At 38.3% G+C, this 72,089-nt stretch overlaps 5 protein-coding genes across 7 annotated transcripts in view; 2 read left to right on the top strand and 3 right to left on the bottom strand.

Moving 5' to 3' along the window:
* Nucleotides 1-6,522, top strand: part of rgl3a (ral guanine nucleotide dissociation stimulator-like 3a) — a 16,818-nt gene extending 10,296 nt beyond the window's left edge. The window contains exons 9-17 of the mRNA XM_079238298.1: nt 173-247; nt 933-1,019; nt 1,132-1,164; nt 1,429-1,550; nt 1,645-1,740; nt 3,839-3,974; nt 4,048-4,314; nt 5,250-5,364; nt 5,745-6,522. Coding sequence (XP_079094424.1) covers nt 173-247; nt 933-1,019; nt 1,132-1,164; nt 1,429-1,550; nt 1,645-1,740; nt 3,839-3,974; nt 4,048-4,314; nt 5,250-5,364; nt 5,745-5,899 — 1,086 coding nt within the window. The 3' untranslated portion in view covers nt 5,900-6,522. The remainder of the gene's footprint in view (nt 1-172; nt 248-932; nt 1,020-1,131; nt 1,165-1,428; nt 1,551-1,644; nt 1,741-3,838; nt 3,975-4,047; nt 4,315-5,249; nt 5,365-5,744) is intronic.
* Nucleotides 6,523-23,709: 17,187 nt separating this feature from the next.
* Nucleotides 23,710-32,933, bottom strand: nfil3-5 (nuclear factor, interleukin 3 regulated, member 5). Its single transcript, XM_079264927.1, has 2 exons — nt 32,596-32,933; nt 23,710-28,175 (listed from the first exon to the last, which is right to left on the bottom strand). The coding sequence occupies exon 2, from the start codon at nt 27,633-27,635 to the stop codon at nt 25,764-25,766; it is 1,872 nt and encodes a 623-aa protein (XP_079121053.1). The 5' UTR covers nt 27,636-28,175; nt 32,596-32,933; the 3' UTR covers nt 23,710-25,763.
* A 13,809-nt stretch (nt 32,934-46,742) lies between these two features.
* On the bottom strand, nt 46,743-49,001 carry klf1 (Kruppel like factor 1 (erythroid); the record flags this gene model as incomplete). Its single annotated transcript, XM_079238259.1, has 3 exons — nt 48,886-49,001; nt 47,031-47,880; nt 46,743-46,918 (listed from the first exon to the last, which is right to left on the bottom strand). The coding sequence occupies exons 1-3, from the start codon at nt 48,958-48,960 to the stop codon at nt 46,743-46,745; spliced, it is 1,101 nt and encodes a 366-aa protein (XP_079094385.1). The 5' UTR covers nt 48,961-49,001.
* A 6,311-nt stretch (nt 49,002-55,312) lies between these two features.
* cUnh22orf23 (chromosome Un C22orf23 homolog) lies at nt 55,313-57,132 on the top strand (the record flags this gene model as incomplete). The annotated part of the gene is made up of 6 exons (XM_079265087.1): nt 55,313-55,406; nt 56,145-56,294; nt 56,390-56,577; nt 56,612-56,645; nt 56,737-56,837; nt 56,998-57,132. 6 exons carry the CDS (start codon nt 55,313-55,315, stop codon nt 57,130-57,132), a joined length of 702 nt encoding a protein of 233 aa, XP_079121213.1.
* micall1a (MICAL-like 1a) lies at nt 56,921-71,496 on the bottom strand. 3 transcript variants are annotated; one of them, XM_079264571.1, is made up of 16 exons: nt 70,627-71,496; nt 67,022-67,070; nt 65,221-65,362; nt 65,037-65,137; nt 63,679-63,818; nt 62,861-63,450; nt 62,714-62,774; nt 62,136-62,539; nt 60,208-60,584; nt 59,989-60,123; nt 59,760-59,886; nt 59,565-59,655; nt 59,409-59,482; nt 58,773-58,887; nt 58,645-58,691; nt 56,921-58,502 (listed from the first exon to the last, which is right to left on the bottom strand). In XM_079264571.1, exons 1-16 carry the CDS (start codon nt 70,872-70,874, stop codon nt 58,369-58,371), a joined length of 2,835 nt encoding a protein of 944 aa, XP_079120697.1. In that variant the 5' UTR covers nt 70,875-71,496; the 3' UTR covers nt 56,921-58,368. The 3 variants fall into 3 exon arrangements, with proteins under 3 accessions (XP_079120697.1, XP_079120699.1, XP_079120698.1); XM_079264573.1 differs by having other exon boundaries at nt 60,208-60,542; XM_079264572.1 differs by having other exon boundaries at nt 56,922-58,502; nt 59,989-60,120.
* Nucleotides 71,497-72,089: the final 593 nt, after the last annotated feature.

Raw genomic sequence — 72,089 nt, 5'->3', positions numbered from 1 at the left:
CTCCAGCAAGTACTCTGCACTCTCCCGAAACCCTTAGCATTTTGTCAGGAGGAGCTCAACTATGACTAGAACATATATAACTTATCTACTTGTTGTCGCCTCCTGTTATCATTCTGTGTTTGAGTCATTATTTTCCATCAGCGTTGACATGACGGCTGTTCCTTCTCTCCAGGATGGGAGTCAACCTGACAACAGCGCCACACTGAGCTGTAAATCATCCCAACTCTGCTCAGAGTCCAGACATATGGTGAGAGGATGCTCAGCAGTTTGTTCACAAACTACATTTTTTTTCCTCAGTTTCAGTTTTGATTATTAAAAAAAAAAAAAAAAAAAAAAAAAAAATAGAACGGATGTGTCTGCTTGGCCACATTTTATAGGAGGAGGATCTACATTTTCACTGTCTGCATAATCACTTTCACTTCTTTTTAATTAATGTTTTCAGGCTGGTGTAGTTTTATATGTTTCCTTATGTTTTTTCTTTAAGCCAAGCATTTGCTTGGATGCGTTTTATTAATTCCCATGTGCAACTAGTAACTAGTTTATTGTGATTTATTGTTTGCATACATGACTTTTTCCACTTTCATGGGGAACTATAATAGACCAAATGTCTACCACAGATCATTAGTTTCCTCAGTACACATGGGGCAGTGTGTTTAATGTTTTACATGTTTTAAACTTCTGTTTTCAGCCTGTTTAGACAGTAATGTTTATTTTAAGCTGTTTGAATATATTTCTTTTTTTTTTTTTTTTTACTTTTTAATTATCTTTTTTTAACATTTACAGCCCTCAATTTTTTACCTGTTTTTTTATGTTTCAACTAATGAAAATACCGTAATTAATGCTACTATTAAAACGTGTGTTAATATGTTGTAATAGTTTATATTTCTGCCATCATTTAATGTGTAAAGTCTGTGACTTTATTTCATCCTCAGAGCATCAGCAGTGGTGTTGTTCCATACCTGGGTACTTACCTGACCATTCTCACCATGCTGGACACTGCCCTCACCGACACCGTGGAGGTGAGCTCTTTATTTATTCTTCTTTATGGCATTTCAGTCTATTTATGATCCCATAAAACACTAACAGCTCATTGTTTTGTTTTTTTGTTTTGTTGTTTTTTTTTCCCCACAGGGCGGGCTTATCAACTTTGAGAAGCGCAGACGGGTGAGTGTTGCCACCTAGTGCTGCTTCATATAAAACTGCATATATATATATATATATATATATATATATATATATATATTTTACTACCAGTCAAAAAACTGTTTCATCAAATCCAGTGTAAAAGTGTGTCCAACTAGTGGCTTGTTGCCAGGGTGTACAAAGCATTTTGATCATTTCCAATTTCCCCAAGACCCTGAATTGGAAGAAGCTGTTTAAAAAAAAATGAATGAAAATAAATGAATATTTTTTCTTTTCCTGTTGCAGGAGTTTGATATTCTCAATCAGATTCGCCAGCTTCAGGCTTTCTGCTCTAACTACAGCCTTCCAATCAACCCCCACATCACTGCCTGGCTGCAGGCGCACACTCTGCTCACAGACCAAGAGAGGTAAACCACACCGACTTCATACAATGCCCCACAACAGGTAAACAGAAAAAAATGGTTTCACCTAATCATGTAAATCTCCCTTTCTCTGACATAGCTATGAGTTGTCTCGAGAACTGGAGCCTCCAGTCGACCCCTGCCCCATCTCCCCCAACTGTTGGAGCAGTCGTCTCCTCACCAAGAAGATTACCTCGTAAGTTTCATAAACAGACTGGAAGACGTGAATTAATACTAGAAAGGAATCTCTCATAAATGACAGAGATTTACGAGTTGATTACTGGTATTGGCTGTCCCAGCATCTGAATGTTCTAAAAACTGCATCAATTTTCTTCTTTTTCACTCGTTTTGTTGCTGGTTTATGTTGGAAGTGTTGGAAGCTTGTTGACATCTTGACTTATGTTGAGAACTGCTTCCCTGACACCACCAATAAAAAAAAACTCTTGATCCAATATCAAATTTTTCATTTTCCCGCAAATAATTGACTGCTGACGTGCTTCAGCTGTACTCATCCTCTCACAATCTGAAGTTGTCCAGAACCTCCCACTCGCCTTCGGGCTGAAGGAGACTGCTCTTTCCCTGCTGTCATTATTTAGTTTGGACTCCAGATGTTTTTAAAAACAGCTGAAGACATTTTTATTCCAACAAGTGTTTAGAAATAGTCTTTTATGACCGCTTATTGATATATTTATTTTATTTGATGTATTTTCTGTGAATTTTATCTGCTCTGTGAAGCACTTTGTGGCAAATGTCTGTGAAGGTTGCTGTATAGATAAAAGTGACTTACCATCCAGGTCCTAATGTAGCAAACCAGTCACCAAGCATCGTTCTCTTTGCACCAGATCTCACTCTTCAGCTTGTTTTGATGTCCAGCTACAGTTTTATTACAGTAACTAGAATATTGTTCCAGAGTAGTCCTGTCACAATAAGCAATAGGTCAATTAATTGCACGATAAGAAAAAATACGTGCAATACGTTTGCTGGATGCAATAATTTTCATGTCTTACTTTTCTCTCTCGCTCACTCCAAGCGAGTTGTTTTAAGATAATATTAATTAAACACGGCAATACTACGAGATTCCATCTGCACTTAAAACACTCCAGTTTTCCCAGCTGGGAAAAAAAGACATTAACAATCTGCCTGGATGAACGTACATGTTACAAACGGCAATTCCACAACTTTACAATGACATGAAAAATGACATACGATCAAAGACATTCAATTTTACCGTTCCACCTCTGGTCAAGTCCAAACATGTCCCCCTATATACCCTATGTAACTGTGTTACATAGTCTTCAGAGACTGTATGTTCCAGATAACCACGTTGCCAAAACCCGAGGAGAAATCCTGATCGGTTTTAGCAGACTGGGGTATGGATGAGCGTAAACCAGTCTGCACATCGGCTTAAATAATCTTTAGAAATTAAAGTTTGTTGCTGAAAGGGTGTACTTGCATTATTGTGGCATTATTGTTATTTTAGTTGGAAATGGTCTCAAAATGACAATAATAATCACTCAGCTCGATAATGTTGTAATTTTTGAGACAATGAATTGTTTTGCAAAATTTGTCACCTTGACAGGCCTGTTCCAGAGACATGTGGAGCATCCAGCTGTTTTTTGTTGACAAATATAAAGAGTAAGGGTTCACTTTTTCCTGTTTCCATCATCCATCTTCTCTCGCTTTTCCGGTTGCGGGGGCCGCAGCCTAGTGGCATCTCTTTGGGGGGTTTCCCAAGGTATTCCCAAGCCAGCAGAGAGATTTAATTCCTCCTGTATGTCCTGGGTCTTCCCTGGGGTCTCCTCCTGGAGGAGGAATGGTGGTCTCACCATGGTCTCACCATGGGTGGTCTCACCATGGTGAGACCTAACCCTAACCCTCACCACCCGCGGGAAGGGCGGAGTCGGAGTCGGGTGCATTATAAGCTGGGCGGCGGCAAAAGGCGGGGGCCCTGGCGGTCTGATCCTCTCTCCTTTTTGTTAACCACATTCTGATTCAGGTTTTATTGTGATGGATTTGCAAGTCATTCAGGGTTCTGCAGGCGATTTGCTTTTAGCATCAGACTCATTTTCCCTTCTCGTAGAGCAATACCAGCCCAGAGTTTTATGCATTTTTAAAATATTCATATAAATGTACAACATTTTCAAAACTTTTGGGAAAGTTGCTATGATTCACACAGATCAGGGGTATCTCTGAAGAACAAGCGGGTTTAGAAACTGTTACCAGACAACAAGATCGCTTTTACTTAGTTTATTTGTATTAAGTGGAATAACATTAATGGTAAATTGGATTTGCAGGTTGAGAACATCCAGTGAGAGCTCGTCCAGAAAGGCCCACGCCGACCAGATCAGTGTGTCATCTTCTGGCTCCAGCAATGTGGACATGGAGGAGCTCTCCCTCCCCCAGCCCTCCCCGCTCAGACTCAAACTCAAGGTATGAGCAGCAGTTGCCTCCAGACTGTTTACAGGCCGACTTAAACACCATAATCATGTTCAATCTCTTTTAGTCACTTTCAGGCTCTCTTCACAATGTCACAGAGGACTTCTCCATGTCCTCCTCGTTGTCACCAAGCCTGTCCAGCTCGTCCTGCAGCTCCTCGCAGCCAGATCTCAGCTCTTCTCTGTTGTTGAGTCCAGGTTCTTCATCATCCTCCTCATCCAGCTGCTGTCCTCAGGCCGTGCAGCCTGTCTACAACAAACAGATTGCTGACTTGTGTATCATTAGGGTCAGCGTGGAGTGTGTCAGCAATGGAAACGTCTACAAGAGCATCCTGGTATGTCTGCAAGTCCCAGTATGTGCACTTCAGAAGGCAACCAGTTTACAGATGGTCAGCCTGTAGAAAGAAAGTAGAGGAGGGAGGAGTTTTAGTCTCTTCCTCACCTTTCTAGACCTGTTCGTGTTTTGGAAAATATTCTTTTTAGGGTGATATTTCTCAGAGACATTTTTTATACTCTGGTGAAGTGGTTCCTCGTCCTGATAGTAGTCTATACATTTTGTAGTCATGAACAACAAGAAATATAGTTAGACCCCTCAGTTTACTGTAAATCTGTAAAAACTCTGACCAATCCAAACGTTCGGACCGAATCGGCTCCCCTCCTCCCCCTCCAGCAGCGCATACCTGCTAGCCACACCCTGCAGTACAAGAAAATAAATGATTAAGTGTAATTAAAAAGGCAAAAGAAAAATATGTATATTTACTAAACACTTAACATAATTTCTTTTCCTTTCAATCTTTGCCAATATATTCATATGTATTTATATTGTCATTTTATTATAGATATACTTTATATATATTTCTTTGTTCTATGTTCCCACATTTACTCACATATTTTATGCATGCTGTAATCCTGTATTCATATTTATAAAATTATTTCTGCATATTTTTCTTTTAAAGTTTTTCAACTTAAATGCATATCTAATATTTGTTTTTATATATTCCTACATTTTTTGTCTGTTAATTTTTTTTTACCACAAATGTATATTTTCTATTTATATTTCTATATATTTGCTTCAATATTTCTTCATATTTCCATTTAATCTCATTAATTTATTCATATTTTGACATATTTTATTGTTTAATGACTTTTTATTTTAGTTATTTTTTATGTTATTCTTTATCACTTTGTTTAAAGTTTGGTGAATACAAATTTGTTCTTTAGTTGGATTTTAATTTGTGTTTCTATGTGTTTTGTTTTTTTCTCTGTCCAGCTGACCAGTCAGGATCACACACCAGAGGTGATTCAAAGAGCTCTTCAAAAGCACAACATAGAGGATGCTGGGTGCCGTGACTTCAGCCTCTACCAAATGCTGAGCAATGAGAAAGGTAATGCCTCCTCCTAAGAACTGATTTTTATTATAACTCTACCCTGAATATGACTTCTGCCAAAAGCTGAACACAAACATGTACACGATTGTAATATTTTTATGTTTGCTCCATGGAAGCCTTGAATTAAACAGCTCTTTTCAGTCCCAAACATATTTCTGTAAACTGCATTTTCACAGCTACCATGTAAATAAATAACAAGACTGGTTTTAGATGTAAAGATTTTCAGCACAAATCCTTTTTTTTCTTTGTTTTGGCCAAAGATCTTGTTATTCCTGAACACGAAAATGTTAACTGGGAGAAGTTTAGGAGATAAACCAGAGGAAGATAAAGCAGACATATTATGCAAATCACTAAATTATTTCTTTCCTCTGCCTCAGAGCTTCTGATACCTGACAAAGCCAATGTGTTTTACGCCATGTGCACATCTGCGAACTACGACTTTGTCCTGCGTCAGCGCTGGAGGAGCCACGGGAGGCAGTTCGGCTCTTCTTCCAGTCTCGGAGCTCTGGCCAGGAGTTGCCACAGAAAGTGATGAAAACAATCTCTTCTGGCTGGTAAAAATGCTGCTAAACTACGAGTTGGAACTGCTGCTCACCATCTGTGGCTCTCCATGTCCTCCCGTCGCCATGAGACCATCAGTGTGAACCAGGAACCAGCATCACAGATTCTCCTAAACTAAGACTGGAAAAGTAGAGTTCACATTTGCTCAGAACCAGCACTGAAATGTGGAGACAAGAACTTGTCTCTGCTGTTTGAAGGAGATGTTGGGAAAAGCAGAGAGACAACAGGAAGGAGACGAAACACAAAATTTGTACAATCTGAATGTTTATTGAGGATCATTTTCCTCAGATGAACACACCTGTACAACACTGTGGATCGTGGGGATGCATAAATCCCTGGGAGAAGTTGTCCGCTGTCATCGCTGTTTAAAAAAGCAGCTGTTCAGACACGGCCTTGAATTGTGACTCAGCAGTGGAGACTGATAAATCAATCTGCATAATCAGGCCTTTTTTAGTCTATGACAGCAGAACTTCTTCCTTTTAGCTTGATAAGCTGATTTTATAGCAAGAGCTGCTGACTTGAAATGGCACTCCCACCAGTTCAAAAACCTGCCTGATTTCCGTAAAGCAGAGTATGTTGGACAGCGAACCTCATTGAACCTCATCTGTCCCGTTACAAAGAAGACTTTAAGAGAGTAATTAAAAGTATTTACTTGTCTTTAGTAACAGATTTATATATTTTAATGTAATTCAATATAATTTTATCAATATAAATTATTTAATGCATTTCAGTATTCATATCTAAAAGTAAAGTTTGGATAATTTAGAATGTGTTTTGTGTTCAATCCAGTATTTTTAAGCCTGGGCTTTATTTTTCTGAGCATTTAGGGCTTTTTTTTTTTGGCGAGTGAACAAACTGTCTGCAGCCAGGCCTTCTCCTTGTTTCCAGGTAGCTCTGTTAGCACGCAGGGCTTTTCACATATATGCAGGACAACTTTTGTAAAAACACTTACAGCAGTTTTTAACAACAGGAAGTTATAGTTTCTGCTCTCCATCTGTAACTTTGTGTCACTCTTTCGTGGTTGCCACTAATTCATGTTTACTCAACATTTAAAATTTTCATTTTCCGTCCATTTTTAACAATCTGATCCTGTCTGTACCAAAACCAAAACATGTCTTTAGTTTTCGCTACAGCTCTTTGCCATCTGATAATATTTCAGGACCTAAAAGGTTGGCGTTTTAAAGAAATACCCCTCTTTTAAATATGCTGATCTTTCCCTTACTTGCATTTTTTTTTCTTACAAGCTGAAAACAGTTTATGTTCATTTGAATGAAGAAACTTTTTTTTTTTTTTTTTTTGTCTTCTGTGGTGACGTAAAAGAAATTTATTCTGTTGGAGTGATTTGCATGTTTAATAGCTGGACTGTGGCATTTCTGTTTTAAACATCGGTATGAATCAGACAATTGTGACTTTTCATAGGCAGTCAGGAGTGCTCCCATCAACATCTGAAATCCAGGATAACATGGACAGATTTTCCGTGATGAGTAGAGCTCCTGCAGTTGAGCAGATGGTTTTTGTATGTGAATATGAAGGTGTTCCAGCATGTGGCTGAAATTTGGCATGAGAGGGTTTTTCTGTGATGTGAAATCTTACACAAAACTATAAAAACAGTTTTTTGCAATTGCTCCAAATGAAATTTCTTCAGATATTATTTTTTTAAAGATGCCAGAGACTTGCATCACTGAAGTACTTATGAGGTCTTAGTTCTCTGCAGGGTTTTGCATCAACAGCATGGTTTTAACCCAACCGGAGCAGGTTTAAGGCTGCTTCTGTCGGGTTAAAGTTAGGAGAACAGCTGTTGGCGTCAGCCCTGCCAACTGCCGTAAATGAAATTACATCTGGACTTCTGCTGTGTCCATCCATCATATTATAACCATGTGTTTGACTTGGAAGTGATGCATTACTGTATAAACATGTTTTCATTCTAAAATTGTACTTTAAGAGCTTTTTTTTATATAAATTTAATCTGAGCACTTTCTGTACATAATTAGTATTAAATATTCACCAATAAAGGAAATCTACCCTTTGACAAATTTACTGTTTTTTTGGGTTCTTGTTTGTTGCTTTAACATGGTCAGTGAAGGCTAATTTGTTTATAGGAAAAAAACTTTATTATAAATTGATTGAAATTGATTTAAAGTTATTTTAATCAAGTTTGAAAAAAAAAAAGACACAAAACAGTGATCAACATAGTTATTACAAAACATGTTCCAACAATCTTCATAATAATAGGATTGAAAAAGTATTAATAAAAGAAAAGTATTTTGTAAAGTAAAATGAATAAATATACAGATATGTAGCAAAGCGTAAAACTAAATCAAGGAAATATGGTGCACTAACAAAAGTAATGGAAAAGACTCAATCTTGTTAAGGATAAAAATAAATAAACCTGGATATAAACTTTCACTGGAAGCTGATTCCAGCAAGGGGCAACTAAACACACCTCCCAGGTTTAAACTTAGATATCTGATGAGGCCCAGACCATTCAGAAATGTTGACAAAAACAGCAACTTGAATACAGTTCTACATTTAGATGATTGCAGATTTTAGCATAAGAGTGATGTAATCCTATCAAATTGGGATTAAGAATATTTGTGGGTAGCAGAAAAAAGAAAAAAAACATGCAGCACCGACCCCACAACACAACAGAAACCGAAACACAACAGAAAGTAAAAAAAAAAACCCGACTGAATGACAGTACTTCATTTATCCCCTCGGAGAAATTGTAGCTACATTGTAATTGCCATTAGCATTATTGTCATCATATCAATAACAACAATAATACTAATCTTTCGATGTAGATTATTCAAATGTTTTTGATAATTGTAAGAAAAATGGTAGATTTGTAGAATGAATGCATGAACAAATAAATATAGATGGACAAGGCTGATCTATTTGAGTTGAGAGCATGAATGGAGTTGGTTTGTATCTTTGATGAGGAGCACTTGGCAAGGCATGTGAACATCATGTCTTCAGCATACAGCGGTGAGTCGGTCTTGGCTAATGTACAGGTCACATTCAGTTTTTTATTTTTGTGCTAAGTTATCTCACCAGCAGATGATAGAAAGTGTTGAAACAGACTAAAGAGAAGCTATGTAAAAAAAGGAGTTTATTACAACTTTGACCATCTGAAATTTGACTAGTTTCCTGAGTGCAGATTGTTGTTGTTTGTCTCTTAAACACAGAAGCAAAGCTGCTTATCTATCATGTTATTGTTGCTGCCATGTTTACATCCTGGTAGAGTAGAAATCAATTAACATGTCCTCAGTTATTAAAGGAGAATGGAAGGCATTCTCACACCAAACAAAACCTCAACCACTGATCCATAATCCGTTTCATACACACTGAATAGGCTGGCAGGAACACAGTCATCTGCAAACCTGTTATCATAATGTACAATACACATACAACAGATATTTTACTGATGTTTGATTCATGCTGCTGATATTTGCTGGGATTCATCACGTTGTTACTGTTTATTAATTGTTCCAAGAATTATGTTCTTTTTTTTTTTTTCTTTTAGAGCTAACAAAACTAAATGTAATGGTTGTAGGTGGTCAGTAGAAGGCGCTAGATACAAAGAACAATCAGCCAGCATCGCACTTTTCAAAACCAAATAGCTAAAGAAATGTTTGTCTGTGTGTTGGCCCTGCGGTGGACTGGCCACCTGTCTGGCTGTACCTTGCTTCTTGCCCAGTGGTTGCTGGGATAGGCTCCAGCTTTACAGATGTATGTTCTCTGAGAAACAACAATGACATAAATAAAAGGAGCCTCATCTGCTGCAGCTGCTGAGTTGCTGGAGAAACCAAGTCAAGTTGAGATCAACAAGTTCATTCTCATGCTGAACAGTCAGAGGTCACGGCAGCAGATGTGTGCATGTCAGGGGGGAAGTGGGAGGCTGTAACCTGTCTGGCCAGCTTGGCTTCGCCTTGCTGAAACTCTGATTTTCACATTTAGTAATGGCTAATGCCAACTTTTGCTGTCATTTGGAGCAGAATTACATCTTGCATATTTTTTGCTCATCCATATTTTCTTTCTCTTCTAATGCCAGGCGGAAGAAAAACAGGAGGAACTGCACGCATTGTTTTAAAAAATAAACATTTTTTTAAAATGCACATTTTGTAAAACACAAATCAAATGAATTTTTACTAATTTAATTTAATTTAATTTAATTTAATTTAATTTAATTTAATTTAATTTAATTTAATTTAATTTAATTTAAATTTTTCATGCAATTTTACAAATTGCACATTATCTAGTTAAAAAAAAAAGTCCATCTTTCACCGTCCATTAGGTTTATTATTGTCACAGAAAAGGAAGAATCACGTGAAACAGAAACAGTTTCTTGTTCCTTGAATGCAGCACAGTGTGTCAGACATTTTTCCCTTAACTTGTGGTTTCTTGCCCTCCTCTGCCCTTGAGGCCCCCACTAACCAACAACACATCACGAGCCACATGATGGCGCTGTTTTCCTGGACAGCTCTTTATTTTAATAAACTGAGTAAAGTTATGTATAATAGAACTTTCCATGCTCGTAGTTTACATTTTAAACAGTTTAATATGTTGCAATGCCACACAGACATGTTAATATACATGTTCTAGTTTTTATCAAGGAATTAGAGCAGTTTTATTCATTTTTAATCTTCATCTTATTTCCATGTCCCATAAATCCCTGGTGATGCTCATACTTTGGTCCCCAGAGGACTTCTCTAAGAACTGACAGCTTTTCCTCTTTTTTTTTTTCTTTTTTTTGAGTTGTTATCATCAGAATACTGGAAGTGTGTGGGGGGGTGGTAAAATCTGGAAAAAAAAAAAAAAAACACGCACGTGAACATAATAATGTGTTTGCATGTTTCATCAGAAGTCACCCCTCAGAGGCAGCTGTATGCACGTCAGCAGCTCCACCTTGTAGTGTCTGTGTCCACCATCACTAATCCTCACAGCTTGAATAAAAGCAACCTTTTCTCAGCTCTTGAAAACGGTTCACTGCTCATGTGAAAGACTTCTTAGGGAGTGTGTTTTAGTGAAAAAGCAAATGTTTAAAAAAAAAAAAAAAAAGTCCCGCTTCTTTTATTCAAGGTCTGAGATAATCATGATGACTGAGACTGCACCAACACACTGTTTACGAGCTGCATGTCAGCTGCTCAGCTGGGAATTATAACCACTGACTAATCACAGATTAGTGCTTGTGTTTTGTTTTCATGGTTACAGTAGTAGTAGCATAAGCAGGCGTGTGCATTGTGTGTGATCACTTTTTGTGGTTAACAGTAGCTCAGAATGTAAAAAAAGAAAAAAAAAAAGATGTTTCGTAAACCTGAAGTCTAAGACGTCCTTTATTTTTCCCTGTCATGTGATGCTTGTATTATTGCATGTCTGTAGTGTAGTATGGACAGATGGGAGAAATGGCTGAGACTAATCTAAAGGGGTTAATCCACTTAATAACCACCACAAACGACTGCAGGTTACCTCACTGACCAACATGTTGTTTGTCAGGCTGCTGGAGCTCCTGTAAAGTTGACGTTTTTTCTGATCAACCACTTTAACAGCTGTGTGTGGTGCATCTGAAAGGATAATCCTAAGGTTATGTGTGAAGAGCTTTAGTATCACAGATGATTCTGTCCTGCAAAGAATCCTAAGACTTTAGGACTGTCCAATATGAGCAAGCAGACACAAAAGATGCATCATCATCATCATCATCATCACCGGTTCAGGTCAGGAACTTACTGACACACACAGTACAATATGTGAAAATAAATATCTGATCGCCAACTGATTTTGAGTTTACATACTTTCAAAGACAAAGACACTGCACATAATTATAATAAAGCAACACAATAAATCGTATAATATTGCAAGATATGTTAAAATGAACAATTGGCTAATGATTGTACATTAAATATAATATAATATAATATAATATAATATAATATAATATAATATAATATAATATAATATAATATAATATAATATAATATAATATAATAACAGTAATATATGTTGTAAAATTAAACCATAGTAGTGTGCATGTACAAACAGTTGTGGTTAAAGGTCATACATGAATTAGCATTTAATTGTCCTTTAAGGAAAAGACTATTAATCTTAATTTGTAATACATATATCAAATTTTGTTGTTCAGCCCAGAATTACATGGGAGAAGCTTGTTAATGGTATTAAGGGAGGTGGAGCCATGGTCACAAAAAAGAACAATCAGAAAGGCACTTTGCCTTATGGATTGAGGTCCTGCAGAGTTATCACAGGTGGGGCAAGGCTAAACAAAACTTGGGACTTTTGGCACTGGACATGTAAAAGTACAAATGGAAAATGAAGATAAATCAAGAAAGAGACTTCAAGTCATAAAAAAAGAAAATATGATGGTGCATATCTGCTTCTGCTTGACAAGTAATAGTAATAATCAATGGTGGGTGATGAAGAGACCACAGTCTTTTGCATGCATCAAAATATTACAATCCAATGTTATGAACAACACCTCTTGGGGACCTTTTGTCCAGATTACAAAGAAAAGCTTGTTGGTTATTTTAGATATAAACAACCCAACTATCATATATAGCAGAATTGTTTTACCAAATCCATCTCACTGAAAATGTGGCTCACCTGAAGTAGTTTGTAACAATTCCTGGTTTAAAATGTTTCACACTAAAGCAGAAGAATTGATAATAATAACTGATAGCTGTTTTAACTATAGTCAACAATACAGCCACTAAACTAATGATGCATTTCCCAGTATGTTTCTTTGGTTCATGTGACGGGTGCGGGAGCTTAACATTATTGTCATAGAAGAAAAGGCGGCCCAAAAAGTTTGTAAACCAATGCCTTAAATTATCCTCGTCTAAATGCAACTTGTCCTGTATCTGCTGACATGAGCATTTTGATGATAACATTGTTAGAAATGCAACCAGAAAGTGACCCATGCTTTTTCTAGCCATCTCCCTGAACCAAAATATAGAGATTGCATAAAATTACATCATAATATACAGAATAAAATGGAGGATAAATATTTAAGAATGACAATTCAAGATAAAAAAATAAAAATAAAATAAAAAAAACACCCACAAATAAACTTTTCAGGTAATTAAACTTAATACACATTTGATCCAGTTATTGATCATGAACGAGTTTAATGAGTTGATGGTGCCAGAACATCATCAGTGTTAGATCTGTGGACTGTGTTTACCTGCATGTTTACAAGCCCAGTTGCAGCAGCAGCAGCAGTCAGGTTAAAAAGAAATGAGCCGTCCTCCTAGAATGACATCACGGGCTTGCACAACACAGCTCGAAAACAACCCAGACCAGCCAGTGCTACTGAACTGGTGCAGAGGGTATTACTGAAGATAAGTTTCTTTTACAGCTCAATGTAAAATAAAACAATGCAAAACACCCAACATATGTTGCAGAAAAAGCTAAAGTGTTGCATTACAACACATCAAGATCTATCTTTGCTGCAGAACATAAATATTGTGTTTGTCTTAGTAAAACCAGACTTATAATACACATGTAATGTTAGACTTAATTTACTTTGGAATTTCTCACCTAACTAATAAGGCTGGAGATTTTCATGCATTTTCTATGCTGCGTAATCCAGTTTATGGTTGTGGGGAAGCTGGAGCCGAGCCCAGCAATTATCAGGCCCCAGGTTGAATTACTCTTAAACATTTGTGTTAAATAAGATCCTTTTTTCCTCCCCCAGCCTTTACCCTTAAAGGACGAGAAGAAATGAGTACAAAGAAGAAGCTAGTATATTTTAGTTGTTTCAAAATATAAAATGTACGGCATGTGCAACATTTTCAGACTTGTAAATTCACTGCTTGACATGATAACATTTTGTTTTCTTGTGGCTGATGAACCAGGAAAAGTCCAATACTAACAAAAAGATAGGGGGCATGTCACCACATCATCACAGAATCACAAAAACTTCAGTCAATAAATTGATTTCCTCCCATGATTATATACTGGAGCAAGCTGTAACACTGACTCGACTTAACTTTGTATTAGAATATACTGTAGGCACATATGCAAATATACAGACTGAGGCCATTCTATGGCTTGCATGTAAGTGTGTTGCCTGACTGGTAACCAGTAACACCTTCAGGCTGTTTTAAAGGAAGGCAACACAAACCCTTCAGGAAATTAGCTGAACAATTCCAAGAATGATCCAACGTGTCTACATAAACTTGTGCAACACGTTGGTCTCAACTTGTCAGTAAAAGCAAACAGTGTGATTGCATAAATAGTGTGGATGCAGTCAGATTGGGTTTTTTCTTTATGTACAGTTATGCTCTTATGTATTCATCCCCTTTCATTAAAGAAAAGGCTGAATTTACAACAGTTACTCAAATAACTGGAGACTTAAAAAAGGAACAATAACTAAAAATTTGCAAAAATATAATTTAGTAATATAAGACACTTTTTTTAATTTAATTGAGTTGAAGAAAGAAAAAAACAAACAAATAGGTCCTGGACAAATTAGAGCACTTTTCTGTTGAACAGTGGGACAAAATACCTGTCAACAGGTGCAGAAGTCTGACTGAGAGGAACAGAAAACACCTGACTGGAGCGGAAACATTAAAGGATTGTTCAACTAAATATTAGTTCATGAGTGATGTGATATGTAATAAATGATCTTATTTGTTTGCTTTTTTTAAAAAAAAAAGTATTTCTATTGAACCATTATTAGAAAATAATGTCAGGATTTTCATAAAGTCTTTATTATTACTTTAGTCAATTTTATCTTATTTTACAGGCAGCTGTTTTGTTTTCCTTCTTTAATGAAAGCGTATGAATAAATATGAGCACAACTGTATGTCTGTCTGCAGGAATTCACCCTACAACTGGACCTGAAGAAATAGTTTGCTTAAACTATTTTATTGTTTAATAAAGAATCTAAATCTGCACTCATCATTCTGTGACATACTAAAAGAATATTTCAGATGACCTAACTGGATTTGCAACACCAGACTTCTTGTACATATGGTCATAGAGGGATTGTACTAAGACCATATCCAAGTAGACACATGGGAAATGAATTTGTGTTATCTACTTACAACATACATATGGTTGGTTTGAATGATAATTTGACTCATCCTGTCAGACAACAAGGAGGTCAGCACAATGTTCAGAAAAGCTGCTTTGATATCCACTAACTTCAAAATTAAAATTAACATTCATCACTGTATCAAATAATGATCATCTGGAAGATAAAGATAATAACAAATTTCTCAATTATTCATGAATTGTTAATTAAAAACTAATTAGCTTTAATTTCATATAAGAATATAAGCTTCCTGAATGTGTTACAGGAATACCTTCTAGATACCAGTCATCTGCCAGCTCTCTGTGTTTAATCAACTTATTGATCAGTGATGTTTCATTTAAAGTATGTGTGGAACATGGTGGCACCTGAGACTTAATGCCATACACTTGAACTAATGGCACGCAATGCCTTTATTTTCCCGTGTCGACATATTGCAAATGACACAAATATGAATGTTTTTAGATGGAAACGGAGAAGGAATTCATAACATCTGAGTCAGCGCCTTCTAGCAGATACATAGGGAATTTGCAAGTCTGGACTTAGTCAGTAGCAGAACTTTGTTATGTAATGCATATATTTCAAAATGCACCAAGCAAAAATGTGTTAAAAACAGTAGATGTACAGGAATGCCTAAACATATAGACCATGTGGGTATTTGTGTTTAAAAGATCCCATCATTACAATCAGTTAGATAATTTCCCAGAGAGTCTGACTTTGACTGTCACTCATCAACCACCGATTATTACTATCACTGGTCAAGCAGGAGCAGATATTCTCCATCATATTTTCTTTTCTTTTTTATGACTTGAAGTCTCTTTCTTGATTCATCAACATTTCCCACTTTTACAAATTTGTGCCAAAAGTCCCAAGTTTTATTAAGTCTTGCGGCGCCCCACCTGTGATAACTTTGGGCCCCCCAGTTTAGGAACTACTGCTCTAACACATTATTTCTTTTCTTGAAATTTAATTGTAGACTCACTGCTGTATTTGAGATCTGACCCAGCTTTGAGTCAGCTTTACAGGTTAGGTTCACATTTGACTCTACAATACAGAGGAAGTAATGATCCACTAAGTGACTGCAGGTGATCCAGGTCCTGTGGCTGCAGATCATTTCCATTCACTATTTCATAATAATTTTACAACCCCAGCCCCACCATAGTTGTTATGTTCAAGCATCTGCACTTTGGTGTCATTTTCCCAGCAAACATTACTTAGGAACTCTAGTTTGTTTAGGTGCAACTTTGCAAACTGAGCCATGTTGCAATTGGAGATTTCCTACCCCACTGTATGACTCACACATTTTCACTGTGCATGTAGTTGTGCTGTCATGATGTCATGAATTTTAACATTTAAGGGCTGCAGCATACATCTATGTACTGCTTCTCACAGCGCCCGCAGACATATTTCACTATATTTGAGCATTTTGTTCAAATTTGGAGGAAGTAGTCAGAAAAATGTGGACAGTTTTGAGCTGTGGGTTGCTCTTTCTTATGTTTGTTTGTGATGGCCAGACCAATGGCCACACATATAAAGGCGGTAAAAGCACCACATTGTCTGTTAGTTTTCTTTATATTTAAACTTTAAATGCTTTGGTTTCTTTTTTGTTAGCGCGCACATTTAAGGAGCCATTGTATTTTCAACTGTTTGTGTTTTGTTTAACCTTGTTTCTTTTTTACTGCTGCTGAAGGATCTAGCCTGGGCATTGGGGGGCAGGAGTGTGCACAGGTGGGAAGCCAGTGAGCAGGAAGCACCACGGGCCTTTGGGAAGACCTCATCTTCAGAGGGGGAGATTAAAAGTTTAGTTTCTTCAAATGTTTGTTCATTTTCTTTCCCATTTTTGAGTAGTTTGGGTTTACCTTTTGTTAGTAGTTTTGTTAAGAATGATTAAGCTAACAGTTAGGTTCTGTGTCTTTGTCTAGTTTGTTAGCATGTTTAATGTGAAACCCCATATGTTTTGTAACTGGTCTGATCAGCCAGTATTTAAGTTCTCCCTTGTTTCTTGTTTGTCAGGTCAGTATGTTTTTTGTGTCATGTCAATTATGTTCCCTAATCTGTTAGTTTAGTTATTTTCAGACTTTGATTTAGGTTTTGCTTAGTTGACCTCTTTAAAGGCCTAATTCATTTATATTGTTTGGGTAAATAAAACCCTTTTCTTTTGAAGCCACCTGTGTTCCTCTTCCTTCTCCAGCTTGGTCCCTCACAGTGTTGTTAAGGAAATAGCTTTGTCCTGAAAAAAAAGAATAATTATAAAGATCTACTTCTACTAAAATAAAATGATTAAATATTTCACTGCAGCTGATTAGAGATTTTCATCTGTTTCTTTTATATTTATTTTATTTAATGCTTTATCCCTCTCTATTAAATCAGTTGTCATCAGCACATCGTAGCTGAAGCTACAGTTCAGCCAATCAGCTCGTGCACATGTAGCGTGAGCTCTGATGGCTACCGTATGCTGTTTGGTTTTTGTTCTTATATCTTTGCAGGGCTCCATGTCAAGTCACCGTAGATTATTATACAGAGCGCTAACTGAGTGCTAGAGAATCTGAGATGTAACTCTTGTTGTTTTTGTTTTTTTTACTGAACATTGCATGGTCTGAAGTTGGGATAACATTTAAGGAATAATTGCACCTGGAAAGATGGCCAGGAGGGCACTACTGGCCACCCCTGAAACCTGATTGGGCACACCGGTCTACCACCACCACCAGACAGTAAGCCAGAACTGCCAATATCACATCAAGCACTCCATAACAACCAACACACCTTGTTAAACTTGTCTCCAATATTTCCTGTTCTTGTTATGTTATATTTCCTGCTGGTGTGATGGCTAGCACTGCTGCCTCACAGCAAGAAAGTCACTGATTTGAGCCTTTGGAGGTGGGGTTCAAACACAGGCCTCCACGAGGAGTTTGCATGTTCTCACTGTGTATGTGTGGGTTCCCTCCGGGAACTTTGACATGTCAGGTTAACTGGTCACTCTAAAATCCCCGGAGGAGCATGAGTGCTTGTTTGTCTGTTGGCCCTGCGATGAACCGCTGCCCACTTCATGGTACACCCTGCCTTTTGCCAGCTTCCACACAACCCTGAATTGTTGTAAGCAGTTTACAAAATTAATTATATCATATTCCAGGTATTTGATGTGTGGATGTTTTCTATCCCAATTCTCTCTAAAAGGAACACTGTTTGTCAATGATCCGTATTTTTAAATACAAATTTATCCCAAAACACACAAATTATGGTGACTAAGTAAAATGGCAGAATCTCTTTTGACTGTAAAAGATCTTTTAGAATAAGTGAAGATAAAAGTGATAATTCAAGGACAGCATGCACAGTCTGGAAGAAATACACACTCACATGTTCTCTTGCAGCATGCTTCTTCCACCACAAGGGCACACAATACTGTAGAGACTGAAGGACGGTTTGGTGTTGCATAAGATTGAGCTGATTCATCTCTTACACATTTGTGCGCTGACACACACACGCACACACACACACACACACAGCTATTCCTAGTGGCCTACTTTTATTTCAAAAGTGTACAACTTTCTTGTGACCTATTTTCACACTGTGATGTAAATCCAGCGCTATTGTCGGGGGTGTGTCGCTGAAGTTGGCAGTCCTTAATACCAAAGTTGTACACACATCTGGTGAATTACGCATAGACGCACACACACACACATTGACTGACCTATTTTATAGCACTGTGTTGGACAGAAGCAGCAGGGACTGAATGGATCATTGCAGGGAACATAACTCTCTTGACATGCAGCCAACCAAGCATGTTCAACAGAGGAGTCGTTTTTCTCCCTTGTCAGCTCTCGGTTTTATCTCCAAGGCTTCCTCCAGGCATACAACAAATCTGAGTCCTTTTTTTCTTCTTTTTCTGATTTAACAGTTTTTGGTTTCGTTTATTTCAACATCGGCAAAGACAGAAATTTGTGAAAAAATGACTCAGAAGGTGATCCACAACTCTGGACGTTTGTTGAAATCCAGTCAATATCACAGAATTTATTCTAAAGTTTATCTTGCTTTAGCAGTAATCAGAGAGACATGGTTAGCTAACATCTCCAGTCATGTTGTAAATTGTTCAATAATTGATTAGCTTGTTTCATAGTTATTCATTCTCAATCTTTGTCCCCTCTGTTTATATTCTGAGCATTTTGTCTAAAATCTAATCGCTGATTTCTAAATGAACACTGCACAATGTCAGAATGCTACTAACTCAATCAGGAATGTTCACAATAAATCTTGATGAAAATGAACTAATAATCTTTTTATTTATGATTAACAGAGCAGTCAGAGTAAAATATTTTTAATAAGCACCAGGACATGCAAAACATTTTGATCGGGAATTAAAAATGACTGGAATGTGAAAAGCAAACATTTACAAAGTTAATGTTTAAAAGCATGGTTGCATTAGGCTTCATTGCACAATGGGCTTCTGTAGCATCCATCGTCTGATGATTTCTTCTCCTTGGCGTACAAATTTCAGGTCATTAAGGGGGGATTTCAGAAGTGACTAATGGTTTTTGACATCTGCTCACCATGATTTAAACTGCATATCCTCTCTGCCTGGACAAATGGCTGAAAGGGCTCACATACATTCAAAGCTTATAACACACACTCCTTACCCCATCCTTGCTTCTCCCCGTGCTGCTGACCTACATACTGCAGCATCCCGGTTACATAACCAGGCAGTGTTGTTGATCACTGCAGGCAGCACAAGGCCAACACCCGCCTTCACCCTCTCTCTCCACTCTATAACTTAACTTTAATTAAACTTCTATCTATGCTGGGAAGTTGCACTCTCCAAATTTGCTTCTGCTTGTGAGTATGTTTGATGTGTGTGAGAAGTTAAAACATATTAAAATGAGATCAACACAAACTGTCCTGGGTTTGTTATGCACTGCTAGGTGATCCTTTGCCCTGCCTTGGAATGGTATTGCACTCAAATTCCATTCATGTGACAAATCAGGAAGTGTATCTTTCTATTTTCTCATAAGACGTAACTGATTAACTGTTTGGTATTGGACTATAGATGATAAAACTCCTGATCTATTGACATTTGAAATTATTACACAGTGTAACAATATGTAGGAGAGACAGGGTATAATCAGCCAGTGTCTGCTACTGACCTGCGCCCTCAAGCAGAGAGCTTCTTTCGGAGTAGTTTGCTCAAGTTTACTTACTCTGTGGAGGGATGTGATGTAACACCCCCCCCCCCCCCCCCCCCCCCCCCCCACCACCACCACCCCTTCCTTCCCTGTTTCTCATTCTCTCCACTCTGAATAACCCCTCTTTTCTCTTACTGCTCTCCCCCTCTCCTCCGTCATCTCCTAGCCCTCCTCACTGACCTACTTTTATTCTCCTGGCCTGTTTCCACAAGCCTCCAGTCAACACAAAGCTACAGCTCAAAGACTGGAAAAAAAAGAGGAATGAGTGAGATAGAGAGCAAGCTGTGGAGGGAGTGAAGGATGAAGGATGGTGTAGGAGAAAATTAAAGGAGAATGGGGAGCAGATGTGAAACAAAAACTGTTTGATATTACTGGTGAGAAACTGCAGGTCGATTTGATCAAAAAACAATCAGAAATGAAGAAAGGACAGGGAAAAGTTTAGCCTCACAAAGTTGCTCAATCCGAAGTACGGGGGGTGCGGGGGGGGGGGGGGGGGGGGGGGGGGGGGCGATCCACCTGCACTTAAATTCTCAAGAAACTTGGGTATCTGTTAAAACTGAAACGCCTCTGTAGATGACGGGCTCACCTTCCTGTTGTGTCTCTTATGTAATCATGCACAGCAACATTTTCTGCTCGTGCTGATCTGCTGTTCCCAGCAGCCGTTGTTCCGTTACTGGCATGATCGTATGATAACTGGTTTACTGAGCTCTCCCAGTCTGACATCCTTATTATCCTAAGACGCTTGTGTAAGTTGGTTTTTGTTCTTTTTTTTTCAACAAAATGCATCTTCCAAAGAAATTGGTTTGTGGCATTTAGCAATTTAGAAGAAACAGAAGGTAAGTAATGATCAATGGACTTATGTAACAATACCTGATCTGAGATTTGAACTTTGGGTTAGGGTTAGGGTTTAGTTAAGTTCCTGGAACTTTTTTAAGCTGGTTTAATCAGCTTCTTGAATTTATCAAAATTTGTTGTGAGCAATATTAGTTTAATATGCATATATCTGTATCTTGTTAGGAAGAAGAGCAAGCCAGACCTGAATTAAAGCTAGGGTATGTAATGTTGGGGAGCGAGCAAGATCTGAAAGTGGCACCCTGTCTTGGCTCCTCCCCCTCTGGTTTTGCTCCTTGCATGATCCAAGGCTTTTTTATGAGAACTCCATCTCGGTCCGAACTTTTGGATTGATCAGTTTTTACAGATTTACAGTAAACCGAGGGGTCTAGCTATATTTCTTATAGTTCATGATTACAAAATGTGTAGACTACTATCAGGAGGAGGAACCACTTCACCCAGAGTAAAAATAAATTAAAAGATAACCTACCCCAGCTTTAAAAGATTGGTACAGCATTACCTCAGTAGAGCATAAATACTTCTCCTTTTCTTTTACTGTCACACTAAAATCAAACATAACATTAAAATTAAAGATTGGGGAAATGAATAACCAGTTAAAGGTGGTTCTGCTGGAAGTTTGTCATCCGGTTAAAGAGGAGCTTTTGTCTTTATTCTTCTGTCCCAGAGAGAAAATTTCATCTATTCACTAAGAACATCTACTGATGTTCAGTAAAGAGGAATGAATAAAAGAAAAATTTGATCAGTCTACTGATTATCTTTGCCAGATCATTAGTCTCTATATGAACACAACTTGGAGTAATGTGGCACATAATTAATTTAATTAAAACTGGTTTATTAAATGGAATAAAGAGTTTTTGTGTTTCTGAGTAAACTAGAATCAGTAGAACAGAACCAACATGAATATAAATCACTTTAAGGTAGCACTATATAACTTTATTACCTTGAAACTGTGTGTTTCAGACAATTTTGATGGAAATGGGAAATTTATTTTGTGCATTTATGGAAGTGTCATTGTCCTGATGCTGAGGAACCAACTTTTTCCTCTGGGATGCTGCATTGCTGTGTAGCAGTGTGATGTGTCTTACACACCAAATCTCACGTTAGCAACTGGATATCAACACATCCTTCATTTTAAATATTTTAAATAAAAGATGTGCAAGAAGACATTATCAGTGGAAGAGCAGGAGATAAGACAAGAGTCAACATTGGACTTACTTTCACTGGCTAGAAAGAGTTCAGAGTACAGGTAGGATGTAAAAATAGCCTTCATTAAAGGGCATCTTGCTGAGAAAATCTGTGAAAACTTAGTAATACTTCTTAAACTGGGACCAAATATATAACTTCATCAGAACACCTGTACGACTCCATGTCTCTGATGTCCTGTATGGAGCGGTTTCCTAAAGTTGTCTGAGGAAGGAAAACTAATTTGATATAAATCTTGCGCCCTCTGAGCTCTCTCCATCCAGTAAATCAGTCAGATGTTGAGAGATATTGCCTTATCCTCATTGGACAGTTCCACCCTGCTTGTTGTCTTTTTTTCTGTTCTGCAGTTTTGGCTTCTTCATGCCTTACTTACTCTGTTCTTCCTCTCCATCCACTTCCCAGCTTAAAGCCTAGCTTCTCCAGCTACTCTTTGCCAGTCATTCATCAACTCTCCATATGGTATTGAGCCCATTCCTGTTGCGTGAGTTAGACCTTGCTTGAACTAAGATCTTACTATAATGCCTTGTCCTGAGATCCTGTTGCCTGAACTGACCTCGTGCCTTTCTGAGGACTTACTAGTTTGGACTTTGCCTCCGTTAAAGAACTTTTTTGTTGATTGCTTGCCTTTCAGTTCTCCCTCTACACAGCCATGATAAGATCCCTTTCTCTGTTTCTTCTCCCCACTTTCTCCAATAATGTCCTCTTGTGTTTCTTTGATCAGTCACATTTTACATTCAAAGCAGTCATAGTGTTGATATTCAGTTGCAAACATGTATGTAGTGTGTAAGGACAAACTCAGCTGTAATGTGACGTAGCATCCTGGAAGAAAAATTTGTGAAGTGTGGTTTGCTGCTGAACAATGACTGCTCCAGGAACATAATACATGCAGTTTGTGCCATTAAAATGAGCCTGAACACACATTTTTATGCTGAGAAAGTTACTTAGTGCTCTTTAAAGACGTATCGATCTGATGGCTTTTATTATTGAGGAGGAATCTTCATTCATGACACACCACTTAGTCATGTTGTTAGTTGTGTCCTACAGGTTGTAGTCACTGTTCAGTCCTATTATCCCATTCTTAGCTTAGATAAGCTATTTTTATGGATTGGAGTGTATAAATAATTTATATAAGAATGTAATGACTAGAATTCCTGTGATGGATTGGCAACCCGTCCAGGGTGTACTCTGCCTCTTATCTAATGATTTTGCTGGGAAATGCTCCAGCTTCCCCGCAACTCTTAGCAGTATAGAAAATGAATGAATCAATCAATCAAACAATCACTGATCAAAATTAATTAGTCATTGTGCAGAACTTTATAGGCTGTCAGATCCAGTTAATTTGAGTCAGAGGTGTTGATGCAGGAATATACTGCAAACCTGCTCGACAGCGGCCCTCAATAACACCCTTAAATTAGTTTAAAAATGTTTAATATCCCTTAAAGAAGACCAGCTTTTAAAAGTTGTTTGTGTCTATGCAGGAAACCAGCTTAAAACAGAACTGACTGATCAAGAAAAAAATGCCATTTATTTTCACTTCTTTCAGGTAATAAAATTACAAGCAAAATGGCAGCCAGGTGTGTTACTTCCATGTCACATTGCATCCTATCGGACATCTCGTTGTTGCAGCATGAAATGTTTTAATTACCTCCGCCAAGGAGATAACAATTATCTGTTTGTGTTCAAGATAACTTTAAAAAGTTATGGAAAGATTTTAATGAAATTTTCAGTTGTTGGAGGAAGCACTGATTTAATTTTGGTGGTGATCCGGATCACAGTTTGGATCAAGGAATTTTTTTAAAAGATTCTTTAACATTGTGAGATAGGGCAAATTTCAACATTTGTACACATAACTCCAGCAAAAATGGACGGAGCACTTAGGGGAAAAAAAAACACAGTAAAAACAAAAAACAAACAAACAAAAAAAGAAGATATTAAATACTATAAATATAAAATAAGTAGAAAATTGTAAAAAATTGATGAAAACAAAAATTTCTAACAGGCATCAACAGAGATGTTGCTATCCGAGTGTTATGAGCTTTAAGCTCTTTTTTTTTTTTTTACTGAAAAAGCTCAAGACACATGAATAAATTTTTACATCTTTTATTTTTTTCCCCAATTTTTAATCTTTCACAATTAAATTGTTTTTTTTTCCATAAACATTTGCATATCTATGGGAATTACAGCAAGTAATCACTTCTGAACAAGCGTTCTTTTTCTTCCCATTATCAGAATTCTTTTAGCAAAAGACAAAGATTATACAGTAACACAGAATACAAATGGTAACTGGGGCAAAAAGGTAGCTTGAGTAAATACACAGCATAACCAGGAAGAGCACATTGCAAAATTAAACAAATGGATGACAGAAGAATACACTTAATAGCCAAAAATAACTGAAAATAATAGAAAATATCAATAAAATAATGACAGCAGTATACAAGAGAGACAATTTTACATTTATACATTGTGGCCAGAGGCAGGCACCAGGAAGTGAAACAGTTTACATACTTTGTGATCTACTGCAGCTACTGTATCTAAAACGAGTGAGTGCAGAGGAGAGTGGGATCAACTAGACGTCAGAATGTGGGGATGAGGAACAAGACAATAAAGAGGCACCTTTTGAAAAGAGAGCAGCTTTGCTGGTTGCAACTGGAGAGACATTTGATTTATTAGACAGTTTTCGTGTTGAATTGAAGATGTAATGAACAACCTGCAAACAAGGTTCGCCTTGTGCTTGTCAAGTTTGGAAAACAGCCACGTGGGACTGCGTTGCCTTGACTGATATGCAAACAACTAAATTGACTGTTTTGAAAGATACGTGTCAAATGTTCTAAACAAAGACCCAAATCTGATTTTTTTTTTTTTTTTTTTTTTTTTTTTTTTAAACAAGCTGTGGCTCATTGTTAAAGAAAACCTTTTTGAGGCATTTTCTACACAAAACAGGAACTGTACAAGGTGTTTCAAAACAACAAACTCCACTTAAGTCTACAACTTCTGCATCCCACTGTTTTTTTTATTGGTTTTGACACATTTTTTTCTTAAAATATATTCCATATTTGAAAATTATATATGTCACAGTAATATACAATCGAAGTTCGTGTGAAGTGCGTGAGGTGGACTTGTATGCCAGTGGTCAACGGACTGACGGGTGAGGGAAAATGTAACTGCTTAAAACAAAAAACAAAAGGGAGTAGGAAAAATAAAATATGTGTCTTTGGTGAAAATAAAAAAGGAATGTTCCTTTAATGCCACAATCAAGACAGGCCAGCAACTAAGGCAATTTTGAAAAAATAATAATTGAAAAATTGAATTTTCACAAGGGAAATATCCTTGACTCCAGCTGCAAAGTTTTATTTAGCCAGATCCCTTATTAATCAGTTATTCTAATAGAAGGGATTTGTGGGAGGTAGGAGAGAAAGGATATGGGGAAACACAGTGGAACTTGATGGTGATATCGCATCTTAAACACACCTCATACAGATCACAGGCTTCTACTCTGTCCTGAAATGTGCCAATGTGAGCCAGAATTGTTTGGGTTTGTCCCTAGCTGCTCCTCTTTGTCCTTAGTCTCGCCTCTTATTGCGCCCTCCTCTCGTACCACAAGATCCCCTTTTCCCTCCCTGCTTTTTAGCCTCTGTGCTCTCATTCACCTGGGGCTTCACTTCCTCCCCATACTCAGAATCATCCTCCACCTCTTTGAACTCCCCGTTGGCTTGGCCACTTGGAGGGTTACTGGGCAGAGCCAAGTAAGGGTGCTGGGGTAAAGTGGGAGAAAGGGACATTGAGGTGCTGACTGGTACCTCCACCTGAGCTCCAGCTGCCCCGTTGGACAGAGCTCTGTATTTGAGGCGGAGTTTGTGGGGCAGGGCTGTGCCTTTGACCTCAGCTTGGTAGTCTCTGTGCAAACCAGCAGCTCCCGCTGCCTTCTGGTGGTAGCTGCTGATGTCTGAGGAGGACGAGGAGGGGGACTCATCATCTGTGGAGCCCTCTTTATCAGAACTACGAGGATCTCCATCGCTTGAGGAAGTGTCTTTAGCAGAGGAGTTCTCCTGATAGAAGTTGTCAGCTCGAGGGCCTCCCTCATAGGTGAGCACCGGGGGCTCTTCATCCAGTGTGTTGAGGTAGCCATTGTGCTGAACAAAGGAGGACTTGCCCTCCTCGCTGTGGATCAGATCAGGTGCGAAGGGGTTCTGCTGGCTCTCAGTGTGATGACGATTGTTCTCCTGAGCTTGGTAACTGCAGTGATGGAGGTTGTCATGTGACTGTTGGATGTTGTGGTTATACCGTTGTTGCAGCTCCTCTATGGACTCAGCATGCACGTTGGTGTATTCATACTGAGGCGAGTCCATGGTCTTTGTCCTCTCTAGTTTCTCAGCAACCTCAGTGATGGTGACTGAGCAGTCAGAGAACTTGGAGGGCAAGATGAGCTGAGGCGGTCTGTTCTGTTGGGTCTGCTGGGACTGCTGGTCCTCCAGCCTCTGGTTCTCCATGGGGTAACAGCCACTGCTGGACCGGTACAAGATGACACTCCTCTGAGCAGATGCCGCCCGAGGAGCAGGACTGGAGATATCCATGTGGCATTGCTGCTGCTGTTGGTGATGCTGGAGGTCCCTGGTACTCTCAGCCAATGGGCCATTTTGTTGGTGAGGGGAGAGCAGAGTTGCATGGTTGCCATGGTAAGCCCCACCTGGTATCCCATTGGGTATCCCATTAGGGATCCCACTGGGAGTCCTGCTGCTTTCCAGTCTAGCCATCTCCATGCTTGAAGGCTCCTTCTTTATGTTGTAGTCAATGGGTTCAGGGCTGTCTCTGGAGGAACCGTCAGACATGTCGGACACGGAGTCCCGAGGAGAGTACTTGTGGAGGGTGTTGTGACGCTCGCCATGTGTGGACTGTTCCGCTTCAGATGAGTCTGAATTCAGCATCACCTGGGACGCACTGGAGTAACCGCTGCTTGAGAGGTAGGTGTTACTGTTTGGGGTGCCACCACTGCTGTCATTGCAACCAGCATTGTTTTCAGCAGCAGTGGTTGAGATCTGCTGACTTTTCTCCATGTACGACGCCGTACTGATGAGACCAAAGCGCAGCTTCAGTTGAAGGAGCTCTGTCTTCAGACGAACGTTTTCCTCATTAAGTGCCATGACCCGATTCTCTAACACCATATCGTTGAGACGACGCTTTTCTCTGGAGCGCTTGGCTGCCTCGTTGTTCTTCCTTCGTTTTTCCCAATAGGAAGCATCTTTCTTTTCATCAGAAATGAACTCTCGCTTACGACGGGAGGTCACAGTGGGCTTCGCGCCTTTAGCCTGCCGACTGATCCGAGCTCCACCTTCAGAACCAGGGGATGGAAGGTTGCCATTGTATGGGGGATAACTGTCAGCCTTCATGGCATTTTTATTGTTAGTAGACGTCATGTGTAGATTGAGATTTTCCATTTTTTTTCCAGTTAGGGGCCAGAGTATGACCCTATTAAAGGGCAAAGGGGGGGGAAGGGAAGAGATGTAAATCTATATGAGCCTTTTGTTTTGTTGGTAAGACGTTTGACTTATGTTGCAGGATCAGCAAAAACTTCTGGATGAGGTATTTGTGCTCCACGAAAGGATAGCCTCATTGATTTCTGTTGCTTATGGTTCAAAGGCAAAATTCTCAAGTGTCCAAATTAGCCAGGAAGATTAAAAATAGGTGGAACTCAACAAAAACCTCAGACATTGAAGTAGTGTTCTGAAGAAGAAAACTGAAAAAAGAAGCAAGTATGAGACTTCGAAAGAATCTGAATTGCCTGGGCAGATTGTTTAACGCTCTCTAGCGTCTTGGTTGAAGTTCATCTGAGTTTATCTGCCTTCGTCATAAATCTTCAGCAGAGCTGGGGTGCTTCTCAGGCCGTTGCCCTGATTCTCGCCGTGTCTTACACAGGATGTAGGACAGTACGTCTACTTTGGGGCTCCGTGAGGATCCAGCTTTAGAAGCGCTGTTACCTGATACAATGAGACAAAGAAGAAGGGGACAGAGGCAGACAGAGACGGTTAGCTGTAGAGTCATTGCAGTTTACTGTAGTTTTTTTTTTTTTTTTTTTTAAATAGACGGGCTAATTTGATTTGACCAATAGAAAAATGTGTTTATTGTCACTTCATCTGCATCAAAAATCTTTGACCTCACCTTAAAATGAAAGCTATGCTTCTATTAGCGGAGGTTAGATCCAGAGTCTGAACTGCAAGACAAAATGGGGCTCTGGCTACGGTTTAACATGTGTGTGTGTGTTTTCTGCTGCTACTGCAGAGCCCTTTGTGTAAAACAGAGCTGTGTCACATGATGAGCAGTACAGCAAGCGCTGCAGAGATGGTCAAATAAAGAGCCGAGGGAGGGAGGGATGGACGTTGTAGCACCAAGTAAGACAAAGGAAATAAAGCCTCATCTCTAATTCTGCTTTCTGTAATGAGATAGTTCGATCCCAGAAGCAGCATCTCAATTTGTCACACTGGCTAAAATTACACAACACAAGCTGTTGGGCTTCCTTGTGTTAACAATTTTGCTCAACAGGATGCGTCTCCCACCAAACACGTCTTGCATCATAAAATTAAAAACAAAGCCAAATGCGTCACAGAGGAACGTTGACTTCAGTCCAGCGTTATGTAATAACTATATCTGCTCTAATTTTAAGGCCTGATTCCTTTACATCCCTCACTGCACAGTATTATATACATCTGTTGATAACACACCCTTACACTAAGCCCTGGAGTCCCTTGCAGTCATGAAAACATCTTTTTATGACACGCACACACAGAGCCGCGCAATAATATAGGTCACTATGCCTGTGGTAACAATGGCTACGGTGCGGCTTTTCATTCACTGTGACGGAATTAAACAGCATAAATAGGACCATTTGTTATTCAGCATGTTTTGGTTAGTTATCTTTCTCATGAGGTGCTTTATTTAGAGGACATGGAAGTTTTAAATTGCAGCTTAAGAAGAAGAAAAAGGGTTTAAGAAACTAAAACTACTCTAGAAGCAATGATTGGATCTCTAAGAATTTGCTTTACAATTTTCAAGCTACATGCTTGCAGATGTGCTGTCGACGATTGATTTTACTTGGTTATACTACACATCCGATAAAACATGGATTAAAATGTTTGACAAAACAGTGGCAGAGAAGTTTCAGGGGGTTGCTGAATAAACAAGCAACTCTACATGCATGCGCTTTCTGCACTTGCCCTTGAAAATGAGACCAGACGGAACACAAGCAAAGCTGAACGAAGAGCCTCAACAAAGCACTCTTACAGAACAAGAGCTGAGGATGAATAAAACTGACCCCTGGTTGCAACATCACAAGCTTTTTCACTTAAAGCCAGAAACAAAGCGCTGTTTGAGCTGTTATACAATTTCCTTAAGTTGTGATGCTGTATTGTTCTCTACTTCCCCAGTGCTAGTGACCCTGTTACATAACCATCCATCACATGAAAACTGCTCGGAAGAATTTAACAGTTTTTTTTTTATCATGCCTTATCATGTTGTAACATGGGCAAGACCGAAGAAATCTGCAGACTACTCCTAAGTTTTCTTTTTTTCTACTTCTTTTTTACAACAACAAAAAGATGTGGAAAAGTGTTGCCTTAAATCCCCCACAGCCTTCCTCACCCCCTGCAAGATCATTTTTATAGACATGCAGGGACAGCGAGTACAAAACGAAGGCAGGAGGGAAGAAAGCATGCACACGTCTGCGATGTCCCACTGACCTAGAAACAACGCAAAGCAGTAAACACTGTTCCTGTCTTTGACGGTGCACCATAAAATAGGTCAGTGGGACTGCAAGGGAGGGAGGGCAGGACATGCAAGAGAGTATTAGCGTGCACTCTAAAAATAGAGGAAAAGGTTTGGGAGAGGAGGGGGGGGTGTAGGAATTCAGTGGTGGACATCAGAGGAATTTTACAGAAACTGCTGCAGGAGATATAAAAGACCCACTTGAATACGTCATTGGTCCAAACTTCAGGTTATGAAAGCCGCAGCGATTTTCATGCAACACTTAAGTCCATTCCCTCAACAGAGATTATGGCACCTTTTGCAGCACATTACAATATGAATCAGAAGCAGATGGTAAATGATAGTGAGAGATAATGCAATGGTATTGACGTCACGGCACACACCCATCTCTGCAGCCAAATTCACTAACAGGCTCTCTCAGGACCGCCAGGGGAGGGGCTGCTGTTGCTCAGTGTACGTGCTCTGAATTTCTCTTTGCATAGCGAAGCTTGTGTAACACCTGCATATTATTTAGCAGCAGAAGCTACAGATTCTGAAATTTTACTATAATTCTGTGACTGTTTTGTGGATAAAGGAAGAAGGAGTGACGTCACATTAGCTCTTTGTGCAGTGATATAACTTTAAAAAAGTGTTTTGCTGCAACTACTGTAAGAGGTTTCTCAAGTGTTTTCACACAGAAAACACAACCCCTGAGGCAGTTCACAGACACTTGCTGCTCAGGGAGGAATGCCTCACCTCTGACCCTATCTGAGGCAAGTGTGAGTAAAACACATGACATCCTCTTCCCCTCCTCCATCTTTTAAATGATCCAACACCACACACGTGGAGGGGCCCCAACTAGGAGCCTCCATTTTACCCCATGGCTTTGTGTCAAACAACACAAGGAGACGGGAATTCAGACATTCCAGGTTAGTTACTGAGAACTACAAGGTAGTGTGTCATTTAACACTGACTCAGAGCAATACGTGATTAAAGATTTCTAACAGCAAAGTAAATGCTACAGATTGTAAAACAAAATATGCAACCCTTCCCTTTTTGTGCAACTTTATTTCCGGCAGTGTGTTAAGAAGCTGTGCAAACAATACTGCCGAGACAAAAGCTGTAACAAAAAAAAGAAAGAGGGAAAATGAACTAAAGAGACTCTTAGTCATGTTTTTAGGGTTTGTAATCTTGTAGAGCATCAGCCAGAGCAGTCTCAGTAGTTCACCGCTTGCCCTGCATACCTCACACAGCTCCTCACCCAGATTCAGGTCTGACCTATATTCAGAGAACTGGCTGGGACAGAGTAAAGCAGACTCTAATGCCAGACCAGCTGGCAGCTGCTGGACTCACCATAACTGAGCCTGCCCTAGACAGATGCATCCAATGCAATGCATCCAAGCTGTGGTGCATGCATTGCATCACAGTTTGGATGCTCACTTGTTTGGAACTTCACAACAAAGTCATGCTGAGACCTAACCTGCAACATGCGAGAAAAGCACTCTAATGGACGAGAAAAAGAAAAATAGACAGTGCTATATCTGACATAGCCTTCTGCTTTTTTCTTCTACATGTTTTCTAATGCAGGAAAGGGATTAAGGAAGTTATAAATAGCAGCAGCAGCAGTCATTGAGCAGCTGTGTTACATCACTGATGAAAGCATTTCAAAGACAGATCCCACTGCAAGCACTTGCTACATATCTGTTTCAGAAACAGAAATTTGGTGTTGATATAAATACGAATAATGAGCAGGGTGAGAAGGGTGAGTCAATTACCAGCTCCTCTGTCCCTGGAGGGAGCTGCTGTTTATTGCTTTTCCCTGCTGTGTGCATCTTGTTATGTCATACCTTCCAACTCCCTCCAAGCAAAGCTCTGTATTTTACTTAACACATCGTACTACTAAAGGAGAAATTACCCACCACTGCACTTCATCAGGAATCTGAGATTTCTCTGCTGAGCAGTACATTTATTATTATTTCATAGCATTCTTTGAGTACAACCTAAAGTCAAATTCAATTAATCAATCAGGCTATTAAACCTCAATGAGTAGAAATACTTTCAATAAATAATTTCCTTTCCAACACGGATTTATGGTTTAGTTAATGTTTTATAACAAAAGAAATGGGAATTTATAATAGGCTTTAACTTAGACCAATGTTTGCATTTGCTTAATAGTCAAATAACTGATTAATATCCCAGCCAGTGCAGCGGTCTAGTGACCTACATTAAACATGCAGATAAGAAAAGCAGCATGCCACGTGCTGGACCTAATATAGTACGGTACCTGCATTAACCAGACAACACAGCAGATGTGTGTGTTCTCTGCAAAACAACAGCGCGAGGAACATCACCTCGCCTTGACATTGAACACAAATGTGGGTTCAAACACGTTTAGACGTCGGACTATAGGAATTAATTGAAACAAACGCAACAAAGAGGCATTTTTTTCTCCCACGCCAGTTCCGTGTGTTACGTGACAGAGAGGTCCGCAAACGCCTGAAAGTCACGCAGGGACGCAGGTTTTAACCGGCATGTGAACAATAACCGGCACAAGCATCTCGTCCTGTTCGCCGAAACGCCTTTAAATTGAAGCTTAAACAGAGAAAACAGGAGCAGGCGGAGAAAAGAAGCACAAAGAGACCAGCTGCAGTCAAAACATACCTTTCTCTGGCGTCCTGCAGGAGGAGAGAAAAAAGCTTCCCGACACAAAAGCGGTCTCGCTCCCGTTTCCTCCTTCTCCTTAAACCTTCAGAGAAAACCTCCCGAAAATGGTGAAAAAGTTTGTGCTTGTTCCCGGTCGGCGCTTGGGTCGGTGTCGGATGAGTCACTGGCTCGGCTGGATGCTGTTTCTGTCTTTTGGCTCAGGCTGCCTGCGTGTTACGCGCTGCCGGACACTTTGCTCCAGTTTCTCCGGCTTCCTTTCTACAGATATGTGTTAGTAGGTCAGCGGTTGCATAACAGCTCTTAGGCTGCCTAGTCACGTTTCTGTCCCTCGTCTCTCCGCGCGAGAGTCTCGCTCTCCCTCATGAGTGTAATTAGTCCCTCTCTCGATCCCCGTCTTCCACCTTCTCTTTAAAGGGAGTGGTTCATTTCATAACAGGGATATGAATCTTTTATGAGAGGTCTAATAACAGCTTGACCTTCTACACAACATTTCGTTAACACACTAGTTTACTTTGTGACAGTTTGCTATTAATGAAGACTAAATCAACCCTCATGAGGTCTGGGAGGGGCGTTTGAGAAAATTAGCCTGAATTAAGTTATATTCATTGTACTGTGCAGAAGTTTTGAGCCAGTCTTCATTTTAGATCGCAATGAACATGTGAAGTGATTTATTGAAATATACATTAACATATATGAAAATAAAAATTTAAAAAACAGTTTGTACAATATTAACAATGGTAGAAGTCAGTAAGCTAGTCTGAACAGCTTTAAATGTTATCACTATCTGAACTTTGTTGGACAAGATTTGTAGTATTTCTCTCAGTAGTATTTAGGAATAGTTTTTCAGGCCTCTTGAAGGACTTTCCAAAGCTTTCCTTTGGAGGTTTTCTGCCCTTTGTTCCATGATCCCTCACTTCTTTGATGATGTGGAGGTCTGGACACGTAGATTCTTTGCAGCTGATTTTCAGTCCAGTTCTGCTGTCTTTTGGCGAACCTCAGCCTTTTCTTTATGGCTTCCATGGATTTCTGATGAGGCTTCAGCCACCAGATGGATTAGATGCATCTCTTAAATACTGCATAAGGCCTTTTTTCCTCTCTCTTTCCATTTTATTTTATTTTATTTTATTTTATTTTATTTTATTTTATTTTATTTTATTTTATTTTATTTTATTTTATTTATTTATTCATAATCCCAGTGATTTTTATTTTACTTACCATTTTGCCGTAAGAAGTACTTCAGACATGTTGCTTCCTTCATTGTCCTTCACTTCTTCCAGTTCTTTCAGTAAAAGGTGAAACCCAGCAACGCTGTGAGATTGCCATACCAAACTTTTGGCTAAAATATTTTGGGGAAATTGTCTTGCTAGTGTAAAAATACAGTTTTATTTTGTCAAACTGTATTTATCTTTGGGTTGTTTTTGTTTTGTTTTGTTTTGTTTTGCAAAGAAACTGGAACAAAAATCTTTCCTGCAGAATATCCAATACAATGCGCCCTATTTAAATACTATTTCAAATTGATTCTTTGCTAAATTGGTTATGTGGAGATAAATTCCTTGCTCAGCTCTTGAATTTTGTGCTTTTTACAGTTAAATTATTCATTGATCAGAATAAAGTTGCTCTTTAGAAATTCTGAAGATGGCGTTAGAATCTAAATATAAAGAAATGAAGGGTGACAAAAGTCATTTACAGGGTATTGTGTGACAGAAAAGTGAATAACTATAAGATACACAAATGGTTTCCTATTGAACTTACAGAGCTTTTATCATTCTTTTGTCCTATCTGTCTTTCTTATTTTTTGTCTTGTCTTTTGTTTTTGCCTTTGTGTCCTTCAGTTTAATACTAAGCATACAAATGCTGACTTGTGATATATAGATAAAATTATCATTGATTACAAAAGTATTTATTCACAGCTAACATCCCTTTCTGTGATGTATTAACATCTAAATTGGAAACACCAGTTGGGAACATTTACTTTTTACTCCACAATAAGGTCAGAGGTCAACATCTCACTCAATAAGGACACATCAGTCTTACAGCTTATCTTGCCATTCTTTCCTAGAATGAACTTTAATGTTCAAGCACTGCATTATTACTGCCAACCTCATAGGTTATATTTTTACCTGTATTTATTTGTCTGTCTGTCTGTCTGTCTATTTTTTAGTAACTACCCAAAAAATCTACAGATTTTTGTCATTCTTTTTCTTTGGTCTGGCTTGGTTTTTGGGACTAATCTGAAAGGAAAACAGGAATTTAAAAAGAATTCTTTACCGCTGCGAGATACAAAAAAAAAAAAAAAAAAAAAAGAACTGTAGCAAGGTTGCTATGTTTTAAATATATATTAGACTATTAATAATATGAATGATTATCTAAATGGTAATCATCAATTAATCTAATGGTGTATATGAAATGAATTTAGGACTATGACAGAATGGAAATCACAGAGGTAGCAGTGGCTCAGGTGGTTGAGCTGCTTGTCTTGTGACCTGATGGTCGGCGGATAGAGTCCTGCTCCCCTACGCTGCTGCAGCCCTGAGGAGGAGGGCCGGTCCCAAGCCTGGATAAATGCAGAGGGTTGTGTCAGGAAAAGCATCCGGTGTAAAACATGTACCATTTCGCCCAGCGCTGATTCGCTGTGGTGACCCCTTCAAAGGGACAAGCCGAAAGGGAAACAACAGAATGGAGTATTTTGTCCTCTCATACATTTTAAAGGCAAACACAACACCAAACTTTTTTTTTTTTTAAATCCTTTAAACTCATTTACAGGCCTTTTTAAAAGAATAATAAATTAAAAAAATTAACACTGTATCCCTGAATATTTTGGATTTTACTGCATGTCACAGTTTTTTTTGCAGAATTATCATTTTTACACTTTTGTGTAGCACAAGAGCATCTCAGATTTTTGTCTTTGAGTTTTTTTCTATATTCCTCCAGCATGTCTGGCTTTAACTCCAAAACGTTTTCTTCTTGTTTCTCAAAATGAATTCCTTTTGTTCTTTAAAACAGACTAACATTAATCAAAATGCTTCAATGTTTCTGTATACAAATGATATCACCATAAGCAAGCAACTAAGGTTATACTTTAATAATTTAATTTTGATAATGAGCATGTGATAATACGGTGATATTGTTTTGATTATATTCAGGTGTAAAATCTATATGTTTTTCAATCACATCTCTCTTTGCAGAGATTCTGGTGAAGTCAAATATAACTTTAACTAGAGACACATGTAAGCAATCTGTTTAATTATTAATCAGGATGCAGCTGTTTGTTTTGTATTTATATTTTTCCTTTTATGATAATAGAATCTGTTTACAAGATTTTCCATCAGCACACAAAGCCTGTTGTTCTGAGCAAAAGCATTGTCTTTGATCAATTACATCAGATTCCCATCCCTTCCCCCTGCATTGTCACACGCGCACTAGTATACCATGAGCACATATCATTGATGCCATTACCATATTGGGGAAACAGCCACCTTGAACTTGTCTAGCTCCTCCCCCCATCAGCTCTGTTAGAACCACCAACCCCCAACACACGCCGCCATTTCTCCAGCAACCCCAACATGCAGACATTCCCTTGGCAACAGTGGTGTGGCGGTGTCTGCCTAGCAACCAGGCTTTCACTCCCTTTATGGCTTATGGCGCAGGAGGCACATTGCCAGACTGATATGGAAGTGTACTGATCACAGGAAAAAAACCCATCTCATCTGTATTTTTAATGTTTTGGTGGAAGAGAGCAACATGACCAGTTTAACATGTTAAACCTGTGCAACGGCACAGGTTTAACATCTAACATGATCAAGTCATTTTCAAACTCAAAAAGGGCTTTATTTAGATTTTTCAGATAAAAATTGATCATTTGAAAGCTCTTTTCACATCACATCTCTGCTTGTTCAGTTAGTGGTTCTGTAGTAAGCACTAAGGAAGAGGTCACCTTTCTGAGTGAGTGAATGATGCATGCAGATAGATATACTTGGCGCCCTCTGGTGTTGGCAAAATATTCTAATTCAGATAAATAAGTGCTGGAGAATGTGTCATTCTGAATTAATGATGTTCAGGCAAAAATTAAGTTATTTTATGTAGATGTTGGTACTTTCTGGTCCCCTGATGTTACCAGAGTTTCTGTTAAAACCACATCCCAGATGTAAACGGGCAGATTTGTTGTTAATGTATTCTGAACCAGCATCCACCACTTCCACACGGGACAATCGGTTTCCACTGCAGCTGCTCAAAGGCTAAAAATAGCATTTTTACTGCTGATGTGAAAGATGACTCATGCAAAGTATCAGTTCTTTTCCTGCATCCATCCCTTTGTCCCCAGCACTGTCCCGTGCTCACTGTCCCATAATTCAGTCTCCTCAGCTCTGTGCAAGTAGACCGACATTAACATGGTTACAGTCTTATCATATTTATTTAAAGGAGAACATGTCCAGACAGACCAATACTATTCAACTGAGTCTGTTTCTGTGGAACAGAAACTTGTGACATATTCTTCATTGATATTCAGTGGACCTTCATCACACTAGTGCCAGTCAGTCGTGCTGATGTTGCTTTTAAAAAAATGCAGCTGAAATATGTAGAACTAAGTTCTGCATATTCTGTTTTTAAAGCTGTGTCTCTTGAATTATTTGCAGCCTTTACACTGGAACAAAATACTATTTTGTTAATGTATGGCTAAAAGAGGAAGGGATGGCCTGACTTCTTAGAGTTAAAAATGACACATTTGTCTAACATCTTAGGCTTCTTTGTCTAAACCTTTTACAGTTTCTTATGATTAAAAATAAAACTGGGTCAAGGTCTGTGTACAACAACAACCCTTTGGGAAATGTTGCAGTATGCTTCATATTTGGGAGATTTCCACACATTCTGCTGGCTTCTAATAAAGTCTAAAAATCTTATTTCAGGTTGCTGGAATGGGAGGGCCACAGTTAAAGCCTTCACATTGGGCCTCTTGAAGTTTACTGTCTTGTTGAAGAAGACTTCCTTTTTTTACCTTCAACTTTTTAATAGTCTGTTTACTTCATTAATGTGATGATGATTAAATAATTCTTTTTTCCTCCAAACAAACTGTTATTCATATCACCGACTGACACAAAATCTCAAGCCACACACACATTTTTTTTTAATCCAAAAATGTTTTCTAGTTTTAGTGTTTTGGTTCATCTGACCACAATACTTGCTTTAAAAAAATGCATTAGGCTAATTTCAAAATATTTATGGCAAACGTTTGACTCAAACGTCTGTGATGATTCAGGGAAAGTCATTTTTGTTTATTTGTTTTCCTGATTATATTTCCAGATTATTTAGAGAAAGTCATATTTTTGTAAGGTAGAAAAAAGAGAATTAACTGCCTCTAGAGGTGACTAAATCTGCCTGAAAATTTTAAATGAGTCTAACAAGGTAATTTAAAGAAAAAATGACCTCTTTAATTTAGCTCTTCTCATTTTACCTAATATGCCCTAACAACTTACCTTCTTCGGTATCTGGTACATCACAATCAGTCTCTAACTTATTTCTCCTTTTTCCCGCAGGTCTTCCTGAATAAGTGCAGTTGTACATGTTGATCCGTCTTTCCTGTCGTCTCCACCCCAACCAGTCGAGGCAGATGGCTGCCCTCCCTGAGCCGGGTTCTGCCGGAGGTTTAAAGGGGAGTTTTTTCCTTCCCACTGTCGCCGCATGCAGCTCAGGATGGAGGATTGGATCGAAGTCATGATTCGATGCAATCAGTTGGTTTCTATTATAGAATATGTATGAATTGGCTCGAAATGATGTGTATGCTGATTCGTGTATGTAAAGTTCCCTGTGACAACATTGTTGTGAAGTACAAATAAAGTTGAATTGAAAAAAATCACAGTCTGACTCCGTTGTCTTTTCTGCAACACTTTGGCATACTAATTCTTCCTACTAATGAAAGTCCTCTAGTTTTCATCATTTCATTTTTTAAATTCTTTTCTTTTATTTCTATTATACTTAATCAGACTGGAAAGAATGCTGAACACCTGCTAGCTGCTGGAATGTGCTCTCTGTCAGAAACAGATTCACATACAGAGATGGTTTATGTAGAAGGTGGTTTATTCACCATACAATGGCAGAATTAATAAGATTATTACACCACCAAAACAGTCATATCATAATGAAATCACAGTTCTACACCATCATTTCTGCTCTATGAGCAGCACCTAAAAATAAGTCCTCCCTTAATAAAAGTCCACCGCCAGATCGCCCTAAAACTCACACCACGCTTCTCTCTAATCCATGACAAATTCATCTTAGTGTTCACCACTTAAAAATTAACAGATTTTTTTCACTGACTTCAGTGACATCTTCTGCTTTTTTGCATTATACATAAGTATTTGCACATCACTGCATTCACACTTGTTGTTATGCAATTACAACTCGGCTCTAGTTTTAAAATATGCTGTTTAAATAATTATATGAATGGTAAATGCTAAATGATTCCTCAAAGTTTAAGAATGTAGCATTTTGTAAGGTTTTTAAACTTGTATCACCCAAATACTGCTGTGATAAATGGATTAAGTTAAAATTTCTAATAAAAGTTACCCGAGAGTTCAGATTTCTTCCAAAAAATAAATTTAGGTTGGTATGAAACAAAAGTATTTAACACATTGTCCAGTATATTGAACCAAAAACTTCATTTACATGCCTCAAGTTAATAGCAACATCTTTTTAAATTGGGGTGCATGTTTTAGGATTAATCAGATTAAATTCACTTCATAACATTTTATCTTTATTAGGTCAAAGATGAAGTTTTGTGAAGTAAAATAGCAGAATACTAAACACAGATAATTTTCACTTTTTTATTGCTGGCTTAAATCATTTTAAAAGAATCTAAATTTCTCTTAGCCTTAAATAACACATCACTTTAATTTCCAGATATATGACATAAACATGGTTAAAATGTGATATATGCAGTCATTTGCTGTATGCGAACAGTTAAATGCACTGATCAAGATAATAGTGGGAGGCTAAAGATAATCTAAATAATTATTTAAAACCTTTTAACAAAAGTTGTTAATTTGTAAAATAATAACAAACAGTGTAAGAAAAAAGATTAATAAAAACACGTGTGTTAATGTTCACATCTCTTGAAAATGAGGGTAAATGACAAACAGCAGAATAATAATATCCTGTTTCATTATAAACATCAGTGTTTTCTGACTGTCCTGTTAAGTTCAACATGACCATAAGCTCACTGTCAGATTTAAAGTTATTAAATGAGTTGTCTTGGTATTGCCATGATAGAAGAAAACAATAAATAAGTTCTGTCATTCCAGAGGGAGCTGGTTACACTGGTTAAACTGGTAACACACCGCACTGTTGAAATAAGCAGGTTACAGTATGAATGAGGTTTTGAAGGATGTGTCCTCTGTTAGGTTTTGTCTTGATTTAAGGTATTATATGATCTTACAAAGCAGTTGCTGAGAGAAGAGGCACTTAAGTTGAGCCACTTCCTACAACCTGTAGTGAAATACAGAAAGAGAAAGCATGTGATGACATTGCATTACTGGAGGTCCTAGAATATGATAGTAAAAACTAATTAAATTAATCTGATGGAAATCCTTTGTCATCAAATAATTTGCCTTCAGACTGCTGATAACTAGAGGTTACAGATTTGTCTCTTAAACATGATCTTTAGGACGGAGCCTCCACACAGCCAGTGACTCATCCATGCGCTCACTTGCTACATCGTTGGCCGGTGCTCTAATAGTCAGCAGTATCTGACAAAGATTATATAATTGAAAAATACAAAATGTAAAAGCAGCAACGTGAATGTGTCTTCATTTCTTGAATAAATTTTTATTCTAACCATTCAGAAGTCAAGTGACTGACATCTGGTTAATGAATGAATATTCTCACCTCCTGATAAATGGATATTGTGTATTACAGTTGGGGGAAAATATCATTTTTGATGTATTTCATACTGAGTTATAGTGAGTACAAATGAATACAACTGTAATGATGTTGAAGGACCAATAAATGCAGAAAACACACATTTTGAGACAACTTACCTGTTTGTTTTTTGTGAACACTCAAGCTCAAATCATCTTACCTCATGATGCTTCACAGTTCTTTTCTGCAGCAGCTTTCACTGCTGTAATCCAAAAACAGCAGGTAAAGGCTTAGATTATGAGGTTACACCAAAGTAAACAAATAAATAATAACAAAAATATATACATATCCATAATTTGAGATGATATACTCAAAGTATAAAAATCACAGTATAAAAAGCATCTAATAAAACCATTAATATAAAACATAATTGATACTGTTTATTTAATTAATTCAAGCATATATACAATGTTTAAGTTATACATTTTAAATTATGATATTAAATAACTATAATAATTTTGATAATTTATCATATATATTGACATAATCAATAAAAAGTACTGAATGCAACTGCATATAGAAAAGCATTTACTGCATGTAGTTTATACTTGAAGTGCCAGTTATAAATATCTTAAAAAGTTCCTAAAAACTGTTTTGTTTTCAACAAAAAATTTAAAGGCAAGAAATGATAAGTAATGTGTGCATGCTTCCATTTAAAATGTAGCAATTGTCAACAAACGCATAAGGGCGCAACCACAGAAATAATACCAAAACTGTGCGAAGAAGTTAAAATACCTTCACAAATCTTCAGATGGAAGATGGTTGCTGGTTTTGGAATGGGAGGGGGTCTTTTGCCAATCAATAATGTACAGAGTTCAGAATATACACATCCATCAAAGCCTCGTCATCCAATGCATTAAAATATCTTGCAAGAACTAAACCACTAGCCGGCACAGTTGTTAAAAAAAACAAAAAAAAAACCAGAAGGCTGCTTGTCTGGATTTGTTTACACAGGTGTCTGAACAACGGACGTAAACAGAAACGGGTCAAGCACTAGGACCAAGCGGAAAAAAGCCGCCCAAGCTGCAGCCTCCTTCCCATTGGCTACAGGCTCCTCCATTGGCTCTGATGTTTCTTGTGTGATTGGTTGTCACCCCTGTCACTCCACCTTGCTTGCACAAGGGCAACCATAGACATCATATATACGTAGACGCCTCATTGAGCGCTGGAGAGTGAACCAGCGTCGCCGCCATATTGGATGGGTCACCGCTGTCGAGTTTTGCTGCAGATCAACGTAGTTTCCCCACAAAACTCTTTGTGGAACAACCCGTATATATTACACACTAAAAAAAACACTTTTCTACATAATTGGTTGATAAATAATATTAACACAGTGAATAATCTCCTGAATGCAAGTGAATTGTTAGAATTATTATGATATTATTATTAGAATTATTCCTACACACCAAGAACCCAGTAGGGGCAACACAGGATTAAAAAGTAGAAGTAGAAAAAAAGCGTAGCTTCATATATGAGTAACGAAGCAGAGTGCTGGAGGATTTGATGTACTGCACAAAGGACAATCATGAGACAACAAGTGGGGAGAAGACATTACATTTAACAAAGAATGAATGAAGAATAAATAAATATATACATATATATATATATATATATATATATATATATATATACACACACACATACATAATTTGTGTGTGTGTGTATATATATATATATATATATATATATATATATATATATATATATATATATATATATATGTATATATATATATGTATATATATATGTATATATATATGTATATATATATATATATATATATATATATATATATATATATATATATATATATATATATATATACACACACACACATACATAATTTGTGTGTGTGTGTATATATATATACATATGTATATATATGTATATATTATATACTTTTCAACACCAGTCTGAGACAAAATAGAGTCCCAGTGCTTCAGGAGGAAGAAGAATAAACAAAGCACTGTTTCCATCCTGGGAGAGGAGGTGGAGGTGGTGGAGGAATACAAGTATCTTGGAGTTCAGCTGGACAACAAACTGGACTGGAAATGCAACACTGACTACATCTACAAGAAAGGTCAGAGCAGACTGTACTTCTTAAGGAAGCTGAGATGGTTTAACGTCTGCACCAAGATGTTGCATATCTTCTATAAGTCTGTTGTGGAGAGTGCAGTCAGCTTTGCAGCATCTGCTGGGGTAGTAGCATCAGAACCAGAGACTTGAAGAGAATCAACAAACTGATCCAGAAAGCTGCTTCTGTGCTTGGAGTAACTCTGGAGCCGCTCGAGCTGATTGTCCAAAGAAGAATGCTGCACAAGCTGATGAAGATAATCGACGATTCTTCACACCCTCTCCACAACACAGTGATGAAACAACAAAGTGTGTTCAGTGAGAGGCTTCTTCAGGTCCGATGTAAGACTGAAAGATACAGAAGATCATTCCTGCCAGCAGCCATCAGCCTCTGGAACAATACCTCCTCAAATTAATTAGTATTTACTACAATATTGAATTTCCCTTTGGAATTAATAAAGTACTTTTCATTTCATATATATATATATATATATATATATATATATATATATATGTATATGCGTGTGTGTGTGTGTGTGTGTGTGTGTGTGTGTGTGTGTGTGTGTGTGTGTATGTATATATATAATGTAATGTTACTTCTGAGTGCTATATTTTATTATTAAACCTACATAAAATGAAACGTCCTGGGTCTAATGTCTTGCTGTTCTGTATACAGCAAAATTTGGATTGTCTTCATTAAATCTTACCCCAAGGTTTTTGGAAAGTTAGCAGCCCTTGTGTACTAGGAAATGTCCCTCGGCAGTCTAAACCTATCGCAACATAACTAAGGGATAGTTAGATAGCTAGTGATCCATAACTATTGGACTTATCAAAATATTTTAACTTAAAAGCATGTTGTTTTTTAATGTTTTACAGTGATCTGTATCATGTTTTACAGTGATCTGTATCATAACAATACAGATCACTGCCCTTTGTAACAAACCAAACTGTAAGGAAAAACAGGTAAAAATCCGTGAAGTTATTGTTGTGGTTGGACCTACACCTTACAAATAAATGCATTGGAGGCGCATGGGAGACCCATCCAAGATGGCGGCGCGATGAGACGTCAGCTCGTATAGGCGGCGTGATACAATGCGGCGTCTACGTATATATGATGTCTATGACGGGCAACCATAGACATCATATATCTATGCGGGCAACCCAGTCAGCCTGTGGTGAGGGAAGCTGGGTGTTTGTTGCTCTGCCTGTCACATCAGCAGTCAGGATTGTAATATCAGAAGTTTTATTTACATTAACGTTTTAGTCGGTGTCTATGTGCTCATCTGCGTGCGTGTGTGCATATGGCGTAGCCATGATGTCCAAAAAATAAATAAATAAATAAAAGTGGACATAAGAGACTTAGTAAAAGTGTAAGTTACTAAAATAAATGCTTTACACCCATCCTGCAATACTTTGACTGACCTCATAAAGCAGCATATCCACTGTAAGATCCTTCTCATTATTTACAACGCTCACAATAAAGTCTATTCTTTCATTGGAAGTGCTGATAAATAAATTGTATGGTCATTAGTTTTATAATTATTATTAGTAATGGAAAAATACAATGTACACTAATGTAATTTTTATACATCCAAACGCATGATGATTGTTAAAGTTTTTCCTTGATAACCGTATCATCAAAGATGGAGGAGAAGAAGCTGGAGGCTCACAGGTGAGGTTTTAAAAACTAGACGTATGTTAGTCATGACATTAAACATTGTAAACAAATGTTGGAGTGATGATAATCTGTATCAGAACTTTCAAAGGTCAAACACCTTGCATCTACTACATCAACAAATCCCGTGTCATAATTCAGAAATTCATATTGGTAAAGGGGTTGTGATGTAATTCATATATAGCCTAACATTAAAAACCTTCCATCCATCCATTCATACATATATCCATCCATTCATACATACTTTTTCTGCCGCTTATCCGGAGTCAGAGTGTAGGTGCAGCTGTCTAAGCAGTGAAGCCTAGACTTTCCTCTCCCCAGCCACATTTGCCAGCCCATCAGGGTTGACCCTGTGGTGCTTTTCAGTCCACCTGAAAGATATAATCCCTCCAGCGTGTCCTGGGGTCTTCCCAGAGTCTCATGAAGAACACCTCACCAGGGAGGCGCCAAGAGGCATCCTAACCATCAGCAGCGGAAAAGCAGTTACACTCGGAGCCTCTTCTGATTGACCAAGCTTCTCACCCTATCTCTAAGGCAGAGCCTGGTGATTCTGCAGATAAACCATATTTCAGTCGCCTCAGATGCTGGTCCTCATGCCAGCCTCTTTCCACTCGGCTGTGAATCATTTAAGAGAGAGCTGGTGAACCAACAGAACCACATCATCTGCAAAGAGCAGAGACCCAGCCCTGAGGCCACCAAACCAGAGTCAACACCTCGGCTGTACATAGAAATTCTGTCCATTAAAGTTATGAAGAGAATCCGTGATAAAAAGGTAGCCTTGGCAGAGTCCAGTCCTCACTGGAAACTAATCTGACTTACTGTCTGCAATGCGAACCAAGCTCTGACACCTGTCGTAGAGGGATCAGTACAAGGCATCCACTACACCATTGGGAGTACCTCCAACCCTATTTAACTAAATAAACTACAAATGTCTTGGGTAATGTAAATCTGTGTAGGTTCTCTTTTGCAATAAAGTGGATGATGAATTGCTGCAAACATTAAGATAATTTTTTTCTGTGTTTTGTTTCCTAGGGCCTGCGATGGACTGGTGAGCTGTCCAGAGTGTACCCCGACTTTTCGCCCAAAGACTGCTTGGATAGGCTCCAGCTTCCCTGTGACCCTCAATCTGACTAAGCGGTTAGGATACTGAATGAATTTTTCCTTGGGGTATGATGTTTGGGTGTGCTTATACATTTTTAAGATGTACAGAGAAAGAGCACTCTAACACAACGACAACCTTCATCATCACACAATCAGGAGGAATCAGTTCATTCCTCTTCTCATCTCATTTGGTTGAGAAACACAGTAGGTTTAAATCCTAACAACCTTCACACGTCACCGTGTAGGAGGGCACAAATAAACCAAGACTACCACCTAAAGACTAAAGGTTGAAATGACACTCTTTATTTTAAGAAAAATATTTCTGGAAGCAGACATGAACCAGACTATAAGCTTACACTTTCACATAGTGATGATGTAATACAAACTATGTCTTCTGCCACTGGGATAGATCACGCATTGTTGGGAGGAAGTTTTACAGCATCATGAGTCTGTATTATCAAAGTCAGTCTGACAAAATTTAAGCATCTTGAGAAATTACAAAACCCTTTTACAATAATATGGATTTTCAGGTTGATATAGAATAACATAGCAATAAATAGGCTGCTTAAGTTACGGTTGTTAAAAACAGCTGAAAAACAATATATTAACAGCTTTTAAATCTGCTTGGAAAGAAATAAAAAAAAAAAGCTGTCATGATTTTTTGTCTTAAATAAGATTTCATAAACAAATAAAAAATACTTTAAAATATTTTGTGTTTATGTAACATTTTATTTTATAATTGAGTGACGTTTTAAAGGAAAGAGATATCAGAGCCTCTCAGCTACTCATCATTACAAAGCAAACTTTGCTCAGTAAGCTGAGTTTCTTCTGCATATTGTTTATCATCAAAGAACCCATATAACACACACTTATTTTTGTAGTTCTTAGTGTTAAGCTGTTTACATGGTGTGTACAGTGCTGGTCAATGCTTAAAGCTAAATTTACAGCTAAGGCAACTTTTCTTGGCTCATTCTTACAAAGTCTTTACTTTGTAAGAATGCAGTTAACCCTTCAGAGTTTTTTTGGTCCTTTTTTCTTCATTTGGCTCAGAAAAGACTGGGTTTTTTTGTTTGTTTGTTTTTTGTGGTTGCTTCAAATCTTTATTCAGGAGCAAAGATCAGGTGTCTAGTGTCACTCGTAAAGTTTGAGAGCAGAGGAGCTGTCATACCTGTAAAGGTCCTCAATGAATGTGATACACAGAGATTGATTCTGATGCATCTATGTAGGCAATCACGTTTGCAGTATTAGTTTGTTAAATAGTAATTAACTGGCCATGTATATCAGTTTGTTCTTTAAAGAAATTAATGCAAGTCTTAAATATGGCCATTTTGTATTGTCTTTGTGTGTGTGTGTGTGTGTGTGTGTGTGTGTGTGTGTCAGAGGTTCACGTATGTCTTTTCATGTGCAGTGCCAGGTGATCAGAACGGGAAAAGGCCCTACGGCACAGCAGACACTCATAGGGTTTTTGACCTGTGTGCTTGCGGTAGTGACGCGTCAGTTCATCTGAGCGGGCGAATTTCCAGCTGCAGCCCTCCCATGAACAGTGGTACGGTTTTTCTCCTGTTGAAAGAATTAAGGAGACAGCAATTACAAATGTGTGGGGGATCCTTTTTTTTTTGGTTTTTTTTTTGGTCATGTCTTATTTGTTTTGCGTCTCTTTTCTTTTAGTTACCTGTGTGGGTGCGGAGATGGGCCTTGAGGTGTGAACTCTTGGTATAGGTTTTGCTGCAGCCGGGATATTCACAGCTGTGAATAGCAGGCCTTTTTTTCCCTGTAGGTCTCCTGCCTCGTTTCCCCTCGACCCCACCAGGGGGCAGCTGTGGTCTGAACATCATGGGTTGTTGGTGATTGGCTACATGAACAGAGGTCTGACTGCGGGGGTATTCACAGAAAAGGTCGGCATTGGAATTGTAGTGGGGCATGTAGCCATAGTGTTGAGGGTCAGGGATCACACCCTGTGGCAGGATGAACCTGCTGTTGGGCATTGCTACCATGGAGGGTTGCTGCTGGGGATAGTAGGGGTTGAAGTCCCATGAAGTGGCCTTGCAAAGGCTTTCTCTGCTTTGCCTTTCCATGCTTCCTCCTTGAGGGAAGTCAAACTGATTTACATTATGTACCCTGGAAAATAATGTCTGACCTGTTTGGTCATTACTGTAACTTTGGTGGCAGAGCTCTGGCTGGGCTGTTGTGGTCTCTGCTGGGGTCAGCAGCTCAGTCATGAGGCCACTGCCATTGATCTGCAGACTCTCCTGTCCTGTTTGGTCCTTAAAGATGCTCACCTCTTGGTAGGGTGTGTTTGGATCAGACTGAGCAAGTTGTTGACTGTCCAGAGAGGGGTTGAGGTCAGGTGAAGAACCGCTCCATTCAGACAACAGGAACTCAATGTCCCAAGATGACTGACTCTCATCTCCCAGAAGCTCCTCTGTAACTTGTTGGCAGACCTGCAGCTGCTCAGAGCTACTTGGTGGCAGTTTGTTGCTTGGAGAATTCAGAGGGGGAGATCCATCATCAGACTTCCACACCTAAACATCAGGAAATGAGAATCATTAAGTAAATAAATAATGTAAATTCACGGGTTCTCAAGTTGGTTCTAAAATAATCATTAGTTGTTTTGTTGTCAAATGTAAAAAAATTCTTTAAATAATGTACACATTTCATTCTTTTAAAAATATGTTCTAAAGTTTAGCTGAATCATCACAAAAGCAGTAGTCTGTGTTAGACCAAATGAAATGAGCATTTTCTAACAGTCAAAGAAATATAAAACTTTCCCTTAAAAGCCTTTGTCGTAATGTAATTTAATCCTAAACTGCATTTTAAAACAGAGAAGTGTTTTCTTTCTTTTCACTCACACAGGACTCTTTCGAAAAGTAAGTCAGGAATTTCATGTGCAAATAGGCATTTTTTCTATTAATTTTAATGGAAACCTATCCTTTTAAAGTTACTTAAATCCGTAAATATCAGGAAAAATCATTGCATGCCAAATTACTGAGGGAATAAAACATAAAACATTGCCACTATTTTAGCAAAAAAAAACAAAAAAAAAAACAACAACAACATATATATATATATATATATATATATATATATATATATATATATATATATATATATATATATATATATATATATATGTTGTTGTTGTTTTTTTGTTTGCTATATACATATATTGGTAGTGGACACTTTTCCTATAAGACTTAAAGTATCAACTGACAGTAGACATGACTTGCACAAGCAAATGATTTTAGGTATGACTCCTTTAGAACTTGTTGACCCAAATTAGTTTAGATGTGATCACAGTTTGAATTAATATACATATATTTGTAATATGAATTTTATACTTCAGTTTACAAAGTAAGTGTTATACTGCAGTATAGACACATATAGTAAATACATTTCAAGTGAAGTAACATGTAAGTATTCACAGAAATAGTATAGATATTATTATGTAAACGTCCTATAATTTTGAATAGTTCATTTTTTCCATCATGGAGAAGCAATAAAAGGTCAGAAGAAAAAGTAATGCTTACCTTCATGTTGTTGGTGGACTGAGAGAGGCTAGAGAAAGAGCTGAAGGAGGGGAGAACAGCCTGAGTAACAGCCATCCAACTTCTTGATTTGGTAACAGGTGTAACAAAAACAGTGTGTTTTATTTATTTTAAATTACATGACAACCCGGCCTTCAACTAACAAATAGTGTTCCCATGAACTGTCTGCTCAGAGTGTAAAGGCCATAGACAGAAAAATTCCTTTCAGGTTTTTGGCTATCTCTCCTTCCTCTAGCTTGTCTATCTCTGTCAGTTGTTAGTCTAATTTCAAATCTCTCTTTTTCATGTAGGTTTGGACCGTTAGGAGGAGGAGGGGCATAAATGTGAATTACTTTGTGTTTCCACTTAGTGTTTCCATTTCTCTATCTTCTCATATTGTCATTTCTAATCATTAATAACCTCACCTCAACTCTTATTTTGCATTAAAAGAGCAAACCTTTCTGAAAGTGCTGGTGCTCGTGCTGACATCTCATTTCTGGCTTATTTGTAGATTGACACTCTTTAATTGATTTAATGTTTTTTTCTGTAGAGTAACATTTGTCCAAATGTCACAATCCAAAGCTTTCCTGGTTCAGTTGTCTAAAAAAATCCCTATTTTTTGTAACCAAATAAAAACGTCACAGTGTGTATCTGTAATGTATATTATAGGCACACATTGTCAAACTGAAATCTGACAGTATGACAGTAGAGACAGTTGACCACAAATAGTTAAAGCTGATTGGTGCACCCATGAAAACCACCATTCAGGAAAAATAAGTCTCAGTATTGTTTTGTTTTTTATATGCAACTACAAAACAAACATAATCCTTCACATGATCTTTTATTTGGGTGTGTTTAATTAAATTAGTAATATTGCATGCTGCATGGATATCACTAAATGTCAATAATCTGAAGAAGCAAAACGCCTGAAAATTGAACAACCAAGACAAAATCCAGGACTTTTCAACCTCTTTTAAATAATAAATACTTTTAGCAACAGTCAAACGACAACATTTTGAGACCAAACAAACAATAAAAAGAAGAGGGAAGAAAGAGCAGGTGTTTAAATATATCTAAAAATACAGTAACAGGAAGTAAATGTCTTTAAAACATTGTAATCATGAATAAACGAATATGTTCAAACACCTAAATCTTAATTATTCTTCATTATGTGGTTTTGTTCTTTTAATTTTTTGTTCATTTTGTCACAGCGCTGATTATATGATATGATATATGATATATTATGTGTGTGTAAACTTTATACCAATGTGAAATTTAACTAAAATAAAATAAATGTAAATTTTTTGTTGTCTTTCATTAGAAAATTACATTTAAATTTTAAACTTTAAATTTTAGTTCAAGAATGCAGCAACATGGTGAACTGACCCAAGCATCAACATATGAAGACTTCAGACATATGCTTTCAACTGATTAGGTCTATTCTGGCGAATCCCTTTTGTTTTTCAGCTAATAGCTGAACCCGCTCATTTACGCAGGTTGGACTGTATTTTCCTGGTGAGTACGTGCAGCTTCTGAGAAGACCTGCATGTGAAAGCATGTGAAAGGTGATTATATTCTGGCTGCTGTTTATCTGTTGACATGGGCCAAAGACAAGCTGCTGTCTTCACACAGATAATGGCACTCTGGCTCCTGCTGAGTCCTGATGACGAGCCCGCCACAGATAAACACTTGTTGCCCTTAAGGGCCCATTTTACAACACATTCACTGTTAAAGCTGTGGCAGCCAGTTTCACTGAAAAGCGTCTTTATGGCCTTAAACACAAACTGTTAGTTTAACAGATGATAGTTTTCTCTAAAGACACTCTTAAGAATTACATTGTGAACTTGTTTACATTTGAAGGTATTGTGAGCTTTCTACATTACTTCTCTCCACACTCTAGTTCCTTTTAGGAAGATTATATGTACATATCATACAAGAGGCTGTAACATAAACCTCTGAATAACAACTTTGGTCAAACTGGGGCTATTAGCAAGCATTTTATTTTCTCCTCTTTTATTTATTGACCTTATTAAAAAAAAAGTTTTAGTTATTTTTGTGTGGACTTTGTTAAGTTAAAACTGGAATATATTGAAGATGTGACATATATTATTAGTTTATATGGATATCATCTATATTAAGTGACTCAAACATCAACCATGAAAAACAATGTGTCATTCTCTAGTGGTCATAAGTTGTCATTGCTTTTCTATCCTGATAATCACAAATGAGTGGACATTTTTAAAAATATAATAATAATAAAATGAACACATTCAAACAAATACTTCTAAATTAGGATTTCTCTAACATGTTGTTTCATATACAGATAATACTAATTTACAATTATCCACATTATATGTAAAATAAAAATATATTTTAACATGAACAGGTTAAGAAGTATTTGTTGTTTTGTAAATGTTTTACAGTGATCTGTATCATGTTTTACAGTGATCTGTATCATAACAATACAGATCACTGCCCTTTGTAACAAACCAAACTGTAAGGAAAAACAGGTAAAAATCCGTGAAGTTATTGTTGTGGTTGGACCTACACCTTACAAATAAATGCATTGGAGGCGCATGGGAGACCCATCCAAGATGGCGGCGCGATGAGACGTCAGCTCGTATAGGCGGCGTGATACAATGCGGCGTCTACGTATATATGATGTCTATGACGGGCAACCATAGACATCATATATCTATGCGGGCAACCCAGTCAGCCTGTGGTGAGGGAAGCTGGGTGTTTGTTGTCAGTTCTTTTTATCCTTTTATTTCTTGTTATTTGTCAGGAAGAGAATACATCAAATCAATTCCAATTTATATAGTAGATTTAAAAATATGCAGTTAACAAAATAGTTGTACACTAGATACTGTAAACTAACAATAGAAAATAAAAGCAAATAAGCAGAGGCAGAATGAAATCCTGTCAAAGCAAGAAAAATGAACTAAAAAACCAAAAGCAAAAAAAACAAACAAAAAAACACAAGTCCATTAAAGATCTGGGACTCTATTTTGTCTCGGACTGGTGTTGAAAAGGTGCTGGAGAATCGGACATAGTTGTTTTGAGCAGGTCTTTAGAGCTCTGGAACTGACACTATCTGGACCTGCAGCCTTGTTCTGGTTCAGTTTCTCAAGTTGCTTCTTAACCTGATTGCAGGAGACAAACAAGGTGGAGGTCTCAGGATGTCCTGATGTGGAGGAAGATGAAGCTGTGTACTGGTCCATGACTGAGCTGCAGGGTGACAGATTGGAGGCGTGACAGGAAAGCAGTGGGCTTATGGAGGGTGTGTGGTCTGTTGGGCTGGAGGTAGGGGGTGAACTGAACCTGTTGAAGAATGTGTTCAGCTCATTAGCTCTGTCCAGACCTCCATCAGGCTGGTCCCCCTTTAACCAGTGATCTTCTTCATTCCAGACCACACATCCCTCACGTTATTCTGCTGGAGCTGACTCTAACTTCTTCCTGTAATCCTCCTTGCACTTAGTTTGTGTTTTAAGTTGTTTTTGTGTTGCCCTCAATAACTCCCTATCTCCATCCCTGAAGGCTTTCTTTTTGATGTTCAGCAGCTTTTTCAGGTCCCTGGTGATCCAGGGTTTGTTATTGGGGAAGCACCTCACTGTTCTTGTTGGGACGATGCTGTCCACACAGAAGTTTATGTAATCTGTCACACTCATTCATGGCATTGATGTCTCCATGAGGTTCACAGAGGACGTTCCAATCTGTAGCCTCAAAGGCTCCTCTAATTTCCCTTTGGGGATTAATAAAGTATTTTACATTCATTTCATTTTATTTTCATTTCATTTCAAGAGCATCTTCAGCTTCAGCAGACCAGATTTTGATAGATACATTTACATTTAGAAAAAATAAGTAGTTTATTCATTTTTCTGTTTTAAATTCAGTCCCACATGACAAGGGCAAATGCACAAATTAAAATAATGAAAATTCCACTCAGAGCCTATTTTTTTCCCTAACTTTTAACATAAAAATGTCATATCAAAGTAAACTTCTCGATGTGGTGCCTCCTCGCATTATAATCTTTTAACTCCGTCACAAACTCATTACATATTAAACACATCGGTTTGGAGCTCGAATGTGACGGCAAAATAAAGAAATTACTTATCAGTCCATGTAGCTGGCAGCGTATTCAGCACAACGTTTATGTGTTACCATAGTAACGCCGGATGTCGGCATTCGCGCTGTTTTTCTTTGAGTTTGTTTTGATGTAAAATGAATTCAATTTACATCAAAACCCACAGGAAAAAAGGCGCGAATGCCGACATCCGGCGTTACCGTGGCAACACATAAACATTATGCTGAATACGCTGCCAGGTACAGTCCAGGCGGGGTTAAATCTGCGGTTTTTGCTGTCAATTTTGCGTTTTGGAACAGCAAATGACATGCTTGCTAGCGCTACTCTTACAACTTCAAAACACAACAACACGCTCTGGAGCTAATGTTGCTAGGCAACCAATTGTTGCATTCATGGTCTGCAGGATTGCAGGCAACTTAACCTTCGAAGGAATGACTGAAGGTTCTTGATCAATATCTTTATTCTTTTACATAAGCTGGGCCACATAGAAGTTGGTTCTGGGCTGCATGTGGCCCGTGGGCCGTCATTTTAAGAGGCCTGTTATAGGCAATTGGCAAGACACACCCAATAAAGAAGTGGTTCTGCAGGTGGTGACCACAGACCACTTCTCAGTTCCGATGCTATCTGGCTGATGTTTTGGTCACTTTTGAACCCTGGCGGTGCTTTCACTCTAGTGCTAGCATGAGACGGAGTCTACAACCCACACAAGTGGCTCAGGTAGTGCAGCTCATCCAGGATGGCACATCAATGCGAGCTGTGGCAAGAAGCTCGTAGTGTCCAGAGCATGGAGATGCTACCAGGAGACAGGCCAGTACATCAGGAGACGTGGAGGAAGCCGTGGGAAGGCAACAACCCAGCAGCAGAACCGCTACCTCCTTCTTTGTGCAAGGAGGAACAAGAGGAGCACTGCAAAATGAGCTCCAGCAGGCCACAAATGTGCATGTGTCTGCTCAAACAGTCAGAAACAGACTCCATGAGGGTCCACGGCACAGGTGGGGGTTGTGCTTACAGCCCAGCACCCCTTACCAGGGAGGTGTTTAAAGGACATTACATCAAAGTTGGATTTGTTTTTCCACTTTGATTTTGAGTGTAACTCCAAATCCAGACCTCCATGGGTTGATACACTTGATTTTCATTGATCATTTTTGTGTGATTTTGTTGTCAGTACAGTATATATATATATATATATATATATATATATATATATATACTGTACTGACAACAAAATACAAAAAAGACGATTAGTTTATATCTTCTTAATTTATTCTTTTTTAACCTAGCCTAATTACCTCCACCTAGGAGGTGTTTTTGACAGATTTTATCTGTCTGTCTGTGTCCTTGCAACATTATGCAAAAAACATGTTTTATATATATATATATATATATATATATATATATATATATATATATATATATATATATATATATATATATATATATATATATATATATATATATATATAAAACATGTTTTTTGCATAATGTTGCAAGGACACAGACAGACAGATAAAATCTGTCAAAAACACCTCCTAGGTGGAGGTAATTAGGCTAGGTTAAAAAAGAATAAATTAAGAAGATATAAACTAATCGTCTATAAGGTCTAACGAAAAAGGATTTTAAGTTTATGTGCTTTAGTTATATTGAAAGGGACTTTTTTTGTGCTCAGTTCAAGAAAAACGGAATACATAATTTCGTCTGTCCCAGAAGCTTTTGTTTTAAGTTTACAATTAAGCATTTTACACAGAATATATAATTATTTGCGGAAAAGTAATAAAAATGAATACAAATGTGCAAATATTAGGAAAAACAGACGTGCAAATATGAGGAAAAACAGACAACAACATATGTGTTGATTTATTTTCCTGAAATAACGAAAACGTGGGTTTGGGGGAAAAAAAAGAAAGAAAAAAAAAAACACGCCGCAGAAGCGTCTGTTGTTACGTCGTTGCTATAACAACAGCTATAACAGCCATACGAACAGGATTCATTTTCTTTCACGAAGAAACACGTCTTTTTACTGAGTAAGGTTAAAATATATCGTGTTGATAAGGCTTTAAAAGGCGCGTTTTTCTGTTTAATTGCTTTTATGGTTACATATTTATATGATTTTTATTATTCCTTATTTGGTCAGTTAAGGACCTTCCAAGTGGCCATGCGTTGTTTGCTAAAAAAAAAAAAAAATACCACAATGTCCTGAAAAGTTACTGGGGATAGAATAACTGAAAACCTCATTAAAAAAACTAAATAAGTAAATAATAATAATAAATAAACACAAATTTAAAAAAAAAAAAAAAAAAAATCACATTTATATTAGTATGATATTTGTGTGTGTGGTTAAATTAGCAAATGGAGGCCTCCTCACATAATGGAAGCTGCAGGGGAATTTGGAATAATCCCAGATCCATTCAGTGCAACAAGGAGACCAAGGACATGCTGAGATGTAAGTTGAAGTTTACATCAGACATTATTTGTGTTAATACTGAACACATAACTGTGGAGGAATCAATAAGGTCCAAGATGATCAGCCCTCCTTAAGTTTAAACAGGTTTTCCAGGTGGGTTGGAGCTACTTTGTCTGCTGCACTATGAAGGTACCATACATGTTCTGGCCAGGCTTAATCTGATTTGGTCCAGGTTCCACCATCATCTGCTAAGAAATATTGCCACATCTCTTCAGTCTAATACAATTTAAGTGTTTATTTTCCTGAGATTGATTTAGAAAGTTTATTCTGGGATCACCATAAGGAAGCTGACATCTTAGAAAGTTCATCTTCATCCTAAAATGTGTATTTGGACATTCATTTTATGTGTTTGTTCATTCAGTTGGTGCATGTGCCACTGCAGTGTGTCATGATAGTCTCTTTTCTTGTTTAAGTAATGAAAGAAGAATCACGGCTCACAAATCTCCACCCAAAGCAGATTGATGGACGCCAAAAGAGTAAGCAGATAGAGAGAAACAATAACAGAAAAATGGTTTTAATAATAACATTTTTATACAGCCATTGTGTAACTGTGGATATTTCATTGCTGTATTTTAGTATTTTAATGTGATATATAATGCTCTTTTCATATCTTTATTACAATATACAGCTTTTGGTTTACTGGTGAAATTACACAGTATTCTCTCAACTTTTGCTATATCATTTACCATTGCATTTTGTGTAACTTTACCCCTTCAGCTTTGCCTCAGACATGTAAACCTGCAAAGTTTTCTCACTCGAGTCAGCCTGTCCAGAAACATCCACCCTTCAGGTCTCAGAAACGTAGTGCTGAATCTTGTCAGTCTGGGAACAGCTATGAGAGGGAAAAGTTCTACCCTGGTCCTACACGTATGTTCCTCAAACTGTCAGCCTTTATGAAATTGCATCTTTACTGTAGACTATTCTTTGAATTTGTGTATACTCCTGTAAACATATGTTCTAAGGAGACTTGGAAAAAGAGAAGAAGAGGTTGCAGGATATCATGGCAACAGGAAAAAAAGACTCCATCCTTGTATTGCCTCAAAAGACTCCAGCATGTCTTGATTCCGAAGTGTCAAAAGAGATGGACCTCTACCAGGAAGGTAAAGCTGTGTTCACAGAAACAATGGAGGTACAAAAGTCACAATTTTCAGTATTTAAATTAAAATAGTTTATGAATACAACAGAAAAGACAAAGCACTAAAATCACTTTCATAATCTGTCGGAGCTTCTAAAATAATTCAACCTAAATTTTACTCTGTGCAGCTCTAAACTGATGCACTGTGACTAAAATGGTCATTTTTTTATGTAGTTCAAAATGAAATAGAGGAAAGAAGACAATTTCTGGCAGATATGGCAGCACTGGGTCAAGAGAAGAAATATATCAACATCATCAACGCTGAGATAGTGCAGGTAACCAGACAGCTCATGATACTGAATAAATGTAATTTATGAATGCTCAATAAATTACAACTTCAACAGATCCCTAAGTTTAGATTCATCACACATTATTCACACTTTCTGGAACAAAAATATACTTCAACCTGTGTTTGTGTCTTTATTCCAATGACAGAAACTTCGAGAACTGGAGATTTTGGATCAAACTAGCAGCCATAAGCAGGACGTGGAAAGGGAACACAGAACAGAAAACATTGCACCAGAAAACCATTTCCAACGACCAGATATGCCATCTTCTACAAACTCTTAACTTGAACACAAGATAAAGCAAATAAGTGTGTAACGAACCAACTGCTTTGTGATTTGTTGTTAGAAGCAGATGTGGTGGGACAGGATATCAATAAAAATACATGATTCAGTTGCAGAAACGTACTTTATTCTGCTCCCTACCAGCGTCAGTACTCTGCTGCTGTTTGAGGACACAGTACATCGGACAAAAAATGTGCTACAAAGCCCTTGGTTTCAGCTGGACATGACATTAGGCACAGAGCAGAAGCAGAAACAAACACACAACAGATTACCATTTGCAATGCTTAGCAAATACATTATCTACATGACAAAACAGGAACAGAGCATAAACATACACTTTTACATGAACTGCAATGACGTTCATCCACATACAGTATGACAATAAATAAATGGCACTAAAATCAATATTTTGCATTTTTCTATCACTTTTAAGCAAAACCAAACAGAAAAGGCATAGTAAAGTATAACGGTTGCATATATAGCTCCTTTACCTCTCCTGTTCCCACAGATAAAAACTGATTTGGGCATGTATTCTGCCAGCCAATCTATTTTCTAATCTAGGATGTAAAAACTACAAGACATACTTCATAACTTTCTCATCTAGACCCACATTTTTTCTCTTCCACTTTTTTGACTCGCACATCATAAATACTTAAGCCATCTTCATATACTTCTTTCTCATTTATATACACACAAATAGCAACCACACAAGAAAAACACAATATAGCAGCTAGAAGTGTTTAGATATATATGTTGCAGACCTAAGAATGGATGCTGCAACTTAAAGCAAAAACCTTTACAAGTACCATAGGCTCAAACCAGACATGAAAAAGAAGAAAGGAGGATGGGTATTCAAGGAGTGCAAGATTAGAGTGAAACTATTAAAAACTTGTATATTAAGAAATTAATTGACAAATCCAACCTTTGCTCAACCTCATTGAGAGCTTTTGGGGTATTGCTATGGAGCACTGCTGAGAGTAGAGCTGAATCGCAAGCGTTGAATCAAGTGGAAGCTCAAAAAGCACTTAAGTTGTTAAGAGTTTCTCTTTAAAACACACAAAGACAATAGTCACGAATAATGCTTTTTAAAGGAGTCATAAATTCCTGGCTGCAAGTCACTCAAGAGACAGTTAAGACATGTCTTCCTCTTAACCTGATAGGTTCCTTGTCTCTAATCGTTTTTAAATATGTAGTGTTATTAAAATAGCATGAAGTCCTTTAAAGCTCGCAGTGCTCCTCAGCTTTTCTCTTTTTGAGGGCTGTGACCTTTTCCTTTTTCTTCTTTATGGCTAAGCCTCTTCAGCACCTTGATGGGTTTAAACTTTGTACCTCTCTTCTTTTGCTGCCCACTGTCTGGATCCTTGTGAAAGTCTGATAAAAATGGAAAGAAAGAAAAATTAAATAACGTTAAAATTTACAGCAGCTACTCAAGGCAAATACGAATAAGTGATTTGCAACATAAATCTACCTGCAGGTAATTACTGAATTTGCTTCATATGAAATATTATTGTACCTTTTTTCCTCAGCATGGCTTCCATAATCTTGTCCTCTTCTTCTTCCCTATGAAAGAACAACAATTAAAGTATCAATCTGTATATGTTTCACCACTGAGATATGCCACCACTGCCAGTTACTGAGTACCTCTGCCGGTCCTGGTCCATGTTGTTAACGATTTGGTTACGTTGTTCGATGATGGTAACCAGTTCAGCCATTAGCTCCTGTTCCCGACTCTTGTCCTCCTCAGTCCAGTCTTTTTCTGATTAAAAGACAAAATGAATCATTCTGGATTTATAACTGAAGCTTATGTCATTTTTACCTGCAAAACCATGTTTTTTGGGAGTATTGCCCGATAGCGAACAGTTAACTATGTAAAGTTACTCAGGCAGTTTGTTCCGCTTGAGTTAAGTGCAATTTGACCAAATGGAAGATGTTACATTTTTTTTAAAATTCCCACCTTGGACTATCCTGGTGTGACTGCCCCGTGCTAGTTTTACTGAACTGTATTAAACTAAACATTTGAAACTAAAAATAAATCATGAGGCAGTGGTTCTGGTACATTTTCCTCCCTCACATTTATGTTTAATAAATTCTTCACCAGAATTATATTTATTAACTTGAATGTTTTGAAAGACAGCTCCTCTTTAGCAATAATGTTTTCAGTGTTTCTGCAGGCATCTTAGATGCTGCTGAACTACTGCAGAAGATCTATTTAAGTTATTTTGCATTAAGCTAGAAAATAGTAGCAGTGTGGAATGAAAAGTACACCAGAGTAAACACCTGGCTTGTTGAAAAGACATCTCAGCTCATACTCCACATCAGCTTGCCTCTCCTCTAGGTTCTGCTGCTTTGCCCTACAGAGAGAAAAACATTACAAAATGTAAACTGAGGGTAGATTTGATATGAAATCTAATGAGACACAAGCCTGAGACCTACGTGTATACCAGCTCAGCTTCACGTCGTACTAAAAGGTGTTTATCATGAATCAGAGTGAACCAGTCCACCAGCAGGTGCTCCTCATCCTCATCTGAGCACACAAGAAAACAGGTTGCAGATTACAATGGAAAAATACTAAACCAAAATCATTTCATGCTAAAAAAAAAAATGACGCAAAGCAGAATTGTGTTGTACCATTAGGGTTGTCTCTCAGCTTCTTCTCCAGCTCCACTCCTCTCTGCTCCAACTCATCCAGCTGCTTCTCCAGCTGAACCATCTCCACATGGATATCCTCCACTGGGATGTAAAGATCTGAGTGCACCTGCAGATATTCGGACCATGTGAGTACTCCCAAAGCAGAAACATCTGTTATATACAGTTTGATTAAAGCTTTTAAGATATTTTGTCAAAGTTTTTATTTTACCTTGCGTTTGATAAGTGGGAAGCCATGTCCAGGTGCAGGAGGTCTGGCAGGACGAGGGCCTCTTGGAGGTCTGGTTCCAGATTTAGCAGGGGAAGGTGAAGCTTTCCTGTTGAACGGGTTCTCTTTACATATCTGCTGAAGAGAAAAGGGGAGAAATGAGAAGAGGTGTTGATGTAGTCATATAATGTGCAAGTTATTTATATTATTTTTCATTATTACCTTTTTGTGTGGCTGTGTTGCCAGTGGACTTGGGGTTACGGTGGGCCATGGTGGAGGAACTCCGGTACATTTGGCCTCTGAGTTTCGACTGGTTTGTGGGGTGGCTGGAGCTGAACTAACATTCAATGGCACAGAGGAGGGACAAGGAATTGGGAAAGTTTGATGCAGCTGATCAGCTGAGGAAGAGGACGACGAAATGTCGCAGGGTGAACAGATTGAAGGCTCCGAGATGCTTTTGGAGAAGCCCTGTTCATGGACACTGTTGGTACTACCACCCAAAGCGAGTTGGGAGGAGCTGTGGTCTGAGCCAGAGGATAAACTCTCAATACTGAGAGCTGGAGAGGGAGAACAGGAAGAGGGCTGTGAGTGAGACAGAGCTGAAAAAATAAATAAATAAATAAAATAAGCAGAAACATAACAGAAGTCAGAGAAGGTGGGAAAGATTGAAATAGAGAAGACAAGGGAAAAGAAAAAAAAGTTTATTTTTAACATCTATTCACAGAACACCTCCCTCATTTCTCTTTTTAGTCTACAGTCTATTGAAAAGTGGCTATTTTGGTTCTGTAATTTGTTCACTCCAGTTACAATAATGAGCCATAATAATGAACCTTGAAACTTTAGAAAAGTAAAAAATAAAATACTGAACATAACCTGAAGACTGGCTTCTCTAAAGACTGGATAATGATAACATTAATACGACAGGTCGAAGTTGCACTTGTTTGTGAAGGTCTTTAAACATCAGGACATGTTTGCAGAAAAGATGAAGCAGCAATACTAGACTAATGCGCTCACAATATATTAATTAGATCAGGTTCTGCTTAATGAATCAATGAAACCCTCGCTAATTGGTTTTATGCCTCTTTTCCATAAGTACCAGCTTGTCTCAACTCAACTCGTCTCAACTCGTCTCAGCTTGGTCCCGTTTCTTTTCCATTACAATTTAGTACCAGGTCTAAAATGGGCGGGGTTTGTGTGAAATCGCTGTGATGTCAGCGTTGTGCACGACAAGCTCTATAGCAACACAGAACCTGGAGGCAATCTGCTACTTGGTCTGCGGCTCGCCTGACGCTAACCATAAATTGTATCCATTTGTAGGAACCACTTCCAGTCTCGTCTGTTAGATCCACTCCAACCATTGTGGTCCTTGACCTGCCAATAGTCACTTTTGAGCTTTTTCAGCTTCTCTTGACACTGCTGAAAACTCGGTTGCTAGCCGTAGCCATTGAGTCGGAAAGCTCGATAGATTTTTTTTCATTTTGTGTCGCTCCATCTAGTTCCCTCTGTATTCTTTCCTCAGCAACCAAGCAAAGAAATGTCTCCACCTCAATGTTGGATCAAGGATCTGACTTTTGTTGCGCCATTGCTTGTCATGTAATGTAAACAACTTGCGAGTTGGAGTCGTTCTTCTAGTGATATCACTCCCTGACCTCTGATTGGCCGCGCCCCTGACCAATAACGGCATGCAGCCTGGCGACGTCACACACAACTCGACTCAGCTCACTTAGTCGGGTTGAGGTGGGACAAAAAAAGCCTGGGTTGGGGAGTTAAAAAAAAGAACTGGTAAACGGTTACAAAAGCCAAGTGGAAAACCCTACAAACCAAGCCAAGGCGAGTTAAGTTTAGACAAGCTGATACTGATGGAAAAGGGCCAATAGAGCCATACTACAGCGACAAAAGTGTAACATTTTTCAGTTTTTATGTGTCACATCACAAACTCCCGTGTTCATGTCTACGTGAATGACGGCAAAATTATGGCAGAACTGAAATGCATGACTGGCTTCAGTCAGTTGGCTGGAAGAGGGCAGCAATTTTTGCCACATCATGCAAGTTCCATAAAAAATAAATAGAGAAGCAACATTGCTCCATGTGTGTCAACCCCTAAATGTAGATGTCTGACTGGTGATGTTGCAGTTTAGACTGAAACCAACCTTGTTTACCAGGAGGCTGTGGAGCACGAGGTGCTAGTCTTTTCTTGCTCTTGGCACTCCTAGGACTAGCAGAGCAGGATGAGCTTCCTGTAGTTTCTGCAGCTGCTGTCTCGGCAGCTTGAGTGATGTTGTACCACGGATGACTAGCTGCTACCGTGGGTGGAACTGTTACATTGCTCCCTTCGGCTTCATTTACACTGCCATTTTCATAATCGTCATCCTCAAATGGGTTGGAGGGCTGTGGGGGCGTGCTGGGTCTGGAGCCCCCCCCTTGGAGCGAAGACATAGAGCCTGTTTTTGGAGGTGTTGTCAGTCCAGGTGGGGGTGGGGGAGGAGCTTTCTTCTTCTTGGATTCTGATTGGACCAGGGCAAGCCAAGGTGGGTCTTTAGGTTTATGGGTTCCACTGAACAGTGAGACACAGATAATGATGGAGGGGTCACACGGAGGAACACAAAATGCACCCAACACAAAGGGGCAACTGACAGTAAGGTGATGCAACAAAATGGTTTTGAGAATGAAATGATTACAGTGTACAAAACAGGAACAAATAAGAGGTGTATAAAAGAAATTCAGATACCTGCCAGGAGACTGGGATCGTTCTCGAGGTTTGGGAGGAGTCAGAGGCTTCAGCTTTTCATCTGTGATTTCAATAAAAAAAGATTAACTTTGAGCAAATGTTACATTAGTCTTTTAAAGTCATTCATGCTCTGCAGCAGAAGCTTACCAACAGTGAGGCAGTTTGCTGTAGGGGGCATCCGAGCTCGGGGGGCAGGGCGAGGCGGAGCCATCGGTTCGGAGAGTCTTCGGGGCGCAGGTACCGGTCGGCTAGGCACTTCAACATGAGGTGCAGAAGGCAGGTCTCCATTGGATGTACAATGTGCTGGTGTTTCTGTTCCCTTTTCCTCTCCTTCCACGTTGCTCTCTTCATCACTCTCATCAAAAGGGTTGGGAGGAGAGGAAGGGTGTGATTCCCCCTCAGTGTCTCTGCTGCCACACATATCCTTTGTTTTATTCGGAGAGTCTTCTTTGATTGTTATTTCAGGAGCAGGTAAGACAGAGTCACTGGCTGGCATGTCACTATTAGTTTGGCCCACAGGAGGCATGTTTGCCTGGTCCCTTTCAGAGAGTCCGGTGTGATGAACTCTGCTGCGACCAGTCCTGGTAGGATGAACTTCCGCTGCTCTCTTAGTAAGATCTGGCCGACCGTTCTGATTGGGTGAGGCATGCCTTGTTAGATGATGTGTACAAACCAAAGCCCCGGACTTGATTCCTTTGTAGGATCCAGGAAGCAGAGTACTGTGACACTCCGTGCACCTAAAACGACGACACAGGACAAAAATAAGATCGAGATACACTTGACACTTACTCACATCTTAAATCTACTTTTTTTTTTTTCAGAATTTTTATGTAACGCCAATTTTACAGTAAGCACTCAATATTTCGATTCTCTGACATGATCCCAAATTCCACCATTGGATCCTGGATTGGAGCAAATGTTTTCGGTCATATTCAGTCTCATGTCCTGTCTTCTGCCGTTCTCACCTGAAGCAGTTTCGATGGTAGAGCTTCCCATCCACCAGAAACCTCTGCACCAGGTGGACGTGTTTCTGACAGGCAGTGCAGGTGCTGCTCAGGGTGCGAAGCTTGACGGCCACCGCTGTCTCTGCATCTGTCTGCGCAGACTGGGTTGACCAGTGCAAGCGACCAGGAGGTTGTTTTCCAGGAAGGGGACAGGCAGGAGACATCAGGAGGGGGCAAAATGGAGAGTAATGGGGGAGGGGGAAATCGCACATGGAGTCAGGATTTCAGGAAGTGGATTTTTCATTAAGTTTAGCTTCTGGCACCTACATCTCTACCTACATTCATGTTAGTTATAATCTCATTTTTATCTTTAAACATAATCTGAAAATAATCTGATAAATACAAACAATATATAGAATAATATTAGGTTAGTAAAAGGTTTAGTTATTTTAAGAATTATTGAAAATAGATTTGGTAAAAAAAAAAAAAAAAAAAAAATCTAACTGAGGTTAGTGGCTCTGATAGTCCGGTGTATTTGTTGCTACGATCTCTATATGAGTGACTGATAAAAGTTAAGTAAGATTTTAGGGCTGTGTTATGGATTATGTATAGAGGTTCGAAGCAGCAACGCTTGGCACACACAGTGTGTTAGTACACTATCGCTGTTAGTCTTTTATGTCCAAGCGATGATTGAGAAAAGACTGACCTAAGAGTTTTTCCTTTCACCTGCTAAACCTGCCCCCACCCCCACACTACTGCCTAGCCTCAGGACCAGAGAGTGGAGGGGGGACCAGATGTGAGGATGAAGAACAGGAAGAGGAGGGACTGGAATTAATTTTCATCTGAAGAGGGGGGGGTGGGGGTGGGGGTGAGGGAGGGGGTGATGATAAGGATGCCAGTACGAGATGGAAGAAAGAAGTTGAAGGCATGCGAGAGAAAAGAGAGACAGGATACAGAGGCTATCTTTGTAGACTTATTCTGCTATAGCTTATTACTTTTCCCCTGCACATGTCTATGGAACAATGGAGCTTTAAAAATCCTACTGTGGATATTTTTTCCATTGTTGTCCTAAAATGGATGGCTTGTGCAGGTTTATGCAGTTAGGTCCTACACAAAGCTCACGCAGTGACTGGTTTATTGTGAAAAACTTTAATGTACAGCAGTATAGTCAGACTAAGACCACAGTTCAAAAGGTTTTACTGTGCTTTTTCCACAACAACGCCATCATATTAAGAAAATATCAGAGACATGCTACTATGCAGCTTCTGTAGAAATCATGCACAGCTTATAAAGTTTATTTGACCCAAAATCCAACAGACCTCAGGAAAAAAACAAACAAACAAAAGCAATTTGAATACTAAAGTACATGTGCCACTTACCTCAGTTTTAACCATTTTGTCTTCAGAAGGGGTTGAAGGGCTTTTCTGAGCTGGCTCATTATGACTAACTAAAGTCAGCCTCTTCATACAGGGGGGGTTTGCTGCATTACAAAACGGAAAAGTGAGCCAGCAACCAAAAGATACTTAATCTCATATCAAATCATTAGTTAGTCATTAAATGTACCTTCCGACTTATCATTGAAAAAATTGTAATACTGGGACACGTATGTGATGATGCTAAGTCGGTCAGGGACTTTCATAGACACCATGTCTTCTGGGTCCAGGAGGGCTGGGATCCCTAGCTGTGTCTCAGCCACTTCAAATGCCTTCAGTGAAGCAAGGACAGGACAAACAAAAAAGATTAGGTATAAAAAATTGCCAGTTGTATGTTACTGAAAAACAAAAAGCAATGAGTTTATATGTAGCAAAAATATAATGATGGGAAAAAAATCTTAATCTGCACATTACAAGTCGGTGACATTCAAAATCTGACTAACAAAGTCTAAATAACAAATCTGGATTACTTTGGGTGCAGTATTACAATCTATAGAGGCATTGTATTCATAACCAAACTTTTAATATGAAGAATTCCTGGAATTCATGTGAAAACGTGCTAAAATATAGCAGACCAACCAGCAGATCTACAATCCCAGAATTATACCTGACATTTAGTCCTTTTGAGGATTAAGATTCACTTAAGAAATTCGTGCTTGGATAATATTACATAACCAAACTGGCAGCTATGCAACCCTGAAGAATACCTGCCAACAAATGCTGAATATAAGCAGAAAAACTATGCCTGAGGCAAAAATCCTCTGCACTGTACTATTAATAAAATACTGTTTTCAATGCAGCAATTCTCTCTTGGTTCTACTTGCTACTATAATGCTGATTCATTAGACTCTGTCTCATGAAAATGACAATAATGTTATTGTATTCAAGTCTAAATGTTAAAATGCACAAAACCTGAATAGCTCAGTCCAAACATATATACTTATAGTGTAATAACAAAATTTAATAAGCAACCTTTATAATTTAACTCAGAATTAGCAGTAATATGCTTACAGGGAAGTACAGAGCTGCTAACTGGAATCTCTCCTGAAATGTGAACATGGGTTCAGCTGAGCAGTGAGGCCTTCAACCTCATCGTCCTCACCAGCAGGTCCCTCTGCTGCTGACTAGAAATAATTGTATCTGCTCATGCAGCAATCATGCATGCACCTAGATGAAGCCACACATCTACAGCATAGTATAGACTGGCTTCAGTCCCATGCACAGGACGCTTTATAGAGCTGAACCAAAACTGAAAATGTGTAGGACCAGATTGGTTTGCAAATATAGTTAGTACCTAACTATATTTATTAGAAAGGGGTTTAGAGACTGATAACAGGATACAGAGAATAATTCAAAATCATTATTAGTCATATAAAACCAAGGGATTTGGATTGATAATCATATTTAAATATGATAAGTCCTCTTTCAGACATGTTTGGTAAGGGGAAAAAAATATAATTACAGCCTGTTTCTGTTGATAGCTCCATTATTAAATTCATATAACCACAGAATCTGAGCTAAAAATAACAAGAAATAGATTTTCATTTTAACTCGTAGAGCTGTCAGATGGGTGTAAATGGAGGAGAAATGATCCCATATCAACACATCTGCACTTAAAACCCTGTCTTAATGCTCTCTCCACAGGCCAGAGTCGGGATTTTATATTTTCCTGGCTCAGACTACTCTGACTTTCTCCTTCACACTCTGGGGCCTCATCAGACTCCATCTGGGTTAAACAGCACTTGTTGCACACAGGCAGTCAAATGCGATGTCATTTTTTGACTGCATGGACTGATAAGGTCACAGATGAAACTGGTGCCAAAAGCTGAGTGAGGGACATAAATGGGGTCATCCTTTAGAGTAAACGTTTCCAGAATATGACATATTCATAATTTTAAAACATTCATCCAGTATTTTGACTTTGAACTCACAAGTCGGTTGTTCTCGTAGACATTTTCCTTAGACAGCAAGTCAAAGTCTCTGAAATGACAGAAAAAATAAAAGCGTATAAGATACAGTCATAAATATATGTAACCAGCGTAGTTCAACACAATGTACTGTAACTTTGATAACGCTTGCTGACCTAATCTCTAAGTACGCAAAGTAAGCCGTAACTCTTCTTCCTCCCAACAAAAATTTCCATGTTATACATTTGAGTGATTTCTGATATGGGAAAAGAGCCACAACAAAAGAGAAGAAGCAGCAGAGTCAAACTGGAGGAGCTGGGTTGATAATTACAAGGCTCAGCTCTGAAATGCCTGAAGAGAGGAACAAAAACCAGGCTCCCACCAGGAAACTTCCTCTGGTAGGACTGGGAAATATCTGAAGAGCTGTGGGATAAAAGCATGGTTGTGTGCGTAACTAAAAATGTGCCGAGGAGTGGACAACAGTATGTTGGGAAAAAACTAACACTGTACCCTTGATGTGGGTGTGTTGCAGCCATACAGAACTTTCAAGAAGGCAAAATCCTGTGAATGGGCTCCGTGTTGGAGCTACATAAAGTGACCTCTGTTCTCTCTAATCTAGTTCCCATGGCCACAGCGAGCTGCAACTCTAATATCAAGATTGTGTCAAACTAAGTCCACCATGACAGCATCAACAATATAACATGCTGAAATGAAACCTCAAATAAAATACTCCCAAAACTGTGGGTAAGGTTTCATATTCTCAAAACTCACCAGAGTCTACCTCACTGACAAAATATGATGAAGTGTGTGACTAGAACAGCAAACCTAATCCAGCGTGACTCAGATACTTACTCCAAGTTTATTTTGGGAAAGAGGACAGCTGAGATATGATGCGTCTCGGAGTGTATGTGTGTCAACCGTTTAAAATCCATGTTATTAAAAACTAGGGTGAACCAGAACATCTGCACGTCCGAGTTCAGTTAGACTCGAAAGAACTGGAATTAATAAGTCTTCACATGCTATATGCTCTATATAAGAGTAACCAGTTAGACCACAGACACATTTTATAGACAGACATCTGTACATTTTCTGTGTAGGGAGGGAACAAAGAAGTGTGAATGTATGCACAAAGTTGTATCTAAATGCAGTGTGGGAGGCAGTTTTCTGTGCACTATGGTTAAAGTCTGAAGTAATCCATTTCACAACTATATTAAAGTCCACCACAAATCTCTCGCTAGCAGGCAGGGTGAAAGTTGTCAGAGGCTAAAGGAATTCCAATGAGGCCACTTGCTGTGTTAACTTTGCTCCTCTGCATCACTGCCATGTATGAACACATTGGCTGCAGAGTACAGGGCAACAATGGCCTGGCTCTGCACTGGAGCTAAATCCAGTTTGACAGGAGGAGGTCTCAGCTGCAGATTAACCTGATGAGCTGTCTGTCTGGATCAGAGTGAGTTTGGCTGGTCAAGTGCAGCTAGACAGAAAGTTGAACTGTGGGGCAAGCTTGGACACATTCTGAACCTACAGAGCTCAAAAATGGAGCATTAAAAATGTGTCCACTCTTGAGATTTGACCCTTAAAACTCTGCTACTTACCAGCAACTTCCAGAGCTGTCACTAACAATGTCAACAATTTCTCAGGAACAGTAATATATAACTCTATGGAGGTAAACTGTGATCTTAAGGTAATCCCTTTCATGACTAGGTTTTGACTAATAAGATATCTTAAATTGACAGTAACATCCAATCAGAAGCAGCCAAAGTGAATCAAGTGACAAGACAAGATATTTCCGTCTGAAAAGAATCAAATAATGTTTATTTGTGGCTGGAATGAAGGGAAACTTAGCTGGAGTTGTTTTTTTGGGGATAGTAGGTCAATTAACAGCATAAAAAATTATAAAAAGCAAAAACATTCCTGGAGGAAAAAGTCTAATATGTAAATCATTTCTGTTGTGTTTGCCTCAATGCGTTTTTGTTGGTTTTTATGCTGCTATATCTACTGATAACTCAATTTACATCATTTTAGCCTGCTAATTTGACAACTGAAGCTCTCCTGAAAAAAATATTTCTGAATTGTGACTGTGCTTTAAAGAAATTAGGTTTTTTGTGCATTTTTACACATATAAATCAAAACAAAATAGGCAGACCAAAATACCATAAAATAGCCCAGACCTATAAAGGTTAAACTTCACTGTAGTGATTTTTATGTGGATATATTCTACTTCACTCAGTTCAAGTCAATGCTTCAGCCACATTCTGACAAACCCACTGTACAGTGAACAACATGAGCAAGATGTTTATCATATAAAATCATCCTGCCACATTCCTTGTCTCCCAGGACACTGAAATGACACACCATCTACAGATTGTTAACACATTCCATCCACTACAATGAGGACTTGTTGACATGTTTTAGCAGGAAATCCTGATGGTGTCAACATGGTCGGCCAAACAGCTACATTGTGTAGTAACACAGACATGGCTTGCCACATCTACACGGAGTGACTCTGAGGTCAGACTTTGTGTGATATTTATTGTCACTGCCAATAGCAGAAATCTTCCAAGCAAGGATTAAGTAAAATACTGATTCAAAAATTTAAAAACTGCTGTAATTTAAAGTTTTCTGCATCACAATCTAACAATTATATGATGTGTACAGCTCAATGTACAGATAACAGAATAATCTTCAGAAGAAAAAAATAAAGCATAAAGAATAAAGCTTTGTGATGCAGATTTAGATGATAATAAAATTAAGGTAGCCTAGTAATTGGTATTATATTATAACCAGTGACAAACTGTACTTTTGTGCTTAAAAGAAACTTGAACCATAATGTTTTCAGATCATTTGCATTTCTTGACATTACATATCCTGTTTTTTGACTATCGAGCTTTTACTCACTGGAATATTGAAGGTTAAATCGTACAATGCACCTCCGTGTTTCAACCCAGTGATAAAGGAACAAGTTCTGAAACTGGAATTTCGGATGACCCTTTCACATAAAAGGGTAATGAGACAGTCAGGTTGTGCCACACAGCTTGTGGATGAAATACTGGCCAAATTCTGCCCAATGGCAGCAGGAAACTTCCGCCTTTTATATAAACTAAAACAGTAGCAAGTCATCATTTCCTTGTCCCTATTATAAATCAATCACAAGTTATTGTGTTTTGCGGTATCTTGGGTCGTCTCTGTGTAGCTGAATAATGCATAGTGAAGGTGTTTTAACAGAGATGACTTGGTTTGTCAACCTTAGTTTATTACACAACAGTGGGTTCTCATACTAAAGCACTTTCAATGCTTCTCTATAGTAATAAACAGAAACATTTAAATCATACAATATTAAAAATTAAACATAAATGTATGATTATTAACCAATAAAAAAAACTAAAGATATTTAGTGTAGCTTGTCAACCAATTCCTCCGAAAAACATGGTTAGAACAAGAAAATATTTTCTGTTTACATCTGTGATGTCTCAGAATAATCTGGTGTTCAGATTAACTCACACATTAGAATAAACTGCACTTTACTGATCATTAATATTTAAACACACAAGTGATTACAGTACCTGAATGGTAACCTAACACCAACATTATGGTAAATGATATTAAAGCGTAATTTTATGGTTACTTACATAAGATCTGGTCTGTAACGATGTATGATGGCACAAAATGCCATGCCGTCCCGGAAGGATGTTGACATGTCCTTTATTTCCACATCGTTGTAATTCTCGCACTGAATCCGACACCACTCCTGGAGAGCCTTTAGGGATCCCATTATTATTTGTAAAAAAAAAAAAAAAAAAAGAAAAATCTGCAAAAGGTTAAAAATAAGTAATAACCCCGTCTCTCTCGCTCTTATCCTGAACGCATCGGGACACATGCAGCAGCAGCGTGTTGGTGCTGCAGTGTGGAGAACCAGACAACACCCGATAAGATGAGACGCCACATTCACTTACAACTTATAAACCCGAGCATGGCTTGCAGACTAGCTAGAGGTTAGCTAACATTTGCAACTTAAAAAAGAGAAATAAAACTATGAACTTCATTTCCTGTATGAAGTTATGATATGACTGCGTTTTGTGTGGAAGAGAGCACGGCTGATGTCCAGAGTTCATAAAGGGGCTTTCCAACAAAGTTCGTTGCGTATCTGAGTTAGCAGAGCAGCATTGGAGGCTACAGCAAGCTCCAGGTTTGCAGGTTTTCTTGTTTTTCCTGCGCAGGATGAACAGAGAAGACAGTTCCAGGCAATGCACATACAGTTTCCTCCTTGAAGCGGGTTTTTCTTTTCTTCTTGGTTGCTTGCTGCTACGATTAAAACGCTGGAAAGAGTCCGAGATACCGCTCGCTTTTTAAATACCCCTCTAACTACATCTCAATAAAAACAACTTAAAACAAACCCCGGCCCTATATTGAATAAAGCTGCTCTTTTTCCGTTGCTAAACAATTTGAGTTGGCTGATTCTGAAGCATAGCAACTTGCCTGCCTGCTGGCACCTCTAAATAACCCTGTTGTTCCCCTTTGACTCCAACTGGGGGAGCTGTAAATGTCTATGAGCCGCAGGGCTAGCCGCAGAGTGGCTAGCATAGACACCCGATACATAGACGCCGTATTGTATCACGCTGACGTCTCATCGCGCCGCCATCTTGGATGGGTCTCCCATGCGCCTCCAATGCATTTATTTGTAAGGTGAACCGCAACAAAAAGTCCTCGAATTTTTACCTGATTTTTCTCACAGTTTGGTTTGTTACAAAGGGCAGAGATATTGTTATGATACAGATCACTGTAGAATATTTTTTTTTAAAAAAACGTGCTTTTATGTTATTTGATAATATATTTGATAATATTTTGATAAGTTCTATAGTTATGGATCGTTAGCATCCCTTAGTTATGCTGCTATAGGTTTAGACTGCTGAGGGACATTTCCTGATACACTGAGCTTCTCTCTCTCTCTCTCTCTCTTTATCCCTCTATCTTAAACACCTCATTGGAGTTAAATGTACAATTTGCATTTAGTAGATTATGCACTGTGTTAACATTATTTATCACCCAATTATGCAGAAAAGTGTTTTGTTTGTGTGTTGTATATACGCGTTGT

Source organism: Telmatherina bonti (assembly GCF_933228915.1).
Source record: "Telmatherina bonti genome assembly, chromosome: 3".
NCBI classification, from domain to species: domain Eukaryota; kingdom Metazoa; phylum Chordata; class Actinopteri; order Atheriniformes; family Telmatherinidae; genus Telmatherina; species Telmatherina bonti.
The sequence above is the reverse complement of the archived record's forward strand: the minus strand, read 5'-3'. Positions and strand labels throughout refer to the sequence as shown.

Excerpts from the sequence above, each read along its gene's own strand:
- nfil3-5 (XM_079264927.1), bottom strand. The coding sequence starts at position 27,635 with ATGGAAAATCTCAATCTACACATGACGTCTACTAACAATAAAAATGCC.
- micall1a (XM_079264571.1), bottom strand. The coding sequence starts at position 70,874 with ATGTGTCCCGATGCGTTCAGGATAAGAGCGAGAGAGACGGGGTTATTA. Across the intron at positions 65,138-65,220 it reads TTTCAATGATAAGTCGGAAG|CAAACCCCCCCTGTATGAAG; the intron begins GTACATTTAATG and ends TTTGTAATGCAG. Across the intron at positions 60,124-60,207 it reads CAACACAGCCACACAAAAAG|CAGATATGTAAAGAGAACCC; the intron begins GTAATAATGAAA and ends TTTTCTCTTCAG.